The sequence below is a fragment of the Ambystoma mexicanum genome, chromosome 7p (genome assembly GCF_040938575.1).
Source record: "Ambystoma mexicanum isolate Mex_15411 chromosome 7p, UKY_AmexF1_1, whole genome shotgun sequence".
In the NCBI taxonomy this organism is placed as follows: Eukaryota; Metazoa; Chordata; class Amphibia; order Caudata; family Ambystomatidae; genus Ambystoma; species Ambystoma mexicanum.
The window spans coordinates 377,180,072-377,252,160 of NC_090939.1; positions in this window are offsets into that span (position 1 = coordinate 377,180,072).

Genomic DNA, 72,089 nt, shown 5'->3' on the forward strand with positions numbered 1-72,089 from the left:
TGTGCGTCTACCCGTAGGTCAGGGCGGGGGTGGGCAGTGGGCTACTATGTCTCCTGGGCCCGGATGCTGCTCCGTAGATGCCAAATCGGCCTGGTTCGAGAGGGAGACCAACCCTCCAAGGGGGGGCACATAGAGCACAGGGCAGCGGGGGAGGGTGGACTTGCTCCCGCAAAACTTCCTCTGGAGACCAGGTCGCCAGGCTGCACAGTCGTGGGCCAGGGGCGGTGGAAGCACTCGCCTTATGCGGCTCTCCAGGTCTCCTCCCCGCAGTCACGTACCTGGACAGTTTTGGAGATGGGGGTCGGTAATGTAGACCTCGTTGCCCCCGCTTCTCCCCTTCTCAGCTCCACATTGGGGGGGGGGGGGCAAGGGAGCCGACGGATGGAGCGAGTGATGGAAAAGGGGGAACCGGGGCACCGACACCCCGACCATTTGCACTTTAAATATTTTTTAACAGCCTTCAGGTGTGACTCATCTCAGAATAGTAATACCCAAAGAGGTACAACAAATGAATTTGGTTCAGTCAGATTGTTTATAAAAGCGCATTCAGCAAATTGAATTACTTCTTGGTGCTTCAACAAAAGGTGTTATCAATTGTATGTCTGAATACCTGCCAAGCGCGAAACGTGGGGCCTGCAGTTTGCTTGAAGGTAACTGCAATGTGTGCATGAATCCACTGAGCTATATTGCACATTTCACTTTAGTTATTTGAAAGCATGGAAAAAACCCAGTAAAGGCTGCAAGTGTGTGGGCAGTGTGAGTCTAAAGATGCAGAATAATGGGACCGCCTGTTAAAATAGGTCTCTGGGGGAATGAATCTGCTGCAGTGCTCGGTGTTTGACCTTTAGGTAACACGTTGGTCTCCCAGCGGGGTGACTCAGCCCTCTACTGCAAGGGTATTAAAAGGAGAAGTCAGGTCTGCTGGGTAATTTTTGCTCTCTTGTGAACTTTGTAAAGGACTATAAACCCCCAGAGAGAGTCAAGTGTGCTATAAAAGTGCAGCTCCTACTTTTTAACAGCAATAATGCATATATCTCTAGTAGCACAGGGAGACATACGTTTACGCTTGTCAGACCGCACTTTGCTTAACCTTCAGCCAAAGAGGAACTCTACTTGGGTACACACTTAATTACGAAATAAACGGAGTCTTTGTATTACGTGCCACCATAATCATAATTCTCAGGCTGTTTCATGTCCGGGGCGGTTGGCCGGTCCTGGCCAATCCTCTGGTTTCCATGTGGCCTTATGGTAATTGCAATTGCCTGCTTTTGAATATAAATCTACTACTGCCAGGAGCACAATGCAAGCACAATTTAAGACTAGGTAATGGACAAATACAACATATCACAAAACAACAATACCCACTTTATGCAAAGTTTCAAAGCATATTTTCGCATGAGTACATCATTATAACCAATAATTATATCCAATAGTGTCACACTTAAAGTGTATTTCAAATAGGTCATATAACTAACCTCTTACTATTTCCCCACTTGCACAAATCGTATTTTCATACCTGTTTAAATATTTGCACTCAGTTTTCATTTCCCGTTCCCAATATATTAAAATATCTCTATTAAACCGTTTTCATTGTTTATTTAAAAGAAAATAAACAGCATATGGAAAGAGCCATGAATGTTGGCGTTGCCAAAGCTGTAGAATTATCATTGGAATGAATTGATTTCATCCGCCTCATTGAAGATATTTATTACGGGAAATTGGATTGAGTTAATAAGAGCTAAATATGGAAATATGAGAGGTGACAGATGTGGATGTAGCTAGTAGTTGAGTCAACTTATGATTTCACAGATAAAATGCTTCTTCGGGACTCACATTGTCACATATTAGGTTGCCATGTATTTATTTATGTAGGAGACATATCAGGAACTATAATTCGCATGTTTTTCTTTTCATTTGCCCTTCACACTTTGTTGATTGATGTCTACAGGCTGGCCATGACAGGCGACGTCATTTTCATCGCTTTTCTCTACTTTCCTGGGCTCGACCATGCTGCGTTGTTGCAAAGTGCAGCCTGAGTAGCAGCAGGAGAAATGCGAGGTGGAACCAGGCCTCATTCCAAGTTTGCTGGTATCCTGGTGGAATATCTGCTAGGATACCGGCAAACGCACCTACCGTCATTTCCGCTGCCTGATAGCCCTGTAATGCCCGGACTACTGGTAAATTATCAATCCATGGAGTCAGGAGTCCATGGGCGGATTTGCCAGTTTTTTTCGGCACCCGCAATACCAGTGCCGAAAATACTGGCTGTTTTATGCTGGTGGGGACCTGAGTTTCCTCCAGCTCTTGGCTGGAGGTAAATCAGGTTACTCCCACCTGCCTACTTGTACTCTGCTGGTCCGGTAAAGTGCTGGTATACGTATAAATTCCGGCACTTTTTTACCAGACCGGCAGGGTCATAATGAGGGGGTTGCAGCATCATGTAGGCTTCATTATATCAGGCTGAGAGTAAGGCTACTTGTTGCCTCCATGACATTAGGGACACCAGTCTTCGGCTTTCATTTCTCCATCAGTTGCAGCCTGGGGGTTGAAATCTTTGATCTGTTGAATTGAATAAAATAGATTGAATTCAAATTAAAGTAAAAGCCAGGCTGAGTACTAGAGGAGTGTGCTCTCGGGGACATGGAGCCATATGAAAAGAGATGGTGTGCACTGGGTCAATTTTCTGTCTGCCTCTCCTCGTTCCAGATCTTGATCTGAAAAGAAACGAGCATTGGCATTGCCAACAGTTTGGGCTTTTGTGTAGGCATTGAAAAGGCACTTGCCCAGGACTGCTGCCATAGTCGTATTAACTGGCCATTGATGGTAGAAAGTGAAAATTGGGCATCTAATAGCAGTGCCTGGCAAATACCTAGTACTTATACACAAGCCAAAACTCTTTTAACTTGACTTTGGTGCAGGACACTCATGGTGCTTATAAATTGAGTGGCTGATGACAGACCTGGTGATGGCATTTCTATTACACTAGTAGCGTATTTACAGATCCAATTAAGTAATTAGCTCTTAGAAGACTGCTTTGAAAAAGCACGGGCAGGCACTTTGAGTGCAAAGTTTGATGGTGAGGCTTGTTTAAAGCGAGCTCAAAGAGTTCCTATGTGGAGGTGATTTGGTCGGGAAACGGCAGGAACTGGGTGGGAATGGCCTTAGGGATTAACATGGCCATGGCCAATTAATGGGTCGGCACACAAACAAACAACAGCAACAAACGTTGTGCCCCTCCTCATATGCAATTTCTCCCTTTCTGTACTCTAATGCAATCGTTTTGGCTTAGAGCTGGCACAAGCTACACCTAATAGCTCAAACTAAAAATTAGGAAAGTGATGCCCCTCAATTTAGCAGGACTTGGCAGCTAAATAAAAATGCAGAATCACTGCATGGCATAGTAATTATATGTGCACAGTGTTCATTCTCTACCAGGTAGCACCAGATATCAAATAGCACCAAAACCGGCGTGCAAATGCAAACATACAAATCCATTTTCCACATAGCTCAAAGCGGAAGGCAGCTCCTTGTACAAAAACATGAAATGTTTGCTCACACCTGTTTGTGAATACAACTGACCAGTATGAAAATGCGGTGGCCACACCCCTCTCGGCAGCCTCATGCACCCCCTGCTTTCTAAAAAACAACACAGCTTGGCGGGCATGAGAGAATGCCTGGAGCATCTAGGGACTGGACACAAGAGCAGTGGCTGTAGCTGGGCAATAGCTCCCAGCTACAATGAGTAGGAATAGGGCAGGTTTTATGGAGTAGGGCCCATAGGCAGTGGGAGCGGAGCCAGGCGATTGCACAGACATTGAATTTCATTGCAAACAGTGGCATGTCTCCATTGATATTGATATTGATATTTTATTTCTATCGCACTCGTACACAAGTGTTTCAGAGTGTGACAAGGCAAGGGAACAGGGGAGAACAAAACAACGATCTTACTAGGCCCAGTGACATTGAGAACGCGCAAGTGCATGGGAGAGGGGGAGGGGAAAAGTGCATGGAAGGGGGGAGAAATGGAAAATGCGAAGCAAAGGAGAAACAGATAAATAATAATAATAAATAAATAAATAAATAATAAAGGCAACAAACAGTGGTAGTGCAGCCAGCAATTAGGCAAGTGCTAGATTTAAGGCAGCTGACAGGGTAGGTCTGATAAGTGCAGGAAGAAAAAGGGTGGGGGGCTGTATGGGTACAGATACTGACCCTAGTGCAAGTGGTGGCCCGGAGGCAGTGCAGGAGGGTGGCAGGGTGAGCAGGTACCTGGGCTCTGAGGTCAGAGGGTAGCCAGGTGCACAGTGCCAAGAGAGAACAGATCAGCAGGGGAGAGGGGGAGCGAAGGCAGAAGGAAAGAGGAAGGTCTTGATGTGCTTCCAGAACCAGTGATGGTTCTCCTGAAGTTTTACAGTGGCAGGGAGGCTGTTCCAGAGGGTGGCCCCAGCCGAAGACAGAGATCTACCCCCTTTTCGTTTCTTTGAAAAACTACTGACCCTAAGGGAGTTAGAGGTGGAGGAGTGAAGAGCTTCAGAGGGGAGGTATTTGCGGAGGGATAGCTGAGGGTATTTTGAACCCAGGCCCAAGAAAGCCTTGTGGACAATGCAGAGGGTTTTGAATTTAATCCTTGCATCCACTGGGAGCCAATAGAGGGTTTTCAGAGCTGGAGAGATACGATCCCAGGGCTTGAGGCCAAGGACAACTCTCACAGTCCTGTTCTGGATTAGTTGCAGAGGGCAGAGAGTAGAGGCAGGAAGATTTAGAAAGAGGCTGTTACAATAGTCCAACCTAGAGAGAACCAGAGCTTGGGAGACCATGAGCTTCTGGGGGAAGGAGAGGAAAGGCAGCGTACCCCTGAGGAGGTGCAGTAAGAAGTTTGACTTTTTAGAGACATCAGAGATGTGGGCGAAGAAGGAAAGTGTGGAGTCAAAGATGACCCCGAGGTTCTTAGCCTCAGAGGTGGGGGTAGGAGGAGGGCCAAGGGAGGCCGGTCAGAGAGTGAGAGGAAAGGATGGCAAAGGTATGCCGATGAGGCAGATCTCCATCTTGCTGGCATTCAGACAAAGATCCTTGCTGGTACACCAAACTTGAATGGCAGTTGGGCAATCATAGATAAGAGAGGGAGAGGAGGTGGCCGAGGGCAGCCTGAAAATGAGTTGAGTGTCGTCAGCGTAGCACTGGAAATTTGAGCAGAAAATGGCAATTCAGTGAGCGAGAGTTGCCAGGTATTGGTTGAAAAGCCAGGGCGAGCGGTTAGACCCCTGGGGAACACCACAGGTAGAGAGGAAGATAGATGGTAGGAAGGACCCATGTCGGACCTGGGAGGGTAGATCAGAGAGGAAAGAGGTCAGCCAGGCCAGAGCCTGATCAGTGATACCCAGGTTATCACAGAAGCAGTTGAGCCAGATGGTATGGTTGACTTTGTCGACGGCAGGAGAGAGATCAAGGAGGATGAGGACAGATGGAATGTTAGAGTCAAGGTTGGAGAGCAGATCTTCACAGATGTTCAGGAGAGCAGTTTCCATGCATCTGGCAGCTCTGAAGTCAGATTGATGGTCATGGAGACAGCCAACAGAATTGGAATGAAGGTTAAGCTGAGAGATGGCTAACTTTTCCAGGAGTTTGCCCAGAAAGGGAGTAATGGAATTTGGGTGATAGTTAGCTGGACAAGAAGGATCAGCTGTAGGTTTCTTGAGAAGAGGATGCACAAGGGAGTGCTTCAGAGGGGAGGGTAGGATCCTGAGGCAAGGAGTGGTTGCAAAAATCCGCAAGGGCCGGAGCAAGGGTGTCAATGTGGTCCTTGATGGTTTTAGAGAAACAGGGATGAACCTGTTTTGACAAGGCTTTCGTAGATCGGGCTTGCCTAGTGACCTCGTCAGGGGAGAAAAGAGGAAAGGACGAGAAGGATGGTGGGGGTAGATAAAGGGGGATCAGCAGGCACAGAAGGAGAGGGGAGAGGAAGGGTGGGGGTGGAGAGGCTGGAAAGGATGTCCTGGATTTTTGAAATAAAGTGAGAGGCAATGGCATTGCAAAGAGCCTGGGAGGCAACAGGAGGGGTAGAGACTGCAGCAGGGTTAGCCAGCTCCGTGCAGATTTTAAAGATTTCAGCCGTGTTGTTAGATGCCGCAAAGACACAAGCTTGAATGTGGACTCTCTTCTTGGTGAGGACAGAGAGTCGGTATTGCCTTTGTAGCAGGTTACAGGCCAGTTTGTCAGTGGTTGTAAAAGAAGCCCTCCAATTCCTCTCAGCTGCCCTGCACTTACGTTTAAGTGTAGCTAGGTTGGAGTCATACCAGGAATTTCACTTGGCTTTGGACTTCAAACCGATCCTCATGACAGGGGCAAGAGCATCAAGAGTATCATAAATTGAAGAGTAGAGCAGAGACAGGGCTCTGTCAGGATGTGAGACAGCCAGAGGTGGAGGGGGGGAGAAAGTGGCGGCAAAAGCCTCAACTGACACACGCTTCATGGGCCGAATGTCTGAGAAGGTAGGTGGCAGTGTTTGGCTTGGGGGAAGAGAAGGAGAGATGAGAGGAGAGGAGGGAGTGATCACTCCAGGGGAGAGGAGTAGTCTGAGGAATGAAGAGGGAGAGGTCAGAGGAGACCAAGACATCAAGTCTGTGCCCTGAAGAGTGAGTTTGGCCAGAGGGAAGGATGGGCAGGGAGAAGGAGTTGCAGAGGTCACAGAAGAGTAAAGAGGAGGAAAAAGGAGAATCTAAGTGTATATTGAGGTCACTGAGGAGGAGGAGTTCAGAGGTAGAGGCAGGAGGGAGGAGGAGAGATCCGCCCACTCCGAGAGAAACAAGGTGACTTGACCAGGAGGCCGGTAGATGGTAGCCACAGTAAGAGAATGGGTAGGCGAGAGAGAGAGCCTACAAACAAGGTTTTCAAAAGAGGAGTATGTCTGAGTGGGAATGATAGAGGCAGGAATCCCGTCAGGAAAGATCAGGGCTACCCCCAATACCGGACTGGGAGGATCTGGGTACGGAAAGGATCTTGTAGCTATCAGCAAGGAGAGTGTCAAAGCTCCTGACAGAGCTGGCCATTAACCATGTCTCAGTAAGACCAATGACATCAAGGTTTAGTTCTTCAAGGAGGTGGCAGATATCAGAGGAGTGTTTGACAGCAGAGCGGGAGTTGAGAGTGGCAATATGAAGAAGGTTGCCAGCCTTAAAGACCTTTCGGGTAGGGGTACAGATCAGAGGTACACCCTGCTGAGGAGAAAGAGCCCTAGGAGGGGCAGAGGAGGAGAAGAGAGAGGGCAAGGTAGCCAAGGGGGGACAGGAGGGGACAGCAGGAGATGAGAGGAAATTGATGAGGCGAGGGAAGCGCCTATCAAAGAGGAGGAGATTGGCCTGAGGGCCTTGGACCATGACAGTGTCAATTAGGTAGACATTAATGATGACTTTAGAGGAGTCGAAGGAAGCCATGAGAACTTCCCAGCAAGTGCCACCCTTAATGGGAGAGGAGGAGATAGGACGGAGCACAGAGATCATATTAGGAGTCCATAGATCTTGCGAAGGAATGACAAAGAGGATGTCCGTGAGGGTCTGTCTGGAGGAAGTATTGGAGTAGGTGTCAGCGATAGGAAGACCAGGTTTAGAGGCCAAGATGTCCTTTTTGAACTTCTTCCTACCAGACATAGTGAGAAGGGAAGGATAGTCAATGGAGAAGCAGTTGGAAAAGATAGGAGAAACAGAAAGCATCATGGGGTGGAAGTGAGGAGAGGATGGAGAAACTGGGGGGGCTAAGGCAGGTAGGTGTGGGACAAAAGAGAATGGGTGAGGTCACTGGCTGGCAATTTACAGAGAAGCATCTGTATACAAGCAAAATACAGAGAATTTTGCAATGGGCACCAAGATCTGACTTTTTAGCAAAAAACAAAAACAGCAAGGTATGACTCTTTAGCAAAAATCAAAAACAGCAAGATTTGACTCTTTAACAAAAAGCAAAGAGCAAAAACAGCAAGGTCTGACTTTTTAGCAAAAAGCAAAAATGGTAAGATCTGACTTTTTAGCAACAATCAAAAACGGCAAGATCTGACTTTTTAGCAAAAAGCAAAAACGGCAAGGTCTGACTCTAAAAGCAAAAACGGCAAGATCTGACTTTTTAGCAAAAAGCAGAAACTGCAAGGTCTGACTCTAGCAAAAAGTAAAAATGGCAAGGTCTGACTTTTTAGCAAAAAGCAAAAATGGCAAGATCTGACTTTTTAGCAAAAATCAAAAACGGCAAGATCTGACTTTTTAGCAAAAAGCAAAAACGGCAAGGTCTGACTCTTTAGCAAAAAGCAAAAATGGCAAGATCTGACTCGTTAGCAAAAAGCAAAAACAGCAAGATCTGACTTTTTAGCATAAAGCAAAAACAGCAAGGTCTGACTCTTTAGCAAAAAGCAAAAATGGCAAGATCTGACTCTTTAGCAAAAAGCAAAAACGGCAAGATCTGACTTTTAAGCAAAACGCAAAAACAGCAAGGTCTGATTCTTTAGCAAAAAGCAAAAACAGCAAGATCTGACTTTTTAGCAAAGAGAAAAAACAGCAAGATTTGACTTTCCAATCAGGGATTCAGGTGTTAGCAGAGGGTTTTAGGAAGCACTGCACATCAGGGTGACAACATGGGAGTAACAAGCAGAAAGAACAGTGATAGTCAAAGGTGGTAGGAGTGAGTCCATAAGGAGGGAACTAACCCATAGTTCTGGAGGTGGCAAAGTCAAGGCAGTCCAGATTTCTTAGAGGAGTGAGGTGGCAGCATCATTTTGGTTAAGGAGCAGGGAGGACTCCAAATAGCGTTCCAATTAAAGTCTATGCCTGGTTCCCGACATTATAACCACTTCTCCCACACCTAATACATTGCTTGCTTGCTTCACTCTGTATTCTGCCTTTTCCCCTAACTCAACTCATGCACTTTCTACTTCTGCCATCATTAACACTGCAATCTCATGAAATGCCTGTTTCTCCAGTCTCACGCACAGCCTGTTACTCCCATCAACTTCCCACCTTTTAATACTCCATTCTTCTCCTATCTTTACCCTCCATTCTTCTCATTTGCATATACTCCCTGCTTCTCTCATCTGATGTTCTGTATGCACCTGCATGTGTGTGTGTGTAATGTGAATCAGGCAGCTAAGAACATGTCATTTGTGTGCACGCATGCATGTAGCTGTGATAGTGCATAAGTGTACGTGTATATAGGTATGTGGGAGTTGTCACAGCTGAAGGATAGTTTATTTATAATTGGTTTTTAAGGAGCCCTCTGTGAAACACAGTTGCTTCATGGCACAATAGCAGAAAAGTCAAAGCCATGATCATAAGGTTCAAGGGTACAATAAATGCCAAGGGATAAGGCAGAACTGTGATAATGTGGTGGAAGCTCAAAGCATGATACATAAACAGGCTATCAGGAGCAATGTAGTCAGTCAGTCCTTCCGTCTCTTCATTAGTCTCTGCAATCTGGTAGTTGAAAAGTGGCTTTTTTTGGGCACTTGTGGTTGGAGGTTCGGCTTTCGTAGACGTTGTCAGGATTTTGCTCTTCTCTGGATATAGAATCAGGGGCACCAGCCGTGGTGAATTGGGTTGTCTGGCCGAAGATCAGCTATCAGCTTTTTTGGATCTTGCCAAGAATGCGCTGGGCGCAAGGGAAGCTATTCTTAACCCCTTGTGTTGGCCGCAGACACCGTCTACCCCACTCTTTTCCGTCACCTCCTTCTTCCCTTCTTGATGCCTACCTATGCTCTGCTACTCTCCTCTTAGCTTTTCTCCCCTTCACCTATCCTCAGTTACTTCAATCAGGTTCTTCTTGTCCTCCTTATGTGTCTGTACATGCTTTCATCTTTCTTTTTTGTTGTTCCTCTCCTTCCACCCTTCTGTACCTCCAATTCACCTCTCTTATTCTCCTCCACCTCCTTCCTTTTAATTCTACTCTCCTCCTCTGGATAGTCTCTCTCTCTCTCTCTCTCTCTCGTGTTTATTTATTTATTGCATTTGTTACACCACGTCCAGACCCTTATGTATCACGGCGAGGTTACATTAACAGAAAAAAGGATCTTAACACAGGGTATAAAAATGAAGAACACTGTTATTTATAATACAGAGTACAGGACAATTGACATATATTGTGATGGCTGTTATTATTGGTATAGATTCAGTAGCCAGGTCTTTAGCAATTTTTTGAAGCCCGTGTCTCCTTCCCTTCTTGTGTTCTTTATCAACTCATCGCCTTTCATTTTTTTCCCCTCCTCTTCTTGAAAATCTGTCTGTATCCCTTTAAATTCTCCTTCCCTCGTCATGTTCTTCACCTTTTCTTCCCCTTGGTTGTGCTCCCCTACTACTGATAGTCTCTCCCATCCTTCTTTACTTGCACTCCCCTTACTCTGGTTGGGAAATTGGAAAAATTCAAACTTTGTGCGCCATACCAGTGACTGGGGTGGACACTTCATCAGCATCATCATTTCTGTCACTTTTGAAAATTGCTACAAATATTGCTATATTTATGGTAAATGGGATAAGTGTTACATTTAGGCTACATTGTGTTATTTTGTGTAGAGGTGATACATTTGTTGATTTGCGTGCGTGCAGAAACATAACGATGAAACATTGACACGCGCAGGGCCCCTCCACACCGAGGTAAAGCAGGCGATCAATATGTGCATGTGAAGTTTAACTGTATGAATGGCGGTCATGAGAGGAGATCATAATAGGTGTAAAATGTACACATAATGCTACACATGTAAGCGAAGTGTTTTTCAAATGTAGAAAAAGATATGAAATGTATCAGGTGGGATTGGTCTCTGTATCATGGGTCTCCGCATTGTGCATTAATCAGAAGGGTGTTTTGCCATCATGGCAAAGGTTTGCAAAGGCTCTGTCAGCAGTTGGGGAACAGGATTTTCAAGTTGATCAATGGGGTAGCTGCGGTCAGTTTGCATTTGGCTCAAGTGCTGAAGGGCAAGGGAAGATATGATCTCTGGTGAACTGGAAAGCTCATTGTTGTAAGAGATAGGCAGCTTGTGAATTCATGGGGTTGTTTGAAGCAGGTAGCTCTCTTGGGGACTTGCAGAGACACGTTGTAATACATTTTAGGAGAACAAATGTGTTGTCAGAGAGTGGGCCGAATTCATGTGAATGGGAAAAGGTCAGTCATGTAGAAATCATAAATCGGACACTGGTCAGGTCTGGGCAATGCGATTAGCAAACATGAATAGGTCAAAAGGGAATCTACGTGTCTTTCTCTCATCTTTATGTGCTTCGGTATTCTTTGGGTAGGTCTGTGTGCGTCATTGATAGGGATTCTGTTTTTGTGTAACTAAGAGGCAAGACTGCCACCAAATATGGAAGGCTTTTGGGAAGGGGTTGTTGAAAATGTAAACCTTGTAATTATATGTTTTTAGGGGATTGTGTTATAATGTCTGTGTCCAATGAACTGTGTAGGTTTTAGATTTGACTGTACAGGACAACCAATCATGTTTGGGGGGATGAATGTGTAACGCTATCTTGGGCAGTGTACTAACTGTCGCAAATTGTATATAATGTGTGTTCTTTGTATGGTTCAGAGAGACCAGGATTAGTTTGACATTTAGATGGTATCAGGTAATAATATCCACATATATATGGTCGCCGTAAATATCGCCGGGAAAATGTTGTGGCGATATTATTTGGGTGACAATATATTTGGGGACAGGGGCAAACATTTTTTTTTTAAAAAATAAAAAAAGTTTGGGGGTTGCGGGGGTGTCCCCCACATGTTCCATGCAATAATGTGGCCACAAAAAATGGCAATTTTTCGGCGAGATTTTTGTATACCAAGATTTTTGTGGCGACATTATTACATGGAACCATTTAGATGTCATCTAAGCTCCCATCCCAGCCATTGTACAATAAACTTGCTTAATGGACAAAAGGCACACTCACTAATTTTAGAGGTGGGCCTAATTTGGGTAAAGGGGTGGAGCTAAAGGTCCATACCTACAGTTTGGTGAGCCAGGTAGGAGCCTTCAGCTCTCCGAAAATATTGGGGGCCTCCTGTTCGTCCAGCTCAACAGTGGTCCTTCACTGCAGGGTCCAGCTTGTGCACAAAAAAGAAGCACTTTTTAAGGACCAAGAGGCCTGTCTGGTCTCCGAGGGTGGAAGTTCCACAGCCCAGCTGTGAAGCAGAACCAATTGAGGAGCACCAGTTTGGAGGGCTTTGAGGTTTTGACGTCCACGTAAGTGCATCTTCGTCAGGTAAACCAAATGGGCTGTAATAGGAAAGAAAAAAAAAGGCAAACAGGGTTTTTAGGTAGGGCAAAACATGTATTTGTGGGATGAGAAGGAACTAAGCAGGTTGAAGAGTGAATGTGTTCAGGAAGTGTATGAATTGTTTTATGTTGTGAAAAACATTTTTTTATATCTAGTTTGTTATTTTTACGTGTACTCTTCAATGCAGTGTGTTACTCATGGGGATAGGCTCAATACCCGTCAGGTTGCTTGTCTGGTTGGCTGGAGCCCTCACTTTAGAGTGAGGTTGCATTTTATGGTAAAACCACCCATGAATAACTTTCTGAGGCATATCTTGGTAAGGCCTTACTTGTTGGGGCGGACCCAACACCTTGAGTTTCTTGGTTGGTCTAACGTAGTGTGGGTCTCCTCTGGTAGTTTCGGGAAAGATGGCTCTGTAGTAGAAAGGGCCATACTAGTGAAAAGAGGAAGAGATACAGCGTTGTTGTAGTGCGCTCCTTCTATCGTCGAGTGAAGGTGAAATCTTGAAGGAATGGAAAGAATTTGCGTGGGCGTATTTTAATAAGATGTCTTTTGTGCATAGTTGAGGAATACATAGTTATTGAGGTGGTTATGATAAAGTAGTGGGTATGGAGAGTGGATGTGGGGAAAATCTTCTAAGGGACAGAATAGGATATCTGTCGGTAGTCATTTTTGTATTGACGGGTTGGGGTTTTCTTCAATAATATTGGGATTTTGCAGATTTTTGTTGAAACATGGAAACTCCATTGATTCATTTATGCCAAGTGCTCCAGGGACATAAAACAAATATTTTGAAGTATCATCGAGAATGGTGGAGGGAAACAAAGGGTAAGATGTTTAAACTGTGGCCTGAGTGGTCCTACGATAAGGATATATTGGAAAATCTACATACTTTCTTAGGGACCAAACATAAGGGGTTGAAATTGGACAATAAACTGAATATCTTGGAGCTATGAAGGTTATATGAGAAGGGCGGGAAGGCCCAGGAGGTCGTGGCTATGAAAGAAGGGACAAAGAAGGAATGCGTAGGAAGTTTTTCTGCACCGCCATATGGGTGCTATCCTTTGTTGCCCGCAGAAGGGTATACAAATTCAGAGTTTGAACCTTCATATTCTCCTGTGACTACGCCGGTGGTTACAAGACGGTCAGGGGTAACACCTCTATCTGCACCAACTTTTGAGAGACAGGAATATGAGGGAAGCAGAAGGGTGACACCTTCTTTAGTAAAGGTTGTTGGCGTGCCTCGAAGGGAAGAGGAAAGAATCCAAGTCTATCTTACGGATAAGTCAGCATTAACCTTGGGACCAGAAGAGCGAGAGGGGATTGTAACAAGCAGGCATAAAGAAGACTCAACGAAGGGAGACTTGCTCCCCGGCTCCAGGATAGAGGATGGATTACAGAGAGTAGTGGGAAAGGCAAGAACAGCAGAATAGGGAGGATGTTGTAAGGTTAGTAAGGAGCAAAGTGACAGGGGTACAACAGGATAGGAGGAAACAGCAGGAAGACGAGAACAGGGAAACACAGGAAGTAGAGGGAGAAAGATGGAGGTGTGGTCAGATTCTCGTATGGCTTGATAAATCTGTCATAAAGAGAGTAAGTGTTGACATGGAAAAAGAAAGTGCTGCTATAGATGGGCAGTTAGAACGAAGGAGAAGAGAGACGGCATGCTATGGCAGCCCCAAGGGTGTGATTGTCCCCACAAAAGGATCATGGTATGTAATAGAAGGGACAGAGGAGGAGGAGGAGAAGGATGACTGGGAGACAGACAACGAGCAGGGTGGATAGGAAACAGAGATTACACCGCAGAGCCATAGGAAGAGGGCAAGGACAGCTAGGAGAAGCCCTAGTAAAAACAAAGGTGACTCAATACCCACTACTCCAGAAGGGTCAGGGGAGGGCGTATTCTGTCCCATGGTCGCACATGGACCGGAATAACTTAATGAAGATGCTTCATTGGCTCACTGCATGGGGCCGGGAAGTGGATGAATGCTTTAGAAAAACAAACCGCTGTTATGAAGTTGGCAATTGGGAACATGAAAAACCTTTTCACGGCCTTGATGGGGGAACAGGCAGAAAAGTTGTGGAAGAAAGTGGGGTATCCAGGAATTCAATTAGACACGAATACCCATGATGGAGCGGCTTTCAATAATTATAGTCTGAGGTATTAATAACCCGGAAGGAGACTGCGCCAAATGTTCCAAGAGGATGTGTTTATTTACAAAAGTGCCCTTAGATAATGACACGTTTTTCGGTCTCCCAGAGACTTTTCTCAAATCAGGGCTATTAATCTGTCATTGCACCATAATGTTATAACACAAAAGTTCAGTATGAGCATTTTGATAGAGACATTCACATTAATAACCATGTGCAGTTGTCCACATTACATAAAGTGTAAGAATTAAACAAAAAAACAGAGTTCAGACTAGTGTTACATGAACAGAAAAAGTCTAAATTGAAATAAAAAGCCAGACAAAAATAGGATGGGGAATGGGAGTGGTAATGGAAGGGGTATTTTTGAAAAAGATAAATACAAGACACTTATTAAATAAAGTACTTTGGAATGGGTAAAAGATCAGCTTTGAATTCATTGGAGGCTCATCTGAAAAAATTGAGTTTCTTTACCTTAAGTTCCTCTAGTGCCCCTGTCACATTTGGCATTAATCCTCCATAGATAAAAGGGTTAGATCCCTACAGGTGTAAAATAATGACACACCTTAGTATCCAAGTAGTTAGGTAAGTCAAAAATTAAAGCTGATGCGCGGTAAAGTCACATTATTTCTGTTATTGTGGCGTTTTATAAAGTATAATAGTAATGTTGGAGCTAGCGTTTGTTTCTAACAGTCTTTATTTCTGACTTCTTCTCAAAGAGAAGTATCATTGTTACTTAATAATCCCCCACGGGAGATGCGTGACATGAGTAGTTCACAGATCGGATTGATAAATGCACCCGTTCGCATGCGAAGAATTCTACGTATTTCAGAGTAAAAAGAGGGCCGTGAAATGCCAGACGGTCTCTTACCTTAGTATATCAATGCAGCGTCTAATCGCGTGTTACAAAGAATCTCGAGGGGGTGCCATTAGGCGTCCTCAGTATAAATGTTTATGTTGCTATGGTGACAAACACCCTAAATCAGTCCTTTCTCCATGTTTAATCCAGTGTAAAACTGGCGGCCATGTTAGGATGGAGTCCGTTCATATATACAATATAGTAAGGCCTTATGAACCTGATATTAAGAGATTCAGCATGACTGTGTACAAGTCAGATTCATGGGCATGTATTAGGTATTCATATTAAGTAACAAAAATAGGCCTCCAATGAAAATAGGAGAACCTGAAAGTTGGAGCGCTCTTAATGGTGGTGCAATGATGGAGCGGACAATATCTAGTCTCGAAAAGCACTGCACTGTGAAAACTACCCTGGTGACAGGCGGGTAACCTTTAACAGTACAACATTCATTGAAGTAAATGCCTGGATTAGCATAAAGGAACAAACAAATGTATAATTGTAACAATGGGCTAAATTCACTCAGTTAATCGATAATCAGACATATGTTACTTCTCGTTCTGCTGATTGCCTGAAAAGTAGTCGGTTGTCCATAAGTAAAGAGGGAAGGAGAATAAAGAGAGATTTAAGTAAAATCATACTCAGCAATGTATAGCTGTTGACTAAGTTCCTATAAAAAGGACACCATCTCATTGTCTGTGTTTAGGCCTGATACCGTAGAATTAAGTTTACAGATTATTTTCGCTTCCGTTTGTCTGAGTTTCTTCTCTTTGTCACCTCCACGTTTACCTAATGTGACTCTTTGAAGACCAATGAACTGAATGTCTGCCTTGTCATCCAGTTGGTGTTTCTCTTGCCAGTGGCATGCAAGTGGCAGTCTGGGATCTTGGCTTCCGATTTTCGCTAAATGTTCTCGTACTCGGGTCCTGAGTTCTCTGATCGTGCTGCCAATGTACACCAATTTACACACACAGATGATTGCATAGACCACATATTTTGTCCTACAGTTTTTAGGTTGTTTAATTTCAAGATCTTATTATTGCCGCTGGAAAATGAGTCTGTTTTATCATGTGCATATTTGCACATGGTGCAAGTTCCGCATTTCCTAAATCCATTGGTGGTTGATGTTAACTAGTTCAATGGTTCCTCCGTTGTGTCTGGTAGGTTCGAAGGGCTTAGTTTGTCTTTCAGTGTCTGTGCTCTCTTAAAAATAATCCTCGGTTTTACATCAGCAAAATTGGAGATGTGCTTATCCATAGTCAACAGATGCCAGTGTTTAGCTAGGATTTTCTTCATGTATCTGTAGTCATTGCCAAATTCGGTGATGAAACCAATAGTTGGTTGTTCCAATACTTTATTCCTTTTTACTAGTGTTTCCTCTTGTGTTACTAACTGACTTTTGTCCAAAGCGTTGTTGACACATTGTTCCAAATATCCTCTAGCTAGGAATCTTGATTTCAGAAAATTACATTCTTTGACAAAGTGTTCTGTGGTCTGACAGTTTCTTCTTGCTCTTAAAAAATTCCCCTGATGGTATGTCTAGAATTGTTGGTTTGTGATGGCAGCTATAATTATAGGGTACACATTTGTGGAGCACTGAGGATAATGTATCCTGATATGCCAGACATAAATTCCATTTTGGCAAAAACAATGAAGTTGGATGAGGATCCCACTACCCACAATCAGTTGATTCAGGAGATGTGGAGTGCAGAGACGAGAGAAAGATGGGACAAAAATGGGGATATTTATTTTTTATCACATGTTGAAAAAGGGACTTCCTAAAGAAGTACGGCATGACCTAAACAAGGTTGTAGGGATCTAACTGAAGAGTTGGCAGGAGATTCAGGCACACATTGTGAATTTTTGAAAGAGGTGACAGGAAAAAGAAAAGGGGAGTACGGACCAGGCACAAAAGGCTGAGGCCAAGCTGGTCTAGAAAAAACAAGCGAAGATTTGTTTATTGGGGGTAATGATAAGCAGCCCCATAGAGTGACAGCAGGGACAGTGAGGACAACAAGGACAAATAGACTCTGGAATGGGTCAAGCATGGACGGACGGGTATGTACCTGGACCAAGACCAATGAAAGGATTTCAACAGGGTAGGCGAGATTTACACGAGGCGTCAGGTCATTTGGCGGATTTGGAAGATTGGGGCCTCGGATTCAAAGAGTTTTTGGGACTGGGGTACTAAGGAATGTATGGAGTGCAGTGTTGAGTGTGTGGAAGAATGGTGTCATGATCACTGCTTCCAAGGAGCCAGGATCAGCCCAACGTCCTTGGAAGCAGGCCCCTAACCCTGATCCTAGGCACCAGCCGGTCCCCACAGGGACCTTTTGGACCTTGTCCTGGCGCCGGTGGCACCAGGCTCATCAGAAGCCTCGGTCCCGGCACGGGAAGCGCCGGGCTCATCAGTGGTGTGAAGATGCTTGGGTGGACTTACCTGCGGCAGACCATGCTGCTGACTTGCCAGACTCTTAAAAGTCCTCGGTGAACTGGGACTACTTTTCTTACCTGGGTGGGGCAGCACCACTCCACTGGAACTCTTCTGGAAGCAGGAACTCTTTTCTTACCTAGGCGGGGCCGTGGAAGGAGACGCCTCATCACTCCAAGGCTATTTAAACCACACCCGATTGATGAAACGTGCTTCGCGGTATTCTGCATCAGCAGCAGAACGCTCACCGAGTCTGCTCCAGCTTTTCTTCTTTAGATCCTGAACCTGCAAGAATTATACTCACCATTCCGGTACCCGAGCAACATCAGCACCTGCAAAAGATCAGAAACAACAGGTTAGCAGAATGAACTTTCACACACAGTGTTTGCTTACCTGATCCATCGGCAGCGGCCGTGTCTCACGCTGCACCTTCGCCTGCAAAGACAAACAGCACTATTTTACTTACCGGCACGCCGTGCATTCCGGATTCTTCACGCTGCATCTGCACAAAGACAAACAGCATTATTTTACTTACTGGCACGCCGTGCATTCCGGATTCTTCACGCTGCATCTGCACAAAGATAAACAGCATTATTCTACTTACCGGCACGCTGTGCATTCCGGATTCTTCACGCTGCATCTTCACCTGCATAGACAACAGCACTCACCGGCACGTGGCGGATTCCGGATTTCTTCTTTCTGCATCGTCGCCTGCAAAGACAAAGAAAGAGACAGTAAGAGCGCTTGCCATACTTACTCAATTCCAGGCGCTTCACTGCCACGCATAAAAGACTATAAAGACTAAAGGTGTCCAGAAACTTACCGGTCGTGCAGACAACGACGGTACTCATCCTCTGAAGTCAAGAGGCTAACGTTTCACCAGTGAAGGAACTGGCAACGGCACCCTGCACTAGACGCAGATGGAGAGCCCAGCATTCACCTATCTAAGGTGAGCAAGTTGACCTGGGAGGGGGGTTCAACAGACAAGCTGGGAGGAGAGAGATAGGGACATTCAACAACCCAGACCTTTAATCCCCATATTATTTCACCTGCAGAAACCTCACCCTTCGAGTTCGACACACAGTCCGGAGAGGTTCGACCCCAGAAGCCAACCGAATCCTGCACATCACGTTTCGTGTTACGGACACCTTCCTGCCAAGACCCGCGCCTCCGTGGGAATCAGGTGAGCGTTACAGAACGCGAAGCCCACCACTAAACTCCTACCCAGGCGCAATGGAAACTTCAGATACCGATCAACTAGCCCAGTTGCTTGGGGAATTAAGAGCAGAAGTACATGCAGCTCGCCAGGAAACGAGCTCTCTAAGAAGAGAACTGATAATTTCTAAGGAGCGAACAGAGGACCTTGCTAGGCAGTTGTTACAAACTCAGGCAGGACAGACACCTTTGCCCGTTCCAGGAGGGAGTTATCCTTCTGCATCAGCTTCAAATCCAGTGCAAATCAATCTGCCCGGTAATGTGCCCTTGGCTCCGCCCGAACGCTTTGCTGGTGATCCAAAGAAATTCGCAGTGTTCATCAACCAGTGCCGCCTGCATTTTTTATGTCGACCAGCTGCATTCCCAACGGACCAGGCCAAGGTAGCTTTCGTGCTTTCTTATCTCAGTGGCAGTGCTGCAGATTGGTCGATCCCTTTAGTCACCCAGGATGATCCGGTTTTACACGATTTTCAAGCCTTCCAGTCCAGCATGGAGAAACTGTTCGCAAGACATGCACAAGGGCAGGCCTTGGACAATGAACTTCTCTCATTACGACAGGGTAACCAAGACCTCTTGGCTTATATAGCCTCTTTCAATAGACTCATTGTGGAAACACAATGGCCCGAGGACAAGAGAATAACGCTTTTCTACAGAGGCCTGCGTGGAGAGCTCAAGGATGTGCTAGCGCAGGTTGTGAATCCTCCACAAGAATGTTCAGACTATATTGACTTAGTTGTCCAACTAGACCATAGACTACAGAACAGGAAGGCAGATCGTTCCAGATTTGATACCCGAGTGTTTTCCAAACCACAGACCTCGAATAAGGGAGCTGACACTGTGGAACCCATGCAAATAGGGGGCATGAGAGGACCTTTAACCCAGAAAGAGCGGGAAAGAAGAAGGCAGCTGCAATTATGCCTCTATTGCGGTAATTCAGGACACTTTCTTCGGGACTGTCCCGTGAAACCAGCTAAGAAGACTGTAGGAGCCGCTGATACCTGTACCACAAGTTCTGAGCAGGGAAACGACCTCGCCCGACAAGAGTAGAGGTCCTCTTGCCGAGCGTTAAGATCTGTCCCGTGACCTCGCATTTCGTGATACCCATGGTCCTCATTAATCCTGAACGTCCGGATCGTTTGCATGCAATTGAAGCTTACATTGACAGCGGAGCAATCGGTAACTATGTGGACCGTGAAATGGTATCAAGGATGAATCTACCCCTTGTCCCTAAGGCAGTAAAAGACGTCATCACTACTGTGGATGGCACGGAGATAGCCTCCGGACCAGTAACGCATGCCACCCAAGAAGTGACGCTGTTGAGTCATAATGGACACCGGGAGAGAATAGTGTTCGATGTAATCAAGGCCCCTCAGTTCCAGATCATTCTGGGAATCCCTTGGTTAGAGAAGCACAACCCTCAGATTGATTGGCGAGCAAAGACGGTTCAGTTTCCAGAGTGTTCTACCACTTGTTATCCTCGACCTGATGTTTCACTGGCGACGATCTCTTCTGAGGAGATTCTCAAATTGCCTCCCGAATACCAGGAGTTCCAAGACGTCTTCCAGAAGGATCAAGCTAACACCCTACCTCCTCATAGGTCTTACGACTGTCAAATAGATCTGATACCTGGAACAACTCCTCCTTGCAGCAGGATCTATGCCCTCACCGAGCCAGAGAACCTTCACCTCAGACAGTACCTGGACCAATACCTAGCTAACGGGTTTATCCGTCCTTCAAAATCTCCAGCTTCATCGGCTTTGTTCTTCGTTCCGAAAAAGGAAGGAGACCTTAGGACTTGCATAGATTACCGCGCCCTGAATCAGATCACTGTTAAAAACAGATACCCGTTACCTTTGATCCCTGAACTCCTGGACCAAGTCAAAGATGCCTGTATATACACAAAGCTGGATCTCAGAGGAGCCTACCACTTGGTACGGATCAAAGAGGGCGATGAATGGAAAACGGCCTTCCGCACCAAGTACGGGCTATTCGAATATCAAGTGATGCCCTTTGGACTGTGTAATGCTCCTGCTGCTTTCCAATATTTTATGAACGATGTCCTCAGAGAACTCATTGACGTATGTGTAGTTGTCTACATTGACGACATCCTCGTCTATTCATCATCTGAAGAAGAACATCAGAGACATGTTAAAAAGGTTCTCGAGAGATTGCGTCAACATAGTCTTTTTGCTAAGCTTGAGAAATGCGTCTTCAACGCAACGGAAGTCGAGTTCCTGGGATTCATACTGTCACCTAACGGAGTCCATATGGATTCAAAGAAAGTTGATGCAATTATCAAGTGGCCATCACCAACCTCTGTAAAAGGAGTTCAAAGCATGTTAGGATTCGCTAACTTTTACCGCAGATTCATTCCTGAATTTTCCCGGATAGTCCAGCCCATCACCGCTCTGTTGAAAAAGAACAAACGTTTTGAGTGGTCTTCTGAAGCGGAACAAGCTTTTCAAGATCTAAAAGCTAAATTCATTTCTGCACCTGTTTTAAAACACCCTCGCCCAGAACTACCTTACATCATGGAAACGGATGCTTCTAGTCTTGCTATGGGAGCAGTGTTATCACAAAGAGATTCGGTCACAAACCAACTACATCCGGTTGCCTTTTGGTCCCGCAAGTTTTCGCCTCCTGAGATCAACTATTCAATTACAGACAAGGAACTTTTGGCCATCAGATCGGCCTTTAAAGCCTGGCGGCATTATCTTCTAGGAGCCAGACACACAGTCACCGTAATGACTGACCACCGCAATTTACAATACCTAAAGACAGCCAAAGCTCAGTCTTCCAGACAACTTCGTTGGGCTCTGTTTCTAGCAGAATTTGACTTTCTAATTACTTATCGACCAGGCAGTAAGAACGGAAAAGCGGATGCCCTCTCCCGGATGGGAGTAGATGAACATTTGATCAATCCAGATCCAATACCCATAATCCCAGAACAAAGGATTTTGGGTTTGGTCAGCACTCAATCTTTTGAAGACATCAAGACCACGGTGAAATCGCTCCTAACTCCGACCGATTTGCAGGACTGGCAATTAAAGGGAAAAGATTTCTCAGTAGATCAAGACCTACCATATTTCCGAGGACGATTGCACTTGCCCTGTGAGAAACTACAAAAACAAGTAATCTCCGGTTATCATGATTCTCTAATGGAGGGGCACCCTGGCATTACCAAAACCATGGAAAAGATCAAAAGACATTTCTGGTGGCCATCGTGGAAAAGGGATATTAGAGACTTTGTAATCTCCTGCGGTGTGTGTGCCCAGAATAAAAGTCAAAAGCAAAGACCAGCCGGCCTATTACAGCCACTTGACATCCCTCCCTGTCCATGGCATACCCTGTCCATGGATTTTATCACGGACTTACCTCCATGCTTGGGATATACTACCATCTTAGTAGTCGTGGATCTATTCTCGAAAATGGCTCACTTCATACCCTTGAAGGGTCTGCCTTCAGCCTCAGTATTGGCCCGGGAATTCTTGGCAAACATTGTTCGCTTACACGGTTTTCCTTCGGTTTTAGTCTCCGATAGGGGAAGTCAATTCATCTCCCACTTCTGGCGCAGTTGCTGTCGTCTAGCCCAAGTTGATGTAAGACTTTCGACCAGTCACCATCCCCAAACTGACGGACAAACCGAAAGGACAAACCAGACACTAGAACAATATCTACGCTGCATGCTCCAACAAACAGAAAACCCCTGGAAGGACATTCTTTGGATCGCTGAATACGCGTACAACAATTCGACTCATTCTGGAACCGGGAAGACTCCCTTTTTCTTGTTATATGGACACCATCCTAGAACCTCCAACCTGGATCCTCCCCAAGAAATTGAAGCACCTGCTGTGGATCACTTGCATTCGGAGATCACCTGTGCTTTTAAGGAAGCCACTGCCCATCTGCAAAGAGCTAAAGCTCAATTCAAAAAGGCAGCCGATCGGCACCGTAAAGAGGCCCCTCACTACGCTGTAGGAGATCAAGTCTGGTTATCCACTAAGCACCTGCCTTTAAAAGGACCCCGCACTTTCATCCCGAGATACCTTGGGCCCTACCTCATATCTGCCATAATTAATCCGGTGGCTGCCAAATTGGAATTACCTACGCATATGAAAATACATCCAGTATTCCATGTCTCCTTATTAAAACCAGTACAACCAGAAACCCGATTGACTGAACTCCCGGAACCCGTTTTGGTAGACGGAGAACTCGAATTTGAAGTGAAGAACATCCTAGACTCCAAAATTTCCAGGTCTAAATTATACTATCTGGTTGATTGGAAAGGATACGGTCCCCAGGAAAGGTCTTGGGAACCCTCAGAACACGTCCACGCACCTCGTCTGGTCAAGAGATTCCATCTGAATCACCCCGACAAGCCGAAGCCCCCGGAGAAGACACACTTAGGAGGGGCCTTGAGGGGGGATACTGTCATGATCACTGCTTCCAAGGAGCCAGGATCAGCCCAACGTCCTTGGAAGCAGGCCCCTAACCCTGATCCTAGGCACCAGCCGGTCCCCACAGGGACCTTTTGGACCTTGTCCTGGCGCCGGTGGCACCAGGCTCATCAGAAGCCTCGGTCCCGGCACGGGAAGCGCCGGGCTCATCAGTGGTGTGAAGATGCTTGGGTGGACTTACCTGCGGCAGACCATGCTGCTGACTTGCCAGACTCTTAAAAGTCCTTGGTGAACTGGGACTACTTTTCTTACCTGGGTGGGGCAGCACCACTCCACTGGAACTCTTCTGGAAGCAGGAACTCTTTTCTTACCTAGGCGGGGCCGTGGAAGGAGACGCCTCATCACTCCAAGGCTATTTAAACCACACCCGATTGATGAAACGTGCTTCGCGTTATTCTGCATCAGCAGCAGAACGCTCACCGAGTCTGCTCCAGCTTTTCTTCTTTAGATCCTGAACCTGCAAGAATTATACTCACCATTCCGGTACCCGAGCAACATCAGCACCTGCAAAAGATCAGAAACAACAGGTTAGCAGAACGAACTTTCACACACAGTGTTTGCTTACCTGATCCATCGGCAGCGGCCGTGTCTCACGCTGCACCTTCGCCTGCAAAGACAAACAGCACTATTTTACTTACCGGCACGCCGTGCATTCCGGATTCTTCACGCTGCATCTGCACAAAGACAAACAGCATTATTTTACTTACTGGCACGCCGTGCATTCCGGATTCTTCACGCTGCATCTGCACAAAGATAAACAGCATTATTCTACTTAACGGCACGCTGTGCATTCCGGATTCTTCACGCTGCATCTTCACCTGCATAGACAACAGCACTCACCGGCACGTGGCGGATTCCGGATTTCTTCTTTCTGCATCGTCGCCTGCAAAGACAAAGAAAGAGACAGTAAGAGCGCTTGCCATACTTACTCAATTCCAGGCGCTTCACTGCCACGCATAAAAGACTATAAAGACTAAAGGTGTCCAGAAACTTACCGGTCGTGCAGACAACGACGGTACTCATCCTCTGAAGTCAAGAGGCTAACGTTTCACCAGTGAAGGAACTGGCAACGGCACCCTGCACTAGACGCAGATGGAGAGCCCAGCATTCACCTATCTAAGGTGAGCAAGTTGACCTGGGAGGGGGGTTCAACAGACAAGCTGGGAGGAGAGAGATAGGGACATTCAACAACCCAGACCTTTAATCCCCATATTATTTCACCTGCAGAAACCTCACCCTTCGAGTTCGACACACAGTGCGGAGAGGTTCGACCCCAGAAGCCAACCGAATCCTGCACATCACGTTTCGTGTTACGGACACCTTCCTGCCAAGACCCGCGCCTCCGTGGGAATCAGGTGAGCGTTACAAATGGGGCTTGAGTCAAGGGATTGTCGAAGTCAACCACAATATTTTAACACAGGTCCCCTCCAGACGACTGCCCTATGCCACAAACTCTGTGCCATTGCAGCAAGTACAGGTTGATCAGAACTGGGGAACTGGAATAACACAGACTCATGCCCATATCAGCCCAGGCACCAGAACATGCTTGGGAGAAGAATCCTCTACCGAATGGGACAGTCACTCATTACCCTGGAGCAAGTGTACTCAGAGGAAACCCTTTTTCACATCCTGGTGCTCAATTGTATCAGGAATAGGCCAGCCCACAGGTGTCTCTAACGTGCCCAATTCTTTCGGTTACTATAGATCCGGAAGAGGAAAGACAAATAGGTGTAAATGTAAAGGTAGGTAAACAGACATTTTCTTTCATGATTGCCACAGGGGCCACAAAATCCTGCATTAAAAAGGTGGATTTCCCTTATCAGGCAAAGCAATGGACACAGAGTGATTTTCTGGGGCTGTCGTATCGGTTCCATACACTGAAGATTTACGTATCAAGGTAGGTAATCAAACTTTATCTGCTCCCTTGTTATACTGCAAAGATACTCCAGCAAACCTTTTGGGAAGGGACCTCCTGAGCAAGCTTAATGTGTCGATCACATTTTCAAAGGACAGCATAGTATGCTCAACTCCAGGATTGTTCCCATTAAGAAAAGCAGCCCCTTTTCCCACCTATTGCAGTGACAGAGCAATTAGGGCGTGCCAGTACATTCTGCATTATTGTTGTATGGGGTAATGATAGTATTGAGTTGGGCACTTGGAATAAGAGATCAGACATGGTGGATACCCCTAGAAATTTTGTTCCAGTCTGCCGAGTCACAGGAGATAATGGCAGACACTATCATTACCATTCTTCTAGAAGCCATGGTTGTGAAGAAGGACTGGATGCTTCCTTCAGGCACCGATGAGGAAGGAGGCGAATGGCACACAGTGTTGTGTATTGATCCAACCTCATCGTTGAGAGATGTGTCCAATGAGCAATTGTTCGAGGACGCGGAAGACGCAGGTGAAATGGTTTTTGTCAGATAATGATGGAGCAAAGGGAGGTAAGACAGACTTAATTGTGAGAAAAACATCGCCATTCTGGAAGGAGGATTTGGAGATAGTGCTGAGTCACTTATGGACCAGCAATCCCCATGATGTGGGGCTATTGAAAAGTGTAGGGGCAGTACAAATAAAATTGAAAGAAGGAGCAATTTTACCAAGGGTTAGGCAATACCCAATGTCTAAGGATGCAGATGAAGGGATTTGAAGATCATTATGGCATTGTTGAAGCAAGGAATTATATAACCTTCCATATCCCCATGTAATACAGCCATTTACCCTGTGAAGAAGGCAAAGGGGTGTAGTTGGAGAATGGTTCGAGACTTGCAGCCTCTGAACAACATTGTTGAAGCAGAATTTCTGGTGGTACCAAATCCTGCTACCATTCTATGTAACATCCCAAATGTCTACCCACTTGACAGTTATTGATTTGAAAAAAGACTTTTTCTCAGGTCCTTTGCACCCCAATTCCCAATACCTCACAGTATTTATGTATCATGGACAGAGATTTTAACACACAAGGTTACCCCAGGGGTACTGTGAATCTCCAAGTGTTTTAACAGAGTTATTCAGATGGATTTGGGAAACTTACAAATGTCCAGTACTGTAATTCAGTACATGAATGATTTACTTGTGTGTAGTACATCAGAGGAACAGTTTAAAGGAGACTCAGTCAAACTCCTCACCCTGTTTGTGGAGAAGGTGGATAAAGTGGACAAAGAAAAACTGCAATATTGTCAAACAGAAGTAGTGTATTTGGGACAGGTAATATCATCCGCAGGGAGAAGGGTAATGCCTGAGAGAGCCACCCCAGTTCAGAACATGGCTCACCCAACTATTGTAAAACAGATGTAGCAGTTTTTGGGGCTCTGTTACTATTGTAGGTATAAGGAATCACGGTTCATTCCATCTGACAGGGGAGCATACGAAAACCCAAGAATTGTTTTAATAAATTATCTTTTTTATAAAATTGTCTTAAAATTTAGACTTGTTTTAGTTTAGTAGGAATTGGTTGTAGAAGGACAATGTGTTCAGCAATGTATAGAGTTCTTTTCTTTTTTCTTTTTGGGTCATATGTGTTGGGTAAAAATGTGTACAGGGGAAGGAAACATTGGGACATTTGGGTACAATGTGGACACACTATCGGAAACGCAACAATGTTTTGATATTGATTTTGCATCTGATGATTCTGATGGGACATTAGAAATTGTAAATGACACACACAGTTTTGCAGCTGATAATATATGTACCAGCACATGAAGAGAGTGGGAAGGGAGAGAGTAACTGAGGCATGTTACATTTGCTCCCTCATGCCCCACAGGGTGGCAGATGCACATTTTCTGGTGCACCTAACCCTATGCAGGCTTCGAGGGCAGTTTCAGGGGCAATCTGTAGCAACTTCTGTCCTTCTAATCAATGAAGAATGTTCAAACTCAACTGGGGAAAATCGCAAAGATGTTCGTTGTATGCAAAGAGTGCAGCTTAACCTTGAAGGTTTGATACTCATGAAAAACAAATGGGATCAAAGGGTAATGAGTTTCATGGCTGGAGAGATGGTGGGACTCCCTGAAGAAGGGGTGGCACAAACTAATTTGGCATGTGGAAAGGTTTGGAGAAAATATGTGACATGGCTCAAATAGCCTGAGAAACCTGTTACGATATTGTTACTTGCATGTTTTTTCTGTGTTTTAAGAGCGATGGCATGGTGCCTGTGGGCATAAATCAAAACTGCAGCACCACTCTGCGTATTCCTGATTTGGCTGGAGGTACGGCCCTTTTTGTACAAACAATTACCTCCAGCCTGGAGAGGTGTATGCAACATCACCACTTTGCACATGCTTGTCCTCGTGGTTCTGCAGAGCCACCTGACACTGTCTGAATCCACAGTTGTGTACCCTTGGTCCCCTGTGCCCCCTGCATCCCTTGCGTCATCGGACATGGATAATCTACGAACTTTGCAGGACTCTGAAGAAACAGGCTTTTTTCGGAAATTGAAAAAATCTAAATGAGTCAGCAGCATCTTCTGAGGCTCTAAGGAACATTCCTCATAGTTTCCAACTGTTTAGTCATACTAAGACATTTTTCTCCCTATTAGCCCCCAGGGTGGAATCCTCTGTTAATGTAAAATGGTTTCAAATAACTCATTACGAGTTGCTTTTGTTCGTCAATTCCTCTGTGTTCGCATTCAGTGCCATCAAAGAAGAATTTAGGACCTCCTAACGGCTATGGAGGGTGGGGTATGCCATGAATTGGGCAAAACTTGCTGCACATATGTGCCTCCTAATGACTCGGATACTGGAACTTTGCGTCAAACAATTACTGAACTGCAAATGGAGAGGAAGGCGGGAATTACTGATGGTACCTTTTTGGAATCTCTTTTCTCTTGGATGTCGTCATAGAAGAAAATAATCTTGAAAGTACTTTGACCTGTTTTGATTTTTTCTCTAGCACTTTTTTGCTCTGGTCGGTTATGTTTTCGATGCGGCTCGACTCAGATGCCTAGGAGTACTGCCCTGTTTCTTGTAACCCCATCTAAGGCTAGGTATAGGACCTATTCTGTTCACATAGGCACTCAAACTGATTTTGGAATGATTTAAGGGGGATTTCCGTCCTTCCCCAGGTTGGAATGAATCTGTAGAACAATGGGTAGATTGTGGAACTAATGATGAGTCAAATTGGGGTTGTCTAGCAGAAGATTATGGGAAAAACTGTTGGGAAGATTTGTTCCATAAAAATAGTGAGATTGATGATTTGGAAATTGGTTTGCTAGTTAATAGATTAATTAAAGGGGGAATGTTGGAAAATTGGAAAAAGTCTAAAACGCGCGGAATGCCAAATTGCTACAAATATTACAATATTTATGGTAAATGGTATAAGTGTTATATTTAGGTTACTTTGTGTTATTTTGTGTAGAGACGATACATTGGTAGATTTGTATGCGTGCAGAAAACATAACGATGCAACATTGTCACATGGTGGGCCCCTTCACATTCAGTTAAAGCTAGCAATCAATATGTGCATGTGGAGTTGGAGTTTAACTATATGAATGGTGGTGATGAGAGGAGATCATAATAGGTATGAAATGCACACATAATGATACACATGTATGGGAAGTGTTTCTCGAATGTGGTAAAAGATATGAAATATATGAGGTGGGATTGTTTGTTTATTGATTTTATATGGCGTGCCAAACCCAAAGTTAACAGGGTGCTACAGAGAACAGGGAAACAAGATTACTGAAAAACTTAGTTACAAGGCACAGTATAAACATATACATTACATCAGTTACATGTTAAAGTTGAGTATAAACATATACTAGACATCACGATAAGTAAGTTAAAGAATATACATATGTACAGTAAGGTAAGGATTGGTCCATGGTTAATCTTGGGGGTCATTGGAGTGTAGCCATGCGAGTATATTCCGTCCAAAGCTGTAGTAGGACCGGTCTATTCTGATGTCAAGAGGGAGGGCATTCCAGTATTGGGACGCCTTAACTGGGAAGCTACTGCCGCCTATTTTTTTTAGTCTAAATTTGGGTATCTGAAGGCAGTAGGAGTTAGTGGTTCTGGTGGGGTGAATGGAGGTTGTTCTTGCAATTCTTGCTACCAGGTAAGGGGGGGCTGCATTATTAAGACATTTGAAGGTGAGTGATGCTGTTTTAAGTGAAATTCTGTCGCAGATTTTGAGCCATTTGTGTTTTCTTCTAGTGTTAGAAATGTGTTCTTTGGAGGGTAAGTTGAGGGCAGTTCTAAGGGTGTTGTTTTGTAATGTTTGGATTTTGTCAATGATGTATTTGTTAGCTCCCAAATACAGAGTATTGCAATAGTCAAGTTTGGAGAGTATTAGGGCATTGGCAATGATGATACAGCTAGCTTGGGTGAGGAAGGCTCTGCTTGCCCTAATGAGCTTGCAGGTGTAAGCTGTAGCAGATGCTAGGGAGTTAACTTGTTTCTTTAGTGTTAGGGCTGAGTCAGGTGAAAACCTAGTGTTTTTACTGTTTTAGAGACTGTGATTATGTTGCCATCAATGTTAAATGCTGTGTAGTCAGGGCTACATTTTTTTTAAGTTGGCAGTGGATCCGAGGAGTAGGATTTCAGTTTTATCATCATTCAGGCATAGTCCATGTGTGGCCATCCATGCCTGAATGATGAGATATATTTTATTTACCAAGGCTGTATCTGTGTCGAAATTCCCCGAAAGGGGAATGAAGATCTGGGTGTCGTCTGCATAATTTGTGTAGGTGACACCCAGTCTGTCCAATTTGTCAAATAGGGGCTTGGTAAAGATATTGTATAGAGTTGGCGAGACGCAAGAGCCTTCGGGTAAACAGTAGGTTATTTTAATAGGGTCTGCTGATGCCAATGTTGAGAAGACTCTCATTGTGCGGTTATCCAAAAATGATTGGATCCATGCTATAGCCTCATTTGAAAAGTGGCCAGCCGATGCCAGGTGTTTGCACAGCACTGCGTGATCCACCAGATCAAAGGCCGCCGACAGATCAAGGAGGAGTAGTATGGAGATATTTCCCTTGTCATTGAGTTCGTCAATCTGTACTTTAAGATCAATTAATGCAGTTTCTGTGCCTTGCTGCGGTCTGAATCCTTATTGGCGGGTGCCTAAGAGTTTGTTAGTTTCGAGATGGGTCTATAGTTAGTGGGAATGGCGGGGTCTAGAGTTTGCATTTTGAGGAGGGGTAGGACCCAGGACTCTTTTAGGTTACTTGGGATGATGTTGGAGGAGAGGGAGGCATTGATCAATTTGGTTATAAATGGGGCTAGGTCTCTTGCGGCATCCTTGATTAACTGCGCTGGGCAACTGTCTCCCTTACAATTGGATGGTTTGAGGGAGGCGTTGATCTTTTCAGTTTCCGGGATGGACATTTTTCTGAATTTGAAGGGGTTGAGGCCGGGTGAGTTAGTGGTCATGGGGATGAGTAATGTTTCTTTGGGAGTTGGAGAGTTTTTTTTAAGGCAATTTTGGTTTGGAGTGTCTTAATTTTATTTGCTAGGGCATTTTGGATGCTGGTGCACCATTGTTTGTCTTTGGCAATATTGTCGGGTGGTGGTACAGGGGCTTCCAGCTACCTTAGGATGGTAAATAATTCTCTAGTGTTGGAACTTGCGTTACAAATTCTTTCGTTAAAGAGATTTTTTTTTTGTAAGTAGGATTTCTTTTTTGTATTTATTAGCGAAGAGTCTAAGCTGCAGTTTATTTTCTTCAGATGGGGTGTGGCGCCACTTAGACTTTAGTTTCCTTTTTTGCATTCTTAACTCTTTTAGATGTGGGGTGAACCAAGCATTTAGGTGAGCTTGTTGTTTACTTTTTTGAAGTTTTAGAGGGGCAATGCTGTCTAATCTGTTTTCATAGCATTATTGTAACTTTCTACTAGGAGCTCAGGATGCTAGTTGTTTGGAAGAGCATTGATAGTAGGTAGTAGCAATGGTAGGAGGTTGTCTGGAGTTATGTTTTTTTTTTGCTCTAGTGGGTAGGGAGGGTGCCATGATTTTCTCTTTGGTAGTTTATGTATTTAGAGTTAAGGTAAAGTTGATGAGGTAGTGGTCTGTCCAATGTTGAGGGGTAATTTTGGTAATAACGGTATCACAGTTCAGGGTAGCGACCCAATCCAAAGTCCTTCCTTTGTTGTGAGTTGGGGTGACAACTTTTTGGTTTAAGCCGTGTTCAGCTAACATAGTGGCTATAGATTGGGCTGGTTTGTCATCTGGGTCATTAAATCCTAGATTAAGGTAGCCTAGTAATAGGATTTGGGACGAGTCTTTAGTGTTATTGGCTAGGAGACTGGATAGATCTTCTTTGAACGTCCCAATGGGGCCAGGTGGCCTGTATATTAGGTAGATAGTTAGTGTGTGGCAGTTGGAGATGGGCAGTTTGGCTATGAGGAGTTTGCATGATTTGAGAGGAGATGGTTATATAATAGCTAAGCCCCCTCCTTTGCTGTTGGGTCTATCCATTCTAATTAGTTGGTAATTTTCGGGGATAGCTAGAGAGAGTGCTGGACCTGCAGCTTCATGCAGCCATGATTCAGTGACTGCCAAGAGGTCAAGGTTATCAGATGATAGAGTGTCTGCTATTTCAGTGGCGTGGGCCACTAAGGACCTGGCATTGATCAGTGCACTAGATAGTATGGTTACATTAGGCGTGTTTAGGTTTTTTTTTTTAATGAGTTTGGGCTGTGTAGTATAGTTGAAGGGTATAGTTAGATTGGGATATGGCTTAGTGTACCGTGAGGTAGGTTTATAATAGGGGCTAGAGGCCTTGTTGCTATGACATATGGGCTCATAAAGGCGTGGTAGTCTAGCTCGAAGTCTGTTGTTTCTGTCTATGGTGAGACACGGTGCGTATTCATGGGAGGACATAATGATAGCAGTGCTGAATATGGTAAGGCACAGCAGAGATGATATCTGGGTTTTATTAAGACACATCGTATTGGGTAGTAGTGGAGAGAAGGTAGTTTAGCATGGCTTTGGCAAGGGGCATCGGTTAGTGACAGGTATACTAAGTTAAGAGCATAACTCAGTGTCAGGCGATGGCTGTTTCCAATGGGTGCACAAGTCTAGTGGTTAGTTATTCCAAGTAGGCAGGTTCACAGTAGCTGACATTAGGCATTAGGCAATCTTAGGACTTGCAATAGCTAACAATGGGCTGTGTCAGAGGGGCACGTAGTGCTGGCAGACTTCACTGAACCGACCAAAGGGTCTCAGGTAAGTAACAAAATGCAGTGGCAGGCGACCAAGGGGTCTCAGGTAGGTACCAAAATGCAGTGGCAGGCGACCAAAGGGTCTCAGGTAAGTAACAAAAGGCAGTGGCAGGCAACCAAAGGGTCTCAGGTAAGTCACAAATTACAATTACGGCAGTTATATTGTTCCATACAGTAGCTGGGGCCTTAATGTAAAGGGTGAATGTCAATGGCATACATAGTCGAGGCGTCTTTAGGGTTGACTAGCCAGTAGCTGGATAGCTGTGGAACTGGCAGGAAGTTAACTGACAGTGGCCGATGTATGTATGAGTGGCACAAGACTTGAGGGCTATGGGCTAGGCAAGTACAGCAGGTGGTAATGAGTACATATTTCAAATTGCATATTTTTAGGTCAAAATACCAACAGTAAGCCTAAGGCAGGCTAGTACAGCTTGAAAGTAGTAGGCAAAAGGCTAGGCTAGTGCAGCAGGTGGTGATGGGTACGCATTTAAGGCGGATTCTATGCAATAGAAAGGTAGGCCGGCTAAGAAAGTGGCTAAACCTAAACAGAAGATTGTATGTAAAGGCAATTTAAGTGATGCAGTCGTAAGTACCTACAAACAAAACAAATCTCTGCGACTTCTTGATAGTAGGCAGCGCTATTTATGCCATGCTGTGATGAGCGTACAGTGAAATGGCATAAATAGATCTGTGGAGAGGGGGTGCTGGATGGTCACTCAAGAGTGAGAGTGGTACACGTATGCAAGTGCAATAGATATTCCCATAACGCCAGCACGATTATGCACAACTAAGGTTACTGTGTGTACAGGCAATTGTGCATACATAAGTATCTATGTAAATACTGCAATGCTAATTTTGCCTGGCCTTAAGCATATTAGGTAGGCAATTGTTTGTGGCCCCAGTTATGGGCGTGTGCGACTAAGTGCACGGGTGGAGGTGAATGGCAGCTGCTGTTGCTAAGAGCGGCAGTGGGCTAATTACAGGTAGCCAGAGAGGGTGATGCATAACAATGAATCATAAACAATCATGTTTAGCAATAAAAGCGTGGGTTAATGCACACAGCGGTTTACAGCACACGTAACAATAAGCATATTAAGGGTTTAACAGTGCAAGGATTGGTCTGTGTATCATAGCTTCCTGCATTGTGGATCAATCAGTAGGGTGTTTTCGCCATCATGGCAAAGGTTTGTAAAGGCTTCGTCAGCAGTTGGGGAACAGGATTTTCAAGTAGATCAATAGGGTAGCTTTGGTCAGTTTGCAATTGGCTCAAGCGCGGAAGGGCAAGGGAAGATATCATCACTGGTGAACTGGAGAGCTCATTGTTCTAAGAGATAGGCATCTTGTGAATTCATGGGGTTGTATAAAGCAGGTGGCTCTGCTGGGGCACTTGTGGAGACTAGTATTAATACATTTTAGGAGAACGATTGTGTTGTCAGAGAGTGGGCGGAACTCACATGAATAGGAAAAGGTCATTAGAAATCGTAAATAAATGGACACCGGCAGGTCTGGGCAATGTGATTAGCAACCATGAATAGGTCAAAAGGGAATCTACGTGCCTTTCTCTCGTCTTCATGTGCTTAGATATTTTTTGGGTAGGACTGTGTGCATCATTGATAGGAATTCTGTTGTTGTAAGTAAGAGGCAAGGCTGCCACCAAATATGGAGAAGCTTTTGGGAAGAGATGCGTTGAAAATGTAAACCTTGTAATTATAAGTTATTAGGGGATTGTGTTATACTGTCTGTGTCCAATGAACTGTGTGGGTTTTAGATTTCTCTGTACATGACAACCAATCATATTTCGGGGGATGACTTTGTAACGCTATCTGGGGAGTGTATTATCTGTTGCAAATTGTATATGATGTGTGTTTCTTTGTATGGTTCAGAGAGACCAAGGTTAGTTTGACTCTTAGATGCCATCTAAGCCCCCCCCCAGCCATTGTACAATAAACTTGCTTTATGGACAAAAGGCGCACTTACTAATTTTAGAGGTGGACCTAATTTGGGTAAAGGGGTGGGGTTGAAGGTCCATGCCTACAAATCTACACCACCTCCTTTTCCTTATCCACCGCCACCTCCTTCTATAGTTCTCCCGGCCCACCTGCTAATAGCCTAATTGTGATATTGCTTTCAGTAGGCCTTTTGAGTCCAGCAAGACTTGTGATTTGGTGACCTGTGTCCAGACTACAGAGCTCCCAGATGCTAAGCAGTTAAAGATGTGGGCTGTCATATTTATGTTTGTTTTTTGGTATTTGTGGAGTGAACTGCTTATGTGCTTCTCGCTGTTTGGAAGCTTGCAACAGCTGTTGGGTCAATTTAACTTCACTTGAAAGGTGGTGGCCATTAAGGAGAGTTCTTTGGTGATAGCATGTGGTGGTACTGCCCAGAGGCAAAAAGCTGCAATATAGGATTAGAGTAACACTCAAAAGCTGAGAATATGTGAAATCAATTACTGCAGTAATACACCATTTGTCTAATGTGGCTGCTTCAGCAAGTGCAGGGTGGAGATATATTTGGAAGCATCAGTCTTGACAGGTCTCTACATGTATTCACATGAGAAATGGCGTGCAGAAGTGTGGTCTGATGAGCCCCAAGAAATAATAGCATACGTGTCTTCATAGGATTTCCTCTTATAGTGGTACCCCAGAAATAGGGGTTAGAATGAAAAAACAAGAACAACTTTTGCAGTGGACAATGAAGGTGCAGTTGTAGAGGTGAACAGGTAATCCACCAAAGACTGGTGGGTGTCGTGCCTGATGAGGAGGATGATCCAGTTGTGCTTCAAATTGAATATTAAGTTGAGAGTGAGACATATTTCTGATGTCGGCAATGATTGCTGATGCATTGCCTGGTACACAGTACACAACACTTTGTATGCTGGCTCCACCAGCGGAAGGGCAGCTAATGTCAGTGCCACGCGAGATGTGAGCACTAGGATATTGAAGTTGCTGGATTTCATGGATGGTTTACTGATGGAATCAACCCGGAAGGTGTACAGAGTGTGGTGCGCAGAATTTCAGGAAATGGGTTATAGACTAGGATCAGGTAGGGGAAGGTGTGTAGTCAATTTTTACGGCAGTCTCTGTTACCTGACTGTTTATTGCGAGGGACATGTCCATGATGAAAGTAACAGTTACATTATCTGAAGTGGCTGTCTATGGAAAATGGTTCTTGGGCTATGAACTGTCACAATGTACAGTAGTCATCATGAAGGACACAACATTCAAAGTAGGGTTCACAAAATTTAAACTTGGGACGTGTACAAGGTTGGGGCAAAATGAACCCAACACGCACAGTTAAAATGGCAGTCTTCATTAAGTTGGGTCAATGTTTCTCCAAACAAGATTCACAGATTAATCCTGGTCTCTCTCTGGAAATGCTTGCAGTCTAAAACATTTCCAATATTGTGACCCTTTGTCTGTTTCTTTAGCTTTTATCAGCTTGGCTCTTGGTCTGAAGGTCTAGGTTGCTTGCCATGTCTGATGAGTTGCTATTGCAGCTGGGCTGGAATCGTGAGGTGGGTTTGGGTGAAGATCGTAATTAAGACAAAAGATTCTTCCAGGTTCTAGACCACCACTGAGGCTTCTCAGGATGTTCCCTTGACCCAAGAGTCCTTTGTTGCCCCACGGTCCTCATCATGCTCATCAACAGCCCAATCTGTATTTCCTCCACATGATCCACAGCATGCTCATTATTAAGGGGTCTTCACCTAGCACTCTCTGGGTCAGGTCACCTTACTGCCCTTAAAGACCTTTAGAATGTCCATGATGTCTTGACAAGTATTTGTTTTGTGCCACTTCCAATTTACAAACCCTATAGATGTAGGGTATGAGTATATCTTCTCTCATTGCTTCCACCTTCCACTGGCTCCTCAGTTCACATATCCTCTTCCTGTTTCTTAACTCTTCTCTCCCCTTCCTCCTCTTTGGCCCTCTCACTACCTTCTCATCTGTCTTTTCAGGAAAGGACTTCATAACACAACCATGAGATGGTGAAAATTAATGGTGGAAGGGCTGGCCTGTTAATTGGGATGCGGGGAAACATGAAGAATCCAATATCAGTGGAACTGTTGGAAGAGTTGATGGGGCAGGTGATGTGTCTCGTGGTATGCCTGGTGATGCAGAAGAGAAAAAAGACCAGAGAATCAACAGATCAAGGGATCCATGGGTTTGTTGGGCAGATCTGGAATAACATGGATTTGCTTGGTGATTGTGTGGGGAAGGTTTTTGGAAATATGAAATGGTACACTTGTCGGTCAGCATTTCTGACACAGGAATTTATGCAGTGTAGCTTGTAAGCACATGTTGGCAGTGTTACCAAAGTGTTGTGGGATGTATTGACCCACTTTGCTATAATATGCAGCATCACTCTGCTATTTATGGTGCAAGAAACAGCAACAATGGCAGCAAAACTCTTGTGCACGACAAAACCTCCAAAACCGCGATTTCCAACACACGAAAAGATGGCTGCACAACCTGCCACCCATGGTGCATGTGTGGTGGAATAGAGCAGACACTGCAGAAAGTACAGAGAGAGAAGCAGCGCTTTGCAAATGAAACTCAAAAAGGTGCCTGTAAATGACATTTATGTTGCTGCTAACACTCCAAAAGGCCTGTACATAATACTGTTCCAACACTCAAAATCTTGCTTGGCACTAAAATTCATTTAATCCAATGAAGCACTGTGAATGTACAAAGTCCTAAAATGTGAAGAGCAAAACATTTTCTCTGAAAAACTGGATTACCTGTGAATGACAGCCCCTGTCAAAATATATGTTCAGCACACTGGGCTACCTGTGAATGACAGCCCTGTCAGATGGGCTCTCATGATGAAACTTCAAAGTTATCTAAACGAAAAGTCTGCTGGATTAGCAAACATAAAAGGATTGGTGCTAAAAGGAATACAGATCTCAGTTGTTTTTGATTCCACAGGTTTAAAGCTAAGAAAGTAATTTATCTATGTCATTTGATGCAACTAGTCTGGTTTCTGCTGGATTTTAAGTCAAGAAATTAAGAATAAATTAGCCTGGCTGGGCCTGCAAGAAGTGGAAAAACAGGTTTCCCCCAAGGGGAGGTAAATCCTCTCAGCAGAATCTCACTGACATATGATAATTGTGGGTTAGGCCAGACTTTTGTCTACAACCAAGGAATGAACAAGGGCAGATCCTCCAGGCCAGGAAATGGATGTGTGAAAAGGTCATAAACTGCTCCTTGAAGGAATTCCCCAAAGGAGGGGGCAACTCTTTGTGCTCCAGGGAGAGAAAAAAGACGGACCATTGCTGCTAAGAATAAATAATGAACAATTGTCAGAGACTCGTAACTTGTTATCCAAAGTGGTGAAAAATATGAAACGGACAGATCTGTTAGTCAAATTTTTGGCTTTACGTTTCAAGAGGCGGTGGAACTGTGTAACATATTCTGGACCGGAATGGCAATATATGTGGTTTTATGTGAACTGTATTAATGCTAGAATTGTTAAACGTTACACACACACCCCTATGGTAAACACACATATTTGTGGAAATTTGCAGAAAGTTTGGAAATTGTGTTAATGGCAAAATGGACAACATTCTGCAGAAAGGTGAACAAGGTCTCACAGCTGTGGGATTTTGAGGAACAGATACCCCATGCAATATGGAATCCTTGTGTGTGATTTTTGTAGAGGTGACAAATGTATAAATATGTATTTAGGCCAAAATTAGATTTTGATACTAGTGGCTAGGGGAGGATTCTAAGGACTGTAAAAGCCAAACCATAAATGTGACATCATCCATCCTTGATCCAATCAGTCAGATGCAAGGCAGAGATGAGGCCCTGATCCAAACCCAGTTCACAGGGGCAAGCTTAGTTAAGCCGGCCCATACACCCATTTTGTGATGTCATTTGAAAGGATAAATAGAGACAGCTGACAACACATAGGGACACACAACCTCTTCTGATTCCAGCGAAGCAATTTGTTTCCAGCATTCAACATCCAGCCTTTAACATCCATCCAGATTCAGATGCCAAGAATCTTGCCAAGCAGTAGCTGAATCATTTTCAGCAAGGTCTCAATCCTTAAACTTATTCTCACAACCCAGTGTAACGCTGTACTGTGGGAAAGCATCCTGAAACTAGCGTCCTGAAACTATCTGGCTTGCTACCATAAGGCTGGCCTGATGAACTCGCCATCCCGCTGATTTGAAATACCCAGAAACAAGAAGGGCAGATCCTGTGCAATTTGGGGACCGGCCTAGCTGATCCAGTCCCACCCTTGATGTGCTGTTCTTCGTTGATAGACCCAATCCATTGACCAGAACTGTGACTGTCCAAAAATCTTAAATCCCAGTGGATTGTGAGTATTAATAGGATGCTAGAGAACTATTGTATACCTTGCTTATCTTGTTCCACTCTAATCTCTTAACTATCCCTACTTTCATAACCTGTAACAGTGTCAAAATCTTTAGTGCTAGTTTATTCTGTCTATTTGCTCAAGCGCCATTTTCATAGTCATCTTTATTTGTGTAACTCTGATTCATAAATCCCACTTTGAGTCTTTGGACTGATGCCGCCGGGGTAGGTGATGGGGATCTGTTACTGAAGTCATGAATCAGTCTCAGAGCTTACTTTGTCCCGACTTGGTCGCCTAGCCTAAACGCTCTAGCCTTGAGTAAAAGCATAAGACATATTTTCTGATTCTAAACTGATGTTCTTGTCCAGAATTTGTGTCTTTATTTTCGAAAAACACCTTTCACTAAAACCTCTATAACGCCCTCAATTTTTAAGATAGAAGCAAAATTTGTACTCCCACTTGTACCTAACACCCTTAGCTATCTCTACAATCCAGTGCTAAACAGGGTGATTGACCCGTTATATCAAAAACTGCATAAGGAAAAGTTTGCCGTGAATTGACATTTTGAAGAGTTTTTCATGTGTGAATTAGCTTTAAATTATTTCCCATTTTGACTTTGAGATTTCAAATGTTTTCTTTTGATTAAATAATTGCTTGTGTTTGCTTCCATCTGTTCAAAGTGGCTCCCGTTGAAATATATAATAAATTAAGCATTTTTGACCACATTTAGTGTTTTTGCTCAGCCACTTTGAAAGCCAATCTGACAGTTGAAAAGTCCATTCCTTTTTCTCTTGTGTTTAAATGGGGAAGGTAGGAGTGATATTCTGTTTGATTGGTGTTATTCCTGAGTAACAGCTCTCTCCTCGCATCTATTTAAATTGCCTATTGGTGGGTTGAGGGGTGTTGCAGGGGGAAACCCTAACCATAGTGCTATCTGTTCCAAACCAACCCAAAAGTATTCTTTTCTGTGCTGCATTTTTTTTGTGTTCATTACCTGATTCCCAGTGCATTAAAGATAGTATTCAGTGTTCTGTCACCGCATTGGTGATTGTTGTTACCTATTAAAATATATTGTGATTTAAATTCTAAATAATTAAATAAATATTTACCTTTGCAAACTAGCCGGATTTCTGGTTCAGTGTGACTGGGGGGGTCTCAGGAGAAGGGTGTGATATGATTGGTATATCATTCAGAATATTGAACTTATAGATAAAAATAAATAAGGGTTTCATTTGCGCACTACATGCTGGGCGAGACTTGGATGTGTGCCAGATTGAAATCACTTACAGCTTGGGGGCTCGTGTCCGGGATCCTGAATTTGACATACCACTCATGACAGCCTAACACAGCATACTAGCCGGCGGGGTACATACACCTTGTTGGGTTGACATACTGTGCTACACTGTACAAGCACCCCTCAAAAGAAATACTCAAAAGAATTGGGCCTGTTTCCAAAAGTAAATTAACCCTGAGATAAGTCAGAAGGAAATTAATATTTCCGGAATGGTGACCCCAGTGGAAACTAATATTGCTAGGGAACACTTCCCACACAAATTGTTTGTCAGGGGTGAATGGCCAGAACAGGTATGGCTGCAGGGAATAAAACAACAAATCAATGCAATCGACCTTGATACCTGGCCGGACAAAGGTCCATTACATCAAGCGCTTAGCGAGCTGTACATGGCCCCAAAAATAAAAGAGGAGCAGTGTAAAATTGCCAAAATAGCGGCCTACCTGTACCTCCACATAGGAGTCATACAGGAAAAGCATGCAGACAATATAGATTTGAAGAAGGGGCAAGGGGAAGCTCTGCAGAAAATCCAGATGAATCTGGATTCTGCAAAGCAAAGGCTTCAGGACAGCAAAGAATCAGAAACAGATGCTAGGCAGTACATCACCAAACTCCAAGAAGATCTGGCTCTCTTGCAGCTAGAGAATGCAGAACAAAATACTCAGGTACAGACACTGCAAAAAGAATGTCAGGAAAGGCTTGACTCTTTACAACAGAATCAACAGAAATTGGCGTAACAATTAACTTTTAACAGAGCATGCGCAGAACAGATAGTCACTTTAGAGAAACACATAGTGCCTCATTACGAGTAGCCCGGTAAAAGCGGGTTAATTACCGGCATGCCGGAATGAGCAGGTCCGTGCTCGTATGAACCCGCTAATAGCGGGTGATTACGAGTGCGCGAGTACGCGCGTTACACCATGCCGGTAATGGCAATACCGCCATGCCGCTAAATGCCCTCCAACTCCCCTATACCGGCATCGCGGCACCCACCCATAGCCGTACCGCCTCATACCAACCCCTAAATACCGGCACGGTAATACCACCATGGTTATACTGTGTTGCCAAAAAACAGACCCGGAAATTACGTCATCGCGCAGGAACGGGAAATTGGCCAGTGGCCATCTTTAAAAACACAATCCATTGCCATCCTCCCCAACCACCAGTCCATTTGTGTTGTGCTGTGGCAGAAAATACTCAGGATGTCCAAGGCAACCAGGAAGATGACCCCCCGGAAGCGCAAACAGTGTTTTTCTGACGCTGAGCTTAATATGCTCGCAGACACCCTGTCCCAGCATGCAGAAATCATCAGGTCTACCGACATGAAGCATGCGGCCCAGATGAAAAAGAAGGAAGTCTGGCAGGAGGTCGCCCAGAGGGTGTCGGCAGTGGGAACCACCCCAAGGACTGTGCGCGACTGTAGCAAGCGGTGGGACGACCGCCGCCTCAGGGTGAAGAACATCCTGGCAGACAACAGGAGGGCCGCCATGGCGACAGGCGGGGGCCACACTCACCAGTGAAGCTGATGCCATGGGAGGAGACAGCCAGTACATTCATAGATCCCGAGACCATAGAGGGATTCGGAGAGCTGGAGATGGGCGCCACATATCATCCCCAGAAGAAGGTGAGTGGCCCATCACATCCCTGTAGGGTGAATCATGATGTGGCACAAGTGATGTGGAAGTGAGACTAGGCAAGGCAATGCATGTCCCAGGCCCACATCAACGTATCCAGTCAAGAATGTGTGCCACACCCTGCCACACACAAATGCATTCTGAGTGCCAATCCCAATCCCAACACACGTGCAACATGACTCGACCGTGCCCATGTAACTCACCACACAGACACCATACCAATGCCATGCCACCAGCCATGCATTGATTGCCCACATGCCCGCTCAGAACACCAAACACCCCTGTAATAATTGGAGGCATGAATGTATGAACATATCACAGCGCTATAGATCACCGCTGCCATGTGACACCATCACTGATGACCTGCATCTCTTCTATCCCCCAGGCACCGATGAGGAAGATGGCAGGCAGGACAGGGGTGCATCTACATCATGGCAAGGGACCAGGGCCACCACCACCCCCCAGCCCAAGAAACTGCCCAGACCAACAGGCAGTGTGCCACACCGGGCAGAAACCCAGCAGGAAACACCTGCAGCCAGAGTCCAGCAGCAGCCACCCACAACAGTGGGAAGCGTTTCCGTTCCCGCTCTGCCAACCACCGCGGACGTTGCAGATGCTGATGTCTCCACCACACCCACCCAAGCCCCATTGCCATCCTCCCCCCCTACAGAGGCCGAGAGCAGCGACGATCCCTGCCTCCACGACTCAGACCTCAGAGAGTCTGAGATATGCCTCTTCGAGGAGGACAGTGCCCTGGATGTGGGCACCACGCAAGTGCCATCCACCACCCTGGCTGCCACCACCCTGGCTACCACCACCCTGGCTGCCACCACCCTAGCTGCTACCACCCTGGCTACCACCACCCTGGCTGCCACCACCCTGGATGCTACCACCCTGGCTGCCACCACCCTGGCTACCACCACCCTGACTGCCCCCGCCCTGGCTATCACCACCCTGGCTACCACCACCCCGGCCACCAGCACTCCCGCTGCCAACGACTCCTTTGAGGCTCGCCTGTCAAGGGTTGAGGCACGACAGGAGTCAATGCTAGACCTACTGCGGCAACAAATTGCCGATGGTCATGACTCCATGAGGGCCATCGCTACAGCCATTGCTGCTAACACTGCAGCCATTGAGGCATCCACAACTGCCATGAGGGAGTGTCTTGGGGCACTTACGCAAGCCCTGATGTCCAACCTGCCTCAAATTCAATGCCCACACCTTGGAGCAGGCATGGGACCGCCCACTGAAACGTCCACTGCCACAACCCCTTCGACCTCAGCCCACTTAAGCCCAGTGAGGATGACTCGGAGGAGTGCACGGCGCTTGGACATGGCACCCCCGGATCCCAAAAAAATGAAGAAGTATATTGGGCAGACAATGCCATTGGACAAATGGACATTGGTCAAGGGAACAGTGTTTGGAGGACATTTGGAGACATTTGGGGTTTGTAGGGTGGGTGAGGGAGTTCACTGGGGTATTTTGGGGGGTTTGTAGGGTGGGTGAGGGAGTTCACTGGGGGTTGTGAGGGGAATGTTTACATTATTACGTGTCTGAAAAATACACCCGTTGTTTGCAAGAAAATCAATGGCTGTACATACTTCATTTTGTGCATGTATATTTAATGTGTGATGGTGTACAGTGGCGAACTTCAAACAAAACAAGTGTGCATGTCCACATGCAGCCAGTGTGTCACTGGCACATGACTTTCATGGTCCCTGCATTTCAGAAGTATTCGTGGATTAGTGCTTGGCGTACAGCATGGCCATCCCGTGCATCACATACTGGCAGGGGGGCTCCTTCGCCTCCGTCTCCATCCCCTTCATCCTCACCCGGCCCATGCATGTCAATGTCAGGTGGCAGTGGTACATTCCTCCGGACGCACATGTTGTGCAGCATGACACAGGCCATGGTGATCTTTGCCACCTTCTCAGGCCTATATAGGAGTGCCCCACCAGACCTGCTCAGGCAGCGGAACTGCGCCTTCAACAGGCCAAAGGTCTGCTGAATCACAACACGGGTACGGGTGTGCACACGATTGTACTCCTCTTCATGGCTGTTCTGCGGGTTCCGCACAAGGGTAAGTAGCCACGGCCTCAAGGGATATCCTCCATCACCTGCAAGCAGATACAAATAGGTGTGTGTCACTCTGAACTGCCACCTTCAGGGAGCACAGTCATGGCGGCAGCTATTTAGTGTGGGCATGCACATGTCCCTGTACGTATACAAAATAGTCACCTAGATGCAATGTATACTGTAATGAGGTGTGGTAGTCTGGATGGGGTTAAATAGATGATGCAGGGTGTAATCATGCATGCTGAGGTAGATGTGCTGGGGTAGTGCGACAATGTTTAGCCTCCAATTCATGGTGTATATTCTTCACTATGCATGGTCACACTAGCCACATTGCCACAGTTGCCATCCTGTTCAGTCATGCATTGCTTGCCATCACCATGGTGGCCTGGTTGTGCATCTTACTTGTTGTCATCCATATGCATTATTTGTGATATGTGGCCCAGTGATGTGTCATGTTCCATTTGGCTGGTTCAGGTGAGAAGTGTTTAGCTCTGCATGCATTCTCCAATCACTGGCTATTACCACCCAGGTGCAGTATGCCCCCCCTTTCCCACCCAGGTGCACTATTCCCCCCCTTTCCCACCCAGGTGCAGTATGCCCCCCCACCCCTTTCTGCATCCCCACACATCAGTACCCCACAGCACAGCCATGGGACGTTATGCAACTCACCAAGCAGCCAGGCACGTGGTCCAGCATGTCGCTCCATGTGACGGGGTAGCGTGGAGGTGCGCAGTACCATGGCATCATGTGTTGATCCAGGAAATCGGGCGCAGCAATGGGTGATGATATTGCTGGAGTCACATACCATTTGCACATTGTTGGAGTGGTATAGATTGCGATTGCGGTACACCACCTCTATGGCATGGGGGACTACCAATTCCACATGGGTTTCGGCTATCTCCTGGGCAGTCCGTGATAGGGATATGTTGGTGCTTGCGTGCTTCAGGAGGGCATCCAGCACTTGGTTCAGCATGCGTGAAAATAGTGGTTGTTAAATGCCATGCAGCTGGCCCACTGTGTGTTGATAGGTGCCTGTGGCCAGGAAGTGTAGCACAGACACCACCTTTAGTAGCGGGGGGATGGCAGTGCGTATTTCTATGAGGCTGGCAATGTCGTTCTGTATCATGTCCACTATGGTGGTGATGGTGTCACAGTCCAACCGGTACAGGGTCTGGATCTGCTCAGGGGTTAGGTTAAATGGGCTGGGTCTGGTGCGAGGGATTCGTGTCTGCCTACGAGGCACTGGTGGCTGCGCTGGTGGTAATTGCTGGGCCTGTCTCACCCTCCTTCTCCTCCTGCGTCTCCTCTGTGCTGCCTGTTGTTGCTGCTGTAGTTGTTATTGTTGCTGCTGTAGTTGCTGTTGTTGTAGTTGTTGTTGTTGCTGTTGTTGTTGTTGTTGCTGTTGTTGCTGTAGTTGTAGCAGTATGGGTATGTCCTCCAGAGCCATGATTGCAACAGCTAGTGGTAGCATTTTGGTGTTGCAAGAGGTGTGGTGTGTGTGCTCATTTTATACTGGCCCAGCCTCCGTTGACTATACCTGTGGGGATTGTGTGCACCTGTGGCAGTTGCCTTGTATCCTGATTGCTGTTTGCAGGTGGTCCGCGATGCCTGTATGGCCGGCATCGTGCAGCTCATGATTACCGGCTTTGCGATGCCGATATTTGTATGTCTGCGTGGGTTGGAATTTCTCCCTATTACCGGCATGCCGGTATTTGCTCCCTAATGGGGCGCGTGTACGCGCCCTTCGGCTATTAGCGGCACCTTTATTTAGGGTGCCGCTAATACCAGGTTTGCGGGTCGGAATTCAACGGAGCGGTATAACGATGCCGGTATTACCATGCCGACATCGTTTTTGCCTTACCGCCAACCTCGTAATGAGGCCCATAGAATCCTTGAAAGAGGAAAATAATAAATTCATTATTAAAGACATCCACTCCCAAGAGGAATTTGATGAGGAGCACAAGAAATCTAGTGCAATTAAAAAACAGAGGGGCAACCTGGCTGCACAGAGGGGCACTCTAAGTCAGGAGAGGGACGCCTTAGGCCAGGAAGTCAGCCAATTAAAAGTTGGAGGAAAGAAAGCTAGCCCTTCAGGAGTTTAGTGACATTAAAACTGATTATGAAAGCTACTAGAGCACACCAGGCAGGTGGAGAATGCTCCAGCAAAGAACAATCAGACCAATAAAGACCAAACTCACAGGGTGAGTCTCCTGCAGCAAAAACTGTCCCAGTATTTCCCATCTAGGCAGGAAGCACAGAGAGACAATGAGGCTCTCTGTGAAAAGAACGAAAGGCTCCACAAACAGATAGCTGTGCAGGAACAAATCATAGAGACCAGTAAGGCCTTGATAGAGGAGCAAAAGGGTCAGAATTTGGCATGTCATCACGGAATAGGGGCTGAAAGAGATGCAGTAAGATGGGAAAGAGAAACCCGTGAGCATAACCTCAGGACACCTGTCATCAGGGACATTAATGCCTTAAGTTCCATGGACTCTGCCCCCCTCATGTCCACTGGCTCATTTGAGCCAAGGGCCACGGGGATGCTAGACTTCAGCACAATGGGAAATATGGGACTGACAGGTCAGCGTCTCCCAGAAATGGACCGGCGTGCATCTTTGTACAGATTCCAAAATATGAGGGCTAGCCTCTCTGATCAGGAAGACTCCAGTTAGGAGAGAATCAGAGAACTGGATCCTGAAAGATATCACCTACCAAGGGATCCGTCTGTCAACTTTGGTGGGTAATTCCATGCCATGAAACCAGGCCCACACAGAGCATTTTGAAAACCTCTACCTAGCTAGGGGAGTGGGGGGGGGGTACTCAGCCAATCCTGGGAGCAAGGGAGAGTCCAAAGACTCTTCTGAGCGTCACAGGTCTCAAGAGACTAAGCCCCCACATTCTGCAAGCCATTCCCAAAGTCACAGAATTTGGGAGAGCCTAGAGGATCAGACAGCCACCTCCTGTAGCAGTGCCTCTGAGTCAGAGGATGAGTGGACAAGGGTGAGTAAAACGAAAAAGGCCAACAAAATTAAGAGGGCCCTACTGAAAGATCCCCTGAAACAAATCAAGGCCATTAGGATCGTCATAACACCCTATCATAAAAATGCCAAATATTCAGTTTGGGAGCACCTCGAGTTGTACAAGCAAATGATGGATACTTTCCACCTGAAGGATAGCCAAAGTTGCATTCAATATGTCAAGTGGACATTTTCCCCTGAATACTACAGCTTCTTTGCGGGGCTGGAGGATCAGAACCACTCAAGATGGTCCACCTATAGGGCGGCCATCTTAAAGCATTTCTCAATACATAGAAACCCTCAAGAGGCCCGCAAGGCGGCCTACAATCTGCAATGTGGGGAAGACCAGGCCCCACAAGAATTTGTACAAGAGTTGAAACGTGCCTTTGCGCAGACCACCAGGAGGGTGCGCACAGACAGTAGGAAGTTCATCAATATCTTCTTTCATGCACTCCCTAAATACATTATGATATGACCCAGCTGGTGAGGGACTTTCATGAGAAGAGATCACTAGACTGGGTCATTGAACAAGCAACTCGTATTTATGAAGTGCAAAAACCGGTAGAAAATAAGTGTCAATAAAAGCCCCAAACCAACCAACACCCCTGCTGCTGCTAAGGTGGCATAGGTGAAGGTTGCCCCAATTTTAGATCTGCAGATGTGCAAAATCCTCCTAGCCAAAGACCCACGAGGCCCTCGGGCCAATCCCAAACAGGTAGTCAGGGAGGTGACCCCACAAATGGGACCTCTAACTCCCCTGACTACATCAGCCCCCATTACAAGGGCAGCAGACCCATCCTGGGCTATGTGTGGACTCCCCCAGCCCAAGGGGGGGATACAACCAGGTAGCTGCCAACCCAGGAAACTTCCCTCCCAACTTCCCCCAGGAGGGCAGTAATCCCCCAAATGCCGGGTTGAGTTTTTTCCCCGGTACCCGCCAAACATCAACCCCCAAAACAACCCTTCTTTCTTTCCCCACTTTCCTGAGCCCAGACAGCCCAATCCAGGAGAGGAGAGGTGAAGGGTGGAGGGGTACCCAAACTATCCCAACCAAGGGTATTATGGGAGAATGGACAGTTACCCTCTCAGTGATCAACCTAGGATGGACCAGAGAACCCTGTACCAGCCAGAGCGTGTGTCCCAACCGGAGCTCCAAGTCCAGAACTTGGCACAGGATCTGGGTCGCATGTTGAGTGCTCAGCAGAATCCTCAGATGAACATGGTGGCCCAGAACCCCTCAAATCAGGGGTCTGGTACTCCAGAGCAATGACGGGGAGAGAACCCGGACAACCCACTGATTCCCAGGGAGTAGGCACCACGGGGAGGGGGGTGTAAAGCCTTAAAGGAAGCTTCCTTCCCCACTTGTGAACAGCCCCTGGAAACCCAGGAACCGGAACCAAAATCTCCTGCCCCCGAAAATTTGCAACCTAATGAACAGAGGGCGGGTAGGAGAAATAAAGGGCCTAAAAATACCCATTTTGTGGAGGAGGTTAGAATCTTCCAGTTTGAAGGAGAGGGGTCCTCAGAGGATTCTGGGGAAAGGATCTTCTCCTTCAGGGATGGGGGAACTCCTCCCAAAGAAAAATGGGTCCCAAGAGATTCTGATCAAGACTGGGTAGATGTGGGGACCGAGTTAAAACCGCCCACCATTGAACCCCAGAATGACCAGCAAGAAAATCACCTGGCCCAAACCAATTCTGGTGACTGCCTCCAAAATGGGGGGGAGGGCAGCCCAGAATCAGAACCAGGGGAGTCCAAAACATCCCCCATATCCAACTGTCACCTTTGTCTTACAGGTTCCCAAGATCCCAAACAAAATCCTGCCCAAATCACCCCTCTGTCAGAATCAAAAGCAAAGAAATTAACCCACTAATTGGCCCAAAATGCGCATTATCTTTGCCCCCTTGAGGAAAAGGAGGGAAGATGTTATGCCTCGGTCCAAATACAGGGGTAATGTACATTCTTTGGCACTGGTGGACAATGGATCCCAAGTCACCCTTCTGTCAAAAAGGGCCTTTGATCAGCTGAATTTGGGAATGGGGAGAACTATCAAATCCCTCTCACCCCTCTTCCTGGACAACTTCAGAACTTCGATGGGAATGAAATTCCTGTCGAGGGGACTGCAGATTTAGACATTAAAATTGGGTGACACAAGGTGAAACACCCAGTCATAGTTGTGACTCCAGAGGGCACACCATGTTTACTAGGGAATGACATCCTGCGTAGATTGTCCCCCCTCATAGATTGTGTAAACAAGGTCCTCTGGACCCAGGTTAACCGACCAATAAAATTAAACATAGAGTCAACCATGTTAGTTTATATGGCACATGCCACATGGTTGAACAAAAACCTGACCAAATTGAATTCCATTTTCAAAATCCCCAAATCCCTGACGTGACAGTAATTGCAACAAACTGGTGATGGGAAGTCCTCTCTATTTCTGAAAATCAATCTTCCTTCCAGTCTCAAGTGGCATTACACACTGGAAGGGAACACCTTGAAATTCTATACAAATTCACAATCAGAAAATCCCACTTCTATAGTCCAAAATGATGAGAAACCAGCTCAAAGCTTAGCTGACATTCAGAAAATTGGAGAACAGTTGTTCATCGCTAGTCAGTTAAATGAGGGGAAGGACTCTGTTCTCGCGTGTGTGCGTGAACAACGGTAAGAGCTTCATCAGCGAGGCCATGTTCCAGAAACTCCCAAAAGATCCAGCCATTCCCACATTTAAATTGCTAGACAAATGGGAAACTGACCTGGTAACACCCAATTCCAAACATCTCCTGCCTAGCAGGTGTATGCTCAAATTTTCCATAGGCAACAAGAGTATAGTCCATAATTGTTGGGTCGTGCAAGATGTTCCTGCTGCATGTTATTTAGGCAGTGACATTCTCAATCGCTTTGCCATTAGTTTGGACCTAATAAACTTCAAAGCCTGGTCCCGATTAGCAGGTAATCCCATGGACTTTGATGACCCCGAGAAAGCATTTCGGTCAGCCCAATTGCTGACATATGCAGTTGAAATTCAGATTGGATAGGAAATCACCATCCCAGAATGGTTCCGACAATTCAGACTCAAACTAAAAATTAAAAGAGGACAGAAACTGCAAAATCCTGATGCATATTTTTACCTCAATGCCCATTTCCAACAGCAAGTGTTGGGGTTAAACCCAACACCACTAGTCAATACAAAACACGACACCATTCCAATAGAGGTGATAACAGTATCCTTAGGTGTATCACTCTGGGCGCAGGCACCATTATTGGAATGGCGGTTGATGACCGACATTTAAAAAAAATAAAACGTATTCAGTTTGTTACAAACTTTTAAAAAGAGGACAAGATGCAATGACAAAACATAAGACTAAAACACAAGAAACACTTCATGGGAGATTTCAGATTTTTGGCTTTTAACGAGCATCCTACTCTCCTTCCACTCTTTTGAATGAGTCAAGTTTGATTAGCAGTTCTTAATTGAGTTTTGAGTACTCTTTCACAAATACCATCTACGTCCCAAGGTCAGAATGTACTGGTATGCTCAGTTGTGAAAGAATGCTCAGATAGCACGGTCCCCTTCTGGAATTTTCCCAATATCGTTTTCAGGAAGTTGATAAGGGGGAAGGTTATTTTGTTGTTTGCACCTTCAAATATGGCGCCCCACCATTGTTCACCATCCCAAGTCAATTTATTTTCAATTTCAGCTCCAAACAGATTTAGTGTCATGTCTCGAAGGGCAGGGCAATAAAGCACTAGATGTTTTAAGTTTTCATCTGTGTTTTGACATAGTCTATACTTTTTATGTCATTCACACCACTTGTTTTCTTTTGTTTTAGTATTTCTTTTGTTTCAAGTTGGTTCAATTTGAATCTCAGGAAGAAATCCCTTAGGGATCTGTCTGGAAATTTGTTCAGATACTTAGACAGGGTGTTGTAAGCTTTTGCTTCAGGTGGTACCAGCTCCATACACGTGTGCATATTTCTTTGGTGTAATGTGTGTATCCAATTCCATTGCCAGAGTTTTCTTTTCACCTTGTCGGGATTCCACCAGAGCATGTCATTTGAAGTTTCGGAAATTTCGATCAGATCGTTGTAGCTGTTCACCCAAATTCCTTGTATCGATTGATCACTTTTCTCGAAAATTTTGTTCACAAGCTGGAATTGTGGAAGGTTGTCCATGCTGTACACTTTCCTGTACAGAGACAGCGAATGTCACAAGACTTTTGAAGTTATGGATGTTAAGCCCAGCTCAAACTTGATGCAAGCCAACGGGGTTCCATTAGGTAGATTTAAGATTCTTTTCCAGAATTTGTATTCACATGCGTCCCATACTTTGTACGAACATCCAAACAAAGCCTCAGCTGCATGAATTACAGACGGCACAACCTTACTTTTATAGAATTCCAGTACCAGTTTAATACTGAATTTTCCATATTTGTTATTGATCCTTACACCCTGGTTTGTGAAGTTTTTACATTTAGAGTGGATTTCTTTTATCATTGGATCATCATTTTTGTGTGCACTTATCATAACGCCAAGATATCTAGCTTGGTTAACTTTCTTAAGATTATCGTTGCCAATTTTCCATTGAAACTTATCACTTGTTTTTTTCCGGCCACATAAGTTCTTTAGTTCCAGGATTTCTGTCTTTGTGATGTTAATTTCGAGACCATTTTTGCTAGTGTATTCTCTTAGAGCTTGCAGTTTTCGCTGTGGCCGATTCGCGTTAGATCTAAGAGAACAATATCGTCTGCGTATAGGATCCAATTTATTGGGGTCCCTTTCAATCTGGGCGGAAATAATCTGATTTTACTCAGGGCTTGTCCTACGTCAGATGTAAAGAAGTTGAACAAGATCGCTCCTAAAGGGCATCCCTGTTTGACACCACGCTCTGTGGTTATAATTTTCGACATGGTGCCAACACGGTCTAGCCTGATTTTTATGTTGGTTTCCAGATATAGTTCTCTGATCGCCCGAATGAGGCCCTTGGGACAGTTTTTCTCTTTTAGCTTTTTCCATAGCAGATCCCGGTTTACTGCATCAAAAGCATGTGCTAAGTGCACAAAGGCTAAATACATTGGTTGTTTTATTTTTTATGGCCTCCATTTTTAGTATGTTAATTATTATTAGGTTTAGGTTACATCCAACGCCCCTTACAAAGCCGGTTTGTCTAATATCATAGTTTCCAGATATCTTAATCCATGCTGAGAGTTGGATTTGTAGCTTTGTGGCAAAAATGTTTCCGATTACATCCAATAAGGTGATCGGTCTATAGTTCCTTGGATCACTACGACTTCATTTTTTGAAAATTGGAACTATGACCGCGCATTTCCAGGATGCTGGAATTCTCTTTTCTCTTAGGATGATCTCAAATAAAGAGTCACACATATTGGCCGACTCCTCAGGATTTTGTTTTAATGTAAAATTTGACAGGGCGTCGGGTCCAGGAGCCCTTGAGGAGTTTAGTCTTTTGATGTTCCGAATGATGTCATCTCTGGTTATTTTGATGTTCCATGGTCTGTCTTCATCGAAATTTACTTGATCGTAGATGTTCTGTTGTTTAAAGAGATTGGTGTAATGTTCGGTACATTGTTCTTCGTTCACCATTACACTTGTCAAGGCACATTGTTGAGCTTCAGTATTATTTTTAATAGCCCAAAATTCTTTTGAGGTTTTGTTCCTCATGCTAGCTTGCATGTGTTCTGCATCATTTTGTGCCATAATTGCCTTATGCGATTGTATCCAGTTTTTGTAGTTTCTTTTTAGTTTTTTGATTTCCTCTTTGGTCGTAATACTTTTCTTAGCTTTTAAAGGTTGCATGTTTCTACGTAACTGTCGCTTCTTGGGTACAATTTCATAATCGTAGCTATGTGTTGGCCTGAATTGACATTTTTTATTAGATGTTCTAACTTTTTTGTTGTTAGATGTGGGGACCGAGTTAAAACCGCCCACCATTGAACCCCAGAATGACCAGCAAGAAAATCTCCTGGCCCAAACCAATTCTGGTGACTGCCTCCAAAATGGGGGGGAGGGCAGCCCAGAATCAGAACCAGGGGAGTCCAAAACATCCCCCATATCCAACTGTCACCTTTTTCTTACAGGTTCCCAAGATCCCAAACAAAATCCTGCCCAAATCACCCCTCTGTCAGAATCAAAAGCAAAGAAATTAACCCACTAATTGGCCCAAAATGCGCATTATCTTTGCCCCCTTGAGGAAAAGGAGGGAAGATGTTATGCCTCGGTCCAAATAAAGGGGTAATGTACATTTTTTGGCACTGGTGGACAATGGATCCCAAGTCACCCTTCTGTCAAAAAGGGCCTTTGATCAGCTGAATTTGGGAATGGGGAGAACTATCAAATCCCTCTCACCCCTCTTCCTGGACAACTTCAGAACTTCGATGGGAATGAAATTCCTGTCGAGGGGACTGCGGATTTAGACATTAAAATTGGGTGACACAAGGTGAAACACCGAGTCATAGTTGTGACTCCAGAGGGCACATCATGTTTACTAGGGAATGACCTCCTGCGTAGATTGTCCCCCCTCATAGATTGTGTAAACAAGGTCCTCTGGACCCAGGTTAACCGACCAATAAAATTAAAACATAAGGTCAACCATGTTAGTTTAAATGGCACATGCCACATGGTTGAACAAAAACCTGACCAAATTTAATTCCATTTTCAAAATCACCAAATCCCTGACGTGACAGTAATTGCAGTAGGACAACAAACTGGTGATGGGAAGTCCTCTCTATTTCTGAAAATCAACCTTCCTTCCAGTCTCAAGTGGCATTCCACACTGGAAGGGAACACCTTGAAATTCTATACAAATTCACAATCAGAAAATCCCACTTCTATAGTCCAAAATGATGAGAAACCAGCTCAAAGCTTAGCTGACATTCAGAAAATTGGAGAACAGTTGTTCATCGCTAGTCAGTTAAATGAGGGGAAGGACTCTGTTCTCGCGTGTGTGCGTGAACAACGGTAAGAGCTTCATCAGCGAGGCCATGTTCCAGAAACTCCCAAAAGATCCAGCCATTCCCACATTTAAATTGCTAGACAAATGGGAAATTGACCTGGTAACACCCAATTCCAAACATCTCCTGCCTAGCAGGTGTATGCTCAAACTTTCCATAGGCAACAAGAGTATAGTCCATAATTGTTGGGTCGTGCAAGATGTTCCTGCTGCATGTTATTTAGGCAGTGACATTCTCAATCGCTTTGCCATTAGTTTGGACCTAATAAACTTCAAAGCCTGGTCCCGATTAGCAGGTAATCCCATGGACTTTGATGACCCCGAGAAAGCATTTCGGTCAGCCCAATTGCTGCCAAATGCAGTTGAAATTCATATTGGAGAGGAAATCACCATCCCAGAACGGTTCCGACAATTCAGACTCAAACTAAAAATTAAAAGAGGACAGAAACTGCAAAATCCTGATGCATATTTTTACCTCAATGCCCATTTCCAACAGCAAGTGTTGGGGTTAAACCCAACACCACTAGTCAATACAGAACACAACACCATTCCAATAGAGGTGATAACAGTATCCTTAGGTGTATCACTCTGGGCGCAGGCACCATTATTGGAATGGCGGTTGATGACCGACATTTAAAAAAAAAAAATGTATTCAGTTTGTTGCAAACTTTTAAAAAGAGGACAAGATGCAATGACAAAACATAAGACTAAAACACAAGAAACACTTCATGGGAGAGTTCAGATTTTTGGCTTTTAACGAGCATCCTACTCTCCTTCCACTCTTTTGAATGAGTCAAGTTTGATTAGCAGTTCTTAATTGAGTTTTGAGTACTCTTTCACAAATACCATCTACGTCCCAATGTCAGAATGTACTGGTATGCTCAGTTGTGAAAGAATGCTCAGATAGCACGGTCTCCTTCTGGAATTTTCCCAATATCTTTTTCAGGAAGTTGATGAGGGGGAAGGTTATTTTGTTGTTTGCACCTTCAAATATGGCGGCCCACCATTGTTCACCATCCCAAGTCGATTTATTTTCAATTTCAGCTCCAAACAGATTTAGTCTCATGTCTCGAAGGGCAGGGCAATAAATCACTAGATGTTTTAAGTTTTCATCTGTGTTTTGACATAGTCTACACTTTTTATGTCATTCATACCACTTGTTTTCTTTTGTTTTAGTATTTCTTTTGTTTCAAGTTGGTTCAATTTGAATCTCAGGAAGAAATCCCTTAGGGATCTGTCTGGAAATTTGTTCAGATACTTAGACAGGGTGTTGTAAGTTTTTGCTTCAGGTGGTACCAGCTCCATACACTTGTGCATATTTCTTTGGTGTAATGTGTGTATCCAATACCATTGCCAGAGTTTTCTTTTCACCTTGTCGGGATTCCACCAGAGCATGTCATTTGAAGTTTTGAGAATTTCGATCAGATTGTTGCAGCTGTTCACCCAAATTCCTTGTATCGATTGATCACTTTTCTCGAAAATTTTGTTCAGAATCTGGAATTGTGGAAGGTTGTCCATGCCGTACACTTTCCTGTACAGAAACAGCAAATTCCACAAGACTTTTGAAGTTATGGATGTTAAGCCCAGCTCAAACCTGATGCAAGCCAACGGGGTTCCATTAGGTAGATTTAAGATTCTTTTCCAGAATTTGTATTCACATGAGTCCCATACTTTGTACGAACATCCAAACAAAGCCTCAGCTCCATGAAATACAGACGGCACAACCTTACTTTTATAGAATTCCAGTACCAGTTTAATACTGAATTTTCCATATTTGTTATTGATCCTTACACCCTGGTTTGTGAAGTTTTTACATTTAGAGTGGATTTCTTTTATCATTGGATCATCATTTCTGTGTGCACTTACATAACGCCAACATATCTAGCTTGGCTAACTTTCTTAAGATTATCGTTGCCAATTTTCCATTGAAACTTATCACTTGTTTTTTTCCGGCCACATAAGTTCTTTAGTTCCAGGATTTCTGTCTTTGTGATGTTAATTTCGAGATCATTTTTGCTAGTGTATTCTCTTAGAGCTTGCAGTTTTCGTCCAGGAGCCCTTGAGGAGTTTAGTCTTTTGATGTTCCGAATGATGTCATCTCTGGTTATTTTGATGTTCCATGGTCTGTCTTCATCGAAATTTACTTGATCGCACATGTTCTGTTGTTTAAAGAGATTGGTGTAATGTTCGGTCCATTGTTCTTCGTTCACCATTACACTTGTCAAGGCAAATTGTCGAGCTTCAGTATTATTTTTAATGGCCCAAAATTCTTTTGAGGTTTTGTTCCTCATGCTAGCTTGCATGTGTTCTGCATCATTTTGTGCCATAATTGCCTTATGCGATTGTATCCAGTTTTTGTAGTTTCTTTTTAGTTTTTTGATTTCCTCTTTGGTCGTAATACTTTTCTTAGCTTTTAAAGGTTGCATGTTTCTACGTAACTGTCGCTTCTTGGATACAATTTCATAATCGAAGCTATGTGTTGGCCTGAATTGACATTTTTTATTAGATGTTCTAACTTTTTTGTATTGATCCAGAAGGGGAATGTAATTCAAATCACGACTTTCTTCAATTGCATCTTTGATGTTAGCTATCTTTCCAGCAATTAATCTTAATCTGGAACGTCCAGGTTCAACTTCTATGTCATAATTGTACTGGTCGTTATTCTTTTTTTGAGCGAAATTACTAATCACAAAGGTCACCAAGTTATGATCGCTCTGAGTCATGTTGATTATTTTCAATGACAAGATTTTATCAGCTGTACAATTCGAGGCAAATACATAGTCGAGGATGGATTGTTGTTTCTCCCGTTTCCATGTAGGCTGAGAGGGCTTATCACCAGGCGTGTTCCCGTTTAACATTCTCATTTGTCTCATTCTCATTTCTTGTAACCAGTGATCAGATAGATGCTCGAGTTTGTTTTTTCGAGCTCCCTTTGTTGCTTCTTTTTTGTTATTTCTGTTAGTATGCATATTCAGGAAGTCGACATTCCAATCACCACATATGATAATTTGCGGAGCATCGTTATCTGACATCATATAGTCTATAATTTCATATAGTTCGTCAGTAAAGGCCCACGTCCCGGTGGCTTTATGCTGCCAATAGATGTTTACTATTAGTAGCGGTTGGGAGGATCCAATTTGTCAGACGGCGCTGTCTCTCACTGTTACTTGAATGTAATATGATTTGTTAGTTGACTTTATTATTCGAAGTCCAGATTGCTTTTTGACTAAAGTTAGCAACCCAGACATGGGTCATCCTTTTTTAGGTTTTATTGCTGGATTCATGGCTATTTCATAGTCAACAGTGATTGGTGTTATTGATAACCATGTCTCTTGTAGACATAAAATGTCTATATCCGTTAAGACATTGGGCCTCATTACGAGGTAGGTGGTAAGGGATTACCAGCACCGGTAAGAACACTGGTGCCGGTAATGCCTTACCAGCCTATTCCGAGGTCCCTTAGCAGGTCCCTTCCCTAACGTCTGGTTTTACCAGGCGTTAGGGAAGGGACTCGTTAAGGGACTTCAGAGCTAATAACGGTACCGCAGATTGCGGTACCATTATTAGCTCCATCCCCATTCCCATTGAGCCCTATGGGGGCTAAAATGGGAATGGGGAATGGTTCCCGGAATGGGGACTTACCGGATCCTCCAAGGTTGGAGTGACCCGGTAAGTCCCTATTTCGGGAACCCGGACCCAAAATGCGGTGAGGGGGTAGCCATGGTGCTTATAGCACCATGGCTACCTCCTACCTCATAATGAGGCCCATTGAGTTGATCATGAAAAAGATGAAAATGTCCTCTTTGTTCCATGACCGATTCTTGTCAGTCGTCACCAGCAAACCATAAGCATTAGCCGTTTTTGTTTGCATTTAATGCACCGGCTATCCAATTACAGTTTTCTTCTGCCTGATTTATCATGCTCTGGGAAGTTTCTTTTGTGGTATTTCTCTCCTTGTTGTCACACAGAATTGTGATTTTTATGGATCTTCTGGGGACAAGAGATGGTTCAGCTACTGGCTCATTGTCTTTGGTTGACTTCACTGATTCAAAATTCTTGGCGACACATTGTGCTATGCGCTCATTTTTTTGTGGGCGCACTTTAGAGTCTCTTTCTGTGCAGCCTCTATTATCGATAAAGCATCCGGCCGGCTTGTGGAGATATATCTTGTCCACGTTTTTCACAGTCTATTTGATAACTTTAAAGCCTACTTCAATGAGGGCATCTTCACCTTCCAGTATCAAGTCTTTGATGACTCCATCATGAATGTGCAATAGGACCTGATCCGTTTGAGATTCGTTTAGGAACTCTACTGTTTTTATTTCTGTAGACAAGATGTTTTTCAATTATTTTATGTGATGGAATAGACCTAATACGTTGGCTCTGTTTAAGATTAGTCCATCGTCAGAGTCGTATGTTCGCTCCAGTAGTATACTGTAGTTTGAAGGTAGTTTATTTTCATGTTTTTTCTCTTGGAATTTTTTATAGTGTGCTGCAGATCGCATCTCTTCATTCCAACTCCTGTCCAGTATTTTCTGAAGGTACCTAGTAGTGTTGGATTGATTTTGCAACAATGTTTTCACAATCTTTTCGGGTTCAAAATCAACTCTTTTTTCAGTTTTTGTTGTTTCCTCGTTAATTAGTGGGGATTGTACCATCAATGCTTTTGTTTCTAGGGCTATTCTCTTTTACAGAATTTGAGGCTTTAACACAGGGGTTGGTGGTTGGAGCACTTGTTTAGGTTTTGGAGAAGCCTCAATTTCCACCAATCTTTGTGATTGTTTTTTTGTCGGTCTTGTTGGCATTTGAATGGCCGGTTGTCCAATTTTCTCAGTAGATGGACCAGGATAGGTCACTTGATGTTCACTTTCAAGGTCTGGCAGTTTGTCGTAATCAACGTATTCCTCGTCACTTATTTCATAAGTTGATAAGTCCAGCAGCTCTTCATATCCTTCTTCCTCATTTTCTTGAGTTTTGCTTACCACTTGACTCCTATCAGTTTTGGTGGTAATAGCTTGCTCAATGGTGTCCACAGGGGATAAGCCGCTTGTTGTTCCACCTGTATACACAGCTAGATTTAGCGATTTCAAGTTCTTCAGAAATTTTCGAGATCCACTCCCATTTTGTCTTTTTGAACATGGTATCTTTTTTGTTTTCTTTTTACACTTCCCATGTTTTTGTGGCACGTCTTGTTGAGGGATCTGTAATACTTGATTTTTCTTTGCAAATATAGGATAGGATGGTCGGATCTTTTTGAGCTCTGTTCCACCACTCGCGGCTTCTGGATTTGCGATGATCTTGGAAGAAGTAGACGTCGCTTCCTTGCAATTCGTGTTCTCATGATTGATGGTAGCATCCGAGCTATCCACAAGAGCGAGGTCAGTTTGGTTATTGTTTGTTATTACATTTTGTTCTTGTATGTTAGTCTCGTTGTCGTCCTCAATCACTACCGATTCAATGGCAGCAGTTTGCGTTAAACTCCCAGAACTTTTACATTGTACGCGTTCCTAGTTGATCCTTCTTGATCCACTCCCTTGCAGTTGGTCGGGACATGTCATTTCACCCACAGTGGATGTTGGAAATGAATTCCAATCAGTGGCCATGTTGGACTGTCGTGTAGCATCTCTTTCATTCACACATGTACAGGGGCATTTTCATCCAACTCTCTCACTGATGGAATGCTTGTTGGTAGACTGAGATCCTATTGCTGTAGCAATATTCTCCAGCTGAGTCTCTTTAAGAATCGAGAGGGCTTCTCTTGCCACCTCTGCTAGCAATCTCTTATTTTCAGCTGAGCATCACAATTTTTCCTTTAATAAGTTGTTCGCTTTCTCTAGCACTTGGAGATCATTGTGCATCTGCATTTTCATTTCACGCATTTCGAATTCGATATTGACAGTTTTCCAATTGATTAAGGCTATTAGCGTATTTTGATCACGATAATTATCATTGAATTGTTCATACATTTTTACGAAAGGGGCGCTTGCTATTGTTATGGCCGATGATATTTTTGTTATCTTTTCTGAACTGATCATCTCAGCTGAGGAGCTTGTTGAGTGAGGTATCTGTTTTGATTGGTGAGATCCCCCAGTTGGCCCCTCCACCTCCACCTGGCCACTGGCAAGCTCCTCTGTCACGGCGGACAAGCCGCAACCACACGTCTCAAACCCTGCCTTGAGTCCAGCAGCGCCGGGCATCAAGTCTGACTACGGAGCCTCCCTGCCCCGCGTGGGCCTGGCAGAGATCTCCACCAGCTCAGACCAATCCGCGACAATGGTCACACAGGTCAGTGTTGAGGTGGTGTTATGATTGCCTATTGTTTGCCAAAATCCTCTTGTCGCACTAAATCATGTGGGTATATTTTTGTGATTGATGTCTCATTAAAATTAAAGGGTTGGGACCCCAGGCATTAGCTGCATTGGTCAGCTGTTGTGTTACAGCAAGGATGTTGCAGCCAAGTCTGTGGTTGCATTGTCAATGTTGGAATAGATGCAGTTCTTTGCATAATTTCCCTTGCCGAGGTTCGTGACACATCTCGTTGCTGAGATAACGTAAGTGATGGTAAAGCTAGAGATGATGGTAAGGGGGAGGGGGAGCTACAGAGATATTGTTCAAGGGATACATTTGGCTTACCTTGTAGACTGTTTTTGCTCACTCCACGAACACCACAAACACTCTGCTGCACTCTGCTATGCTCCGCGTTAGTGGTGAGTTTTTAAGCAGTGAACTCCTCCTTCCACAGCAACAATGGAAAAAACACTGTAGCTGCAGCTCCTCTGAACACAACAAACACTCTGCTGCACTCCGCTATGCTCCACATTAGTGGTGAGTTTTTAAGCAGTGAACGCCTCCTTCCACAGCAGCAATGGAAACAACACTGTAGCTGCAGCTCCTCTGAACACCACAAACACTCTGCTGCACTCCGATACGCCCCGCGTTAGTGGTAAGTTTTTAAGCAGTGAACTCCTTCTTCCACAGCAGCAATGGAAAAAACACTGTAGCTGCAGCTCTTCTGAACACCACAAACACTCTGCTGCACTCCGCTATGCTCCGCTGCGCTCCGAGTTAGTGTTGAGTTTTTAAGCAGTGAACTCCTCCTTCCACAGCAGCAATGGAAAAAACACTGTAGCTGCAGTTCCTCGAACACAACAAACACTCTGCTGCACTCTGTAGATTTAGGGAATGAACTGGTAGGACCAATCCCCAATGACTGTTTGGACAGTGATAGCGACAATGATACAACACCAGACAGGATCTTCACCCGGCATGGGGGAAATTTCCTGGTGTACTCTTCCTGCCCTTATGGTAAGGAAGAGGTGACCTGTGACTTCAGGAGGGATGAGGTGATTTTTTAAGTCCAGCAGGACTACCTTCCCCACCTGAAGCCATCAGTCCAAGTCAGTACTTTAACCAGGGACTTCTCCACCCAGCTGGAGGAGGCCGCTGAGATAGCCAAACCAGAAGTCTTTCCGGGCTTCAGGCAGATGGTTGATGAGAGAGTCAACCTAGCTGATGCCTGTGAGACTCTGGAGCAAAAGCAAAAATTGGAACAAGTTTTCTTAGATTTTCAAGATCTCTTTGCGGTGGACTCATATGACTGTGGTTGCACCGACCTCCACACAACAATTCCCACGGACCCTGGCATGACTCCAGTGTTTGTGAAGCAATATCGCTTGCCTCTCGCATCAATAGAGTCCCTTACAGAAATAATGAAGAACCTTGAGTCCCGTGGGATAATTCGTCCAGTCCAGAGCACCTTCAATAATCCGGTGCTGGGGACTTTGAAACCAAACGGCCAGTGGAGACTCTGTGCTGACCTAAGGGAGCTCAACAAACGGGTCCACACTTCCCGATGGCCTCTTCCCTACATTGACCAAGGGCTGGCCCAGATCCAGGGGTCAAAGGTATACAATGCCATTGACCTGACCAATGGGTACTGGACTGCACCTGTCAGTAGGGAGGACCAATACAAGCTGACCTTTACCTTTGTGGGGCAGCAGTACACTTGGATCCAGACTCCCTTCGGATACATCAACTCCGGCAATTAATTTAATATCTTTCTGCATAAGGCCATGCCCAACTTGGGCTAAAGAGGTAACCTGACCTATGTGGATGATGTTCTAATCAAAAGCTCAGCTGTGGAGGAACACATAGCGGAGATCCGTTATGTTCTGACACAGTTGAGGGCTGCTGGAGCAAAACTCTCTTTCCAAAAGGCACAGTGGTGCAGGAACCGTGTCAATTTCTTGGGGCATGAGATAACTCCTGAGGGTCTTTGTCCGCAGGAAAAGAAAGTAGAAGCACCCCAGAAACTAAAAGACCCCACAACTCTGTGGGTTCTAAGGAGCCTCCTTGGACTGACTAATTACAGCAGAAAGTTAATTGAGTATTACGCAGAGATCACAAAACCCCTGATCCATCTGTTGAAGGGGGGGTCAAGTGGGAGTGGGGTCCAGAACAAGCCGACGCAGTAAGACAACTCAAAAGAAGCCTCTCACAAGCGCCTTGCCTAGCTTACCCTGTCAAAAACAAGGAGTTATTCTTGGATACAGGGTTCTCAAATACATGCTTAACTGCAGCATTATACCAAAAGCATGACAAGGTCAATAAAGTAATCTCCTATGCGAGTAAGACTTTATCCTCCTGGGAGGAGAAAATCAATGATTATGAGAAGGAACTCCTGGCAACAGTGTGGGCATTGAAGAATTACCACCCGTTTATCCAGGGGAAACACATCATAGTGGAGACTCCACACCAGCCTCTGCAATATCTTCAAAGTGACAGAATCCAGGCCGGAAATGTGAGTAATTCCTGAATTACTTCCTGGATTCTGTCAATGCAAGGCTTTCCTGTGGAGGTCAGATATGGCCAAAACAAGAAGAGTCTTGTCACGCAAGGTCTGGCTGACTTGCATGATTATGCCAGAGAAAACTGTCTCGAGGACAAAAGTCTTAAAATCAAGGACAACACGGAGGCATACCTTAATTCCCCACACAAAGTCTATGAAGAAGACAAGTGTGAGGGAATGCCCACTGTCTATGTGGATGGGTGCTCCCACCATGTTGACAACAATGGGGAAAAGGAACTTGTGGCCGGCGTGGTGAATGCATGGGTGAATGATGCACCAGAACCCTCTGCTGGGTACAAAATCGGTCCCCGTAGTAGTCAAGTGGCAGAGCTGATGGCTGCGCATCAAGCCATCCTCACTGCTGTCCAACACCAACTCCACGAACTGGTCATAATCACTGATTCAGATTATGTATGGAACAGGTTCGTGAAGCACCTGGTTAATTGGAAAACCAGAGGCAGGCTATGTGCTAACAATAAGCCACTAAAACATGGAAAATTAATACAAAATATTGATGATCTGGTCACCTCGAATGGGATGACCATCTACTGAAAAAAGATTAAGGGTCATTCTAAAGTAGAGGGAGCAGACAAAACTGGAACTGACTTAGCTGATCAGCTGGCCCAAACTGGAGCCATCCAAGGGGAACTACTTGAGATGGAGTCCCTGTTGGGGGAAATCCAGGTCACTGCAGGCACTAGATCCCAGACAAATGCTCACAATGAACTTTCAACTGCCCAATGGAGTAAGGAGACCCCAGATGCTGATTTGATTATGGCTCAAAAAGGGGATCCAATAATCGGTAAGTTTTATCAACACATTGAGGATCCTGAGAACTTTCCCCTGACGGATACCGATTACATTGGGTAAGAGGACCTCAGAGTGTTGATGAAATGTCCAAAAATGTTCCGAATCTAAGACGGTTTGTTGGTGAGGAGATCCATATCTGGCCATGACCAGTGGGTGGTCCCTACCTCATTCTGAAGCCTGATGCTAAGCGACGGCCATGATGTGGCCACATCCGGTCATCGGGGGTTTCGTACGACATTAGAAATCTTGCGAGAGGTTGCATAGTGGCCACACATGGAGCAGGACTTCAACCAATACTTGAAGGGGTGTCTTGTGTGTGCACAATTTTAGCCAAAATCACTCACACACTGTGCTCCTCTCCAAAAGACGGGGTGACACTGCCTTGGTCAGATTTGCAAGTCGGTTTTATCGGGCCCGTGATTCGCTCCTCTAGGGGGAACAAGTACATGTTGACCATATCATGCTTGTTTACTAAATGGGTGGAATGTCTCCCAGCCCCATATTGCAAGGCAGCAACAGCAGCTGACCTGATGATCAATCACATTTTCTCACATTTTGGACTACCCCAAAGGATTGAGTCAGAATGAGGTAGTCACTTCACTAGCGAAGTGATGACAAAGATGTGGGAGATACTTGGGGTAAAAAGGAAACTACACATTACCTAACGTCAGTCCTCTAGTGGTGAAGTTGAGAGGTACAATAAAACTATTGTGAGCATATTAAAAAAGTTTGTGGCAGATTATGGGTCAAGTTGGGACCTTTGATCACCCCTTGTCCTGATGGCCATCAGATCTACCCCTTCTTCTGCAACAAAAATGTCTCCATTTGAGCTGATGACTGGACGAAGGATGGTGCTACCCCAGCATCTGCTCTACAGAACCCAAGAGCAGACCTTGATAAATACCTCCACAACTCATGAGTATGTTGAGAATCTGAGAAAACACCTTCAATATGCTTTTGCCTATGCTCAGCGCAATCTAGAAAGATCTGCAGCCAGTATGAAGACCCACTGTGACCTTAAGACAACTAAAAAGGAATATCAAGTAGGAGACCGGGTCTACTTGTACAATTTCCAAAGGAACCAAGCCAAAAAGCACAAGTTCCTCCCAACTTGGTGGGTCCTTTTGAAAATGTGGACAGAATCTCACCAGTCGCCTACAGAATGAACATCCACAAGGGCAGTTTGACAGAAGGAGAAGACAAGTGGGTCCACATAAACCAGCCAAAGAGTTGCCACCCCAGGCATACTTTGCAGCAGATAGAAGGGCTTACCGGAAACCCAGAGGGGGAAATTCCGGACACCTAGAAAAATTATTAAATCTTCATTAATTACACCTAAGAAAATGAGTAAAGGATCACTGAATAATAGATGAGGAATATTGCCAATTGTTAGGGAATGCAAGTGTCTTTCCCACTGCTGACATCCCCCGAAGTTGTGTGGACATATTAGTAGGAACATTTCCATAACCATGCTATGTTCTGTTTTCTAGCATTTGAACTAAGAATCATCCCAAGAATCACCAAGGAGGACCACTCGGGCACCGGGAGGAAAAACCCAAGGAATCCGGAGTATTGTACCATCCTAACCTGAACCGGCGAGGAGAGCATGTGGCCTCTATCACTGATGGGAGTAGCAACTGAATTTCTCCACATGGACAGAAAAGAACATCCCAACCTCCTGAATCCCCCTTGACTGGAGGTCAGAACAAAGTCAGGTGGGGGGGATTTGTGGGATGTATTGACCCACTTTGCTATACTATGCACCATCACACTGCTATTTATGGTGCAAGAAACAGCAACAATGGCGGAGAAACTCTTGTGCACGCCAAAACCTCCAAAACTGTGTTTTCCAACACACAAAAAGATGGCTGCACAACCTGCCACCCATGGTGCATGTGTGGTGGAATAGAGCACACACTGCAGAAAAAGTACCAGTGGGCTCCATGACAAGCAAACATAGAGTACAGAGGGAGAAGCAGAGCTTTGCAAATGAAACTAAAAAATGTGCCTGTAAATGACATTTATGTTGCTGCTAAAACTCCAAAAGGCCTTTACATAATACTGTTTCAACACTCAAAATCTTGCTTGGCACTAAAATTCATTTAATCTAATGAAGCACTCTGAATGTACAAAGTCCTAAAATGTGAAGAGAAAAACTATTTCTCAGAAAAACTGGATTGCCTGTGAATGACAGTTCCTGTCAAAATCTGTGTGCAGCACACTGGGCTACCTGTGAATGGCAGCCCTGTCAGATGGGCTCTCCTGATGAAACTTCAAAGTTATCTAAACGAAAAGTCTGCCGGATTAGCAAACATAAAAGGATGGGTGCTTAAAGGAATACAGATCTCAGTTGTTTTTGATTCCACAGGTTTAAAGCTAAGAAAGTAATTTATCTATGTCATTTGATGCAACTAGTTTGGTTTCTGCTGGATTTTAAGTCAAGAAATTAAGAATAGATTAGCCTAGCTGGGACTGCAAGAAGTGGAAAAACAGGTTTCCCCCAAGGGGTGGGAAATCCTCTCAGCAGAAACTCACTGACATATGATAATTGTGGGTTAGGCCAGACTTTTGCCTACAACCAAGGAATGAACAATGGCAGATCCTCCAGGCCAGGAAATGGACGTGTGAAAAGGTCATAAACTGCTCCTTGAAGGAATTCCCCAAAGGAGGGGGCTACTCCTTGAGTTCCAGGGAGAGTCAAAAGGCGGACATTTGCTGCTAAGAATAAACAATGAACAATTGTTAGAGACTCAAAACTTGTTATCCAAAGTGATGAAAAATATGAAAAGGACAGATCTGTTAGTCTAATTTTTGGCTTTACGTTGCAAGAGGCAGTGGAACTGTGTAATATATTCTGGACAGGAATGGCATTATATGTGGTTTCGTGTGAACTGTATTAATGCTAGAATTGTTAAACTTTACACACAGATCCCTATTGTAACCACACATATTTGTGGACATTTGCAGAAAGTTTGGAAATTGTGTTCATGGCGAAATGGACAAAAGTCTGCAGAAAGGTGAAACAAGGTCTCATAGCTGTGGGATTTTAAGGAACAGATACGCCATAAAATATGGAATCCTTGTGTGTGATCTTTGTAGAGGTGACAAATGTATAAATATGTATTTAGGGCAAAATTCAATTTTGATACTAGTGGCTAAGGGAGGTTTCTAAGGACTGTAAAAGCCAAACCATAAATGTGACATCATCCGTCCTTGATCCAATCACTCCGATGCAAGGTGGAGATGAGGCCCTGATCCAATCCCAATCACAGGTGCAAGCTTAGTTAAGCCGGCCCATACACCCATTTTTGTGATGTCATTTGAAAGGATAAATAGAGACAGCTGACAACACATAGGGACACACTCACTCTTCTGATTCCAGCGAAGCACTTTGTTCCAGCATTCAAAATCCAGCCTTTAACTTCCTTCCAGATCCAGATGCCTAGAATCTTGCCAAGCAGTAGCTGAATCATTTTCACCAAGGCCTCAATCCTCAAACTTATTCTCACAACCAAGTGTAGCTCTGTGGTGTGGGAAAGCATCCTGAAACTACCGTGCTGAAACTATCTGGTTTGCTACCAAAAGGCTGGACTGATGAACTCGCTATCCCACTGATTTGAAATACCCATAAACAAGAAGGGCGGATCCTGTGCAATTCCGGTGAACGCCCCAGCTGATCCAGTCCCGCAATTGATGTGCTGTCCTTCCTTGATAGACCCAATCCATTGACCAGAACCGTGACTGTCCAACAATCTTAAACCCCAGTGGATTGTGAGTATTAATAGGACACTAGAGAACTATTGTATACCTTGCTTATCTTTTTCCACTCTCATCTCTGAACTATCCCTACTTTCATAACCTGTAAGAGTGTCAAAATCTTTAGTGATATCTTATTCTGTCTAGTTGCTAAAGCGCCATTTTCATAGTCATCTTTATTTGTGTAACTCTGATCCATAAATCCCACTTTGAATCTTTGGATTGGTGCCGCCAGGGAAGATGATGGGGATCTGTTACTGAAGTCATGAATCAGTCTCAGAGCTTACTTTGTCCAAGACTTGGTTGCCTAGCCTAAACGCTCTAGCATTGAGTAAAAGCATAAGCCATATTTTCTGATTCTAAACTGAAGTTCTTGTGCAAAATTCGTGTCTTTATTTTTGAAAAACACCTCTCACTAAAACCTCTATAACTCCCTCAATTCTTAAGATAGAAGCGAAATTTCAACTCCCACTTATACCTAACGCCCTTAGCTATCCCTACAACCCAGTGCTAAATCGGTATCAAAAACCGCATAAGGAAAAGTTTTCTGCAAATTGACATTTTGAAGAGTTTTACATGTGTGAATTAGCTTTAAATTATTTCCCACTTTCATTTTGAGATTTCAAATGTTTTCTTTTGATTACATCATTGCTTGTGTTTGCTTGCATCTGTTCAAAGTGGCTCCCATTTAAATTTATAATAAATTAAGCATTTTTGACCACATTTAGTGTTTTTGCTCAGCCAATTTCAAAGCCATCCTGACAGTTGAAAAGTCAATTCCTTTTTCTCTTGTGTTTAAAGGGGGAAGATGGGAGTGATATTCTGTTTGATATGTGTTATTCCTGAGTACCTGCTCTCTCCTCACATCTATTTAAATTGCCTATTGGTGGGTTGAGGGGTGTTGCAGGGGGTACCCCTAACCATAGTTCTATCTATTCCAAACCAACCCAAAAGTATTCTTTTCTTTGCTGCATTTTTTTTGTCTTCACTACCTGATTCCCAGTGCATTAAAGATATGATATTATTCAGTGTTCTGTCACCCCATTGGTGATTGTTGTTACCTATTAAAATATAGTGTGATTTAAATAATTAAATAAATATTTACCTTTGCAAACTAGCCAGATTCCTGGTTCAGTGTGACGGCGGGGTCTCAGGAGAAGGGTGTGATAGGGGTGATATATCATTCAGAATATTGAACTTATAGATACAAATAAATAAGGGATTCATTTGCGTACTACCTGCTGGGCGAGACTTGGGTGTGTGCCAGCTTGAAATCACTTACAGTGTATAGTTGTGGTGGTTATGAACCTCTATCCACTGCACAATTAGGGCCCAAATATGTGGGGTCCAACCCCTAAGGGAAAGAAGAGGAATAAAAATGGACACAAACACCAGGGGTGAGAAAAGTACTTTATTTAAAATGTGTATGTGTTGTTTACTTGTACTTACCTGGACTAGCCCACCATGCCCCTCTGTGGGGCCATATCGAATTTTGGGCATCTCTATGGTCTGAGTCATGGAAATGCCCTTGGAGAAAGGCCTAGAACCCTGGAAAAACTTTTGAAAACATGATTGGAGAAAGTGAGAAAAATCAGAACGTTCAACAAAAGCCTCTGCCAAGGGGTGCTGCATCCAGCGGACACCCGGGCATCCAAAGAGCCAGTGAGCTGAGCCACATAAGCCAGGAGTGCTCCGGCGTGAAGTGCTAGCCCCAAGATGCATGACTGGTGCAGCCTGGGTACTGACAGCCTTTTGGGTAAGTCAGTCTGCTCGAGGAGACTCAGAATATCTGCATACATGGGCTGCATGTGTTGGGTGGCTCGAGAGCAAGCAGAAGCTTAAGAAGCATTGTGGCATGCCCTGGCCCAGTCGGGGAAGGCCACAAGGAAGAGAAATCACCAGGCCACATGGAGACGGCGGCCCGGGTGAAGAATGCTGCCCAGCACAGAATCAGTTGAGCAGGGCAGTTGAGGACTAGGAGGCGTGGCCTGGGAGCCATGAGGCGCACCCAGCTGCCAGGCCAGGAAAGTCAGAGAAGGGCACACCCCGAAGACGCATACATGAGGTGGCTGAAGTGAAGAGGCTGACAAGTTCCCTGGCTCGAGAAGAGTCTGCACTTGATTGAGTTGAAGGACTGGGCAGGCTTGCCTCCTCAAGCACCGCCTAGACACATGATAAAGAGGAGAGTCGGCCCTCACCAGGGATGTCTGCAGGCTCCAAGAAGGAGCCTGGGTTCATGGTGGTGACAGCGACACTACACCTGGGCAAACGGTATAGCATGTGGGAATTAGGGAGCATGCACATTATTGAGGGGATAGCAGCACCCCACGTGGGCATTGGTGCTGCAATGGATGAACCCACTCCCCAGGCAGTATCAGCGCTAGTGGCACTCCATATGAGCACAGGGAGCCACCCCTAATAAACATATCCATGGGCCTGTGGTGGGAAAAATGTGCAGTTGCACACTTGTGCACAGGGTGACATGTGGATAGAAAACAGCACCTGGGGCTTGCCTGTCCCACCAGGAGCAACTGTTGGCAGGCAATCCCTGGCTGATAGAAAGAAAATCCAGGTACTGTGTATTGAATTGTCAGAGCCCAGTAAAAAAACTGGAAGGCCATTTAGTGGGGTTGGCTGCCACAATCACATCCATGTACTCAGGTAGATATTTAATAATGAGTGCATTTATGTGTATATATTATAAGTATTGTGAACTCCCTTATTAAGGGGTGATATTATTGCCAGATTTAACTGAGGTGTAAGCAGGTAATTGCTGTGGGGCCTAGTAGTTGGGAAGGAAGCATTGAACGGCGACTGGCTTGATGTAGTACTGGGAGAGGGGATCATCCAAATGGGCTAACCACTACCCCCGCAGTAAATTGCGTAGTGGTTGAATGGGGCATAGAGAGTCTTTCCCATACCCCTTTTAGAATGGTGTGGGTAGGTAGAGCAGTACCCTACTGGAGGGCTGGATTAGGAAGCAGGAGGGTCAGTAGCAGTATGTCTAGGATAATATTTTTATTATGTTCATTTGTTATGGTTTCAAAAAAATACAAGTCCCCATCCGGGCCCCACAATTCAACCCTGGTGGCTGGTGTCATTCTTACAGAATATGAGGTAACATCAGGGAGAGTATGGTTGGCGATGTGGATTATACAAACTCAGAACATAGCCCATCTGCTTTTTGATTGCTTAAAATCTTAGTAGGTTGCTGAGTGCCCCTTCCTGTGAAGTTGATCAGGTGGGTGGGGATATCAGAGTTGTGACTAATGATAAACATGGAATACATAGCTAATAGCTAATAATTGAAGACTTACTACTTTCCTACCCTTTCCTATACTATCCAGCATTCACAAAGCCCAGAATCATAGGGGAGACCCAAACAAGTTATACCCATCAAACAGATGTACATAAAATCCTAACTAATGTTTACGACAGGCAAACATACCTTTTTGTTCAAACACTTACTTTAACAAATATTAATAATGTTTTCATTTAGCACCCATTACAATGGAATGCACCAATCACAAACCATAAATGTACACTTCATGTAATCTCCTCAGTAGAACTCTATATACAGATTGAGAGACAACAGGTGCTTATTGGAGAACAAATTCTCACTAAATAGTAAGTGCATTGTATTTATTTCGCTATTATTTCATTAAACATGTGCTATAAGACAGAAGCATTGTTTTTCCTCACAGAAATGGCAAGCACACTTGACTGGTAAAGGCAAACTTCCCAAAAGAAGAAATGAGTGATGATAACATATTTAATGGTATACAAAACATATTTTAATGTATTGTATACACCTTACTAAAATATGAATTTCTGTTTTTCTTACAGTACATCGTTTTCATGAAGAAACCACACTCCAGTTTAATTATACACAATCCCCAGAATCACAAACAGAAGCGCTATCCCTTACTGTAAATAATCAAATCATGAACTTGTCCAACAAATTGGATGAACTAAGTAATGATTTCAAAGAACTTTTATAGTATGTGAAAAATCATGTTATTAAAAATGCTCCCTATTACTGTCATTCTTGCACCTGTCCCCCTTGTCCCCAGCAATCACCCCCATCAAATTCTGAACATTTTAATGAAAGACACTTTGATGAAACCTCACTCCTTTCCTCCCCTCATGATTATTCTCCCATTTATGTTTCCCATTCCGATACCCCATCCATTTCTTGAATGAATATATTTGTTTATGCTATAAAGGTTTTGTATGTTGTTGTGTGATATATATATATATACATGTGATATATATATATTCAGTAAAAAAAAGTTTGTTAAAGGGACGTTATGGTTAAGTTGCGCTACTAAAATCCTATGAAATTCAGTAAAAAGACTTTGTTAAAGCGACGTTGTGGTTCCAAGTAAAACCGAAAAACCCTTGAAATTCGCCAGTTATGGTAAGCTAAGCAACCATAACTCGCGCCACCACCGTGCACTGCTAAGACTAACACTCACGACATCAAAGGTGACATCACAAATGTCATTGATGACATCACTGATGACATCACATGTCTGTCTCTCTCTTTTTTCTGACATATCTAGGCCACATGGTTTTCTTCAGTAACAGTCAGGAACTAAAAATCAAAAAATTATAAACGTACTATATTTGTACACTTATCCTTCAAGTATGTTCTTATAGTAATTCCCTTAGTGTCCAGTCATATCATATGAAACATATACATAGGGGAAGACACAAGCTTGAAAGACAGCAATCCTTTCTGTGCATGAAGATAATCAGTAGAGTTATCAGCACTTTCTGATAGTACTGTTGTTTTTTTATTACTGTTCTTTCCCTGTATATGCTCATATTTGTATACATTGTACTCACACTACTTTCC